Source organism: Lycium ferocissimum, chromosome 7 (assembly GCF_029784015.1).
Source record: "Lycium ferocissimum isolate CSIRO_LF1 chromosome 7, AGI_CSIRO_Lferr_CH_V1, whole genome shotgun sequence".
NCBI lineage: Eukaryota > Viridiplantae > Streptophyta > Magnoliopsida > Solanales > Solanaceae > Lycium > Lycium ferocissimum.
The window spans coordinates 29256643-29312450 of record NC_081348.1 but is presented as its reverse complement, the minus strand read 5'-3'; the positions used below and the strand labels follow the sequence as shown (position 1 = coordinate 29312450).

The 55808-nt window shown below is 34.4% G+C and overlaps 8 protein-coding genes and 1 non-coding gene across 9 annotated transcripts in view; 4 read left to right on the top strand and 5 right to left on the bottom strand.

Moving 5' to 3' along the window:
* Nucleotides 1-5602: 5602 nt before the first annotated feature.
* On the bottom strand, nt 5603-6646 carry LOC132062098 (uncharacterized). The gene has a single exon (XM_059454742.1). The coding sequence runs from the start codon at nt 6644-6646 to the stop codon at nt 5603-5605; it is 1044 nt and encodes a 347-aa protein (XP_059310725.1).
* Nucleotides 6647-8120: 1474 nt separating this feature from the next.
* On the top strand, nt 8121-8193 carry TRNAE-CUC (transfer RNA glutamic acid (anticodon CUC)). The gene has a single exon. It is a non-coding gene; the product is annotated as a tRNA-Glu (tRNA).
* Nucleotides 8194-9583: 1390 nt separating this feature from the next.
* On the top strand, nt 9584-15773 carry LOC132064228 (probable pectinesterase/pectinesterase inhibitor 25). Its single transcript, XM_059457141.1, has 3 exons — nt 9584-10307; nt 13994-14333; nt 14834-15773. The coding sequence occupies exons 1-3, from the start codon at nt 9642-9644 to the stop codon at nt 15520-15522; spliced, it is 1695 nt and encodes a 564-aa protein (XP_059313124.1). The 5' UTR covers nt 9584-9641; the 3' UTR covers nt 15523-15773.
* A 3549-nt stretch (nt 15774-19322) lies between these two features.
* LOC132064227 (cyclin-P3-1-like) lies at nt 19323-20737 on the top strand. Its single transcript, XM_059457140.1, has 2 exons — nt 19323-19983; nt 20348-20737. Exons 1-2 carry the CDS (start codon nt 19577-19579, stop codon nt 20619-20621), a joined length of 681 nt encoding a protein of 226 aa, XP_059313123.1. The 5' UTR covers nt 19323-19576; the 3' UTR covers nt 20622-20737.
* A 331-nt stretch (nt 20738-21068) lies between these two features.
* On the bottom strand, nt 21069-22121 carry LOC132062097 (uncharacterized). The gene is made up of 2 exons (XM_059454741.1): nt 22051-22121; nt 21069-21984 (listed from the first exon to the last, which is right to left on the bottom strand). The coding sequence occupies exons 1-2, from the start codon at nt 22119-22121 to the stop codon at nt 21069-21071; spliced, it is 987 nt and encodes a 328-aa protein (XP_059310724.1).
* Nucleotides 22122-26486: 4365 nt separating this feature from the next.
* LOC132062096 (eukaryotic initiation factor 4A-6-like) lies at nt 26487-27367 on the bottom strand (the record flags this gene model as incomplete). Its single annotated transcript, XM_059454739.1, has 1 exon — nt 26487-27367. A coding segment is annotated over one exon (768 nt), but the record flags the coding sequence as incomplete, so codon positions are not given.
* Nucleotides 27368-28264: 897 nt separating this feature from the next.
* On the bottom strand, nt 28265-29401 carry LOC132064226 (ATP-dependent RNA helicase eIF4A-like). The gene has a single exon (XM_059457139.1). The coding sequence runs from the start codon at nt 29102-29104 to the stop codon at nt 28520-28522; it is 585 nt and encodes a 194-aa protein (XP_059313122.1). The 5' UTR covers nt 29105-29401; the 3' UTR covers nt 28265-28519.
* A 2543-nt stretch (nt 29402-31944) lies between these two features.
* On the bottom strand, nt 31945-43634 carry LOC132064225 (mitochondrial Rho GTPase 1-like). The gene is made up of 15 exons (XM_059457138.1): nt 43352-43634; nt 42377-42615; nt 41778-41910; nt 41427-41576; nt 41025-41201; nt 40651-40902; nt 39824-39892; nt 38886-38941; nt 38318-38399; nt 37316-37527; nt 37123-37189; nt 34665-34777; nt 33940-34090; nt 33080-33266; nt 31945-32479 (listed from the first exon to the last, which is right to left on the bottom strand). Exons 2-15 carry the CDS (start codon nt 42589-42591, stop codon nt 32406-32408), a joined length of 1938 nt encoding a protein of 645 aa, XP_059313121.1. The 5' UTR covers nt 42592-42615; nt 43352-43634; the 3' UTR covers nt 31945-32405.
* A 9603-nt stretch (nt 43635-53237) lies between these two features.
* The window catches only part of LOC132064224 (peroxisomal adenine nucleotide carrier 1-like), a 6168-nt gene continuing 3597 nt past the window's right edge, over nt 53238-55808 (top strand). The window contains exons 1-2 of the mRNA XM_059457137.1: nt 53238-53546; nt 55548-55779. Of these exons, the coding sequence (XP_059313120.1) occupies nt 53404-53546; nt 55548-55779 (375 nt within the window). The 5' untranslated portion in view covers nt 53238-53403. The remainder of the gene's footprint in view (nt 53547-55547; nt 55780-55808) is intronic.

Below are 55808 nucleotides of genomic sequence, written 5' to 3'. Positions count from 1 at the left end.
GCAACAGTCCTGGATATGCAACTTGTTCATCTTTACTTCTTTGACATATATCACACTCTTGGACAAGCAATTTTACAGTTTCAATCATAGCAGGCCAATAGAAAAACGCGCTTTTACTCTTTGATATGTAGCCCAAATTCCTGAGTGACCCCCCAAACCAGAGTTGTGAATTACTGACACCAACTGTTTCCTGAGTGAACCATGGTTGCCAACCCAAGCTTTCCCTTTAAACCTTAACACTCCTTGTTGCCAAGACACATCCCCATTATCATCAGTAGTACTCAAGCTAGTAATAGCCTGTAAAATTTCCTGATCACCTTCATAACTAGCAATAATTTCCTCCACCCATTTTGGTTGTATTTGTGAGATCACCAAACACTGAGGAACAACTTCACTAGCTTGGGGTTCCACTTTCCTTGATAAAGCATCTGCCACTACATTTTCCACACCTTTCTTATATTGGATTTCAAAACTTAAACCCATAAGTTTGGTTAAACCTTTATGTTGCAAAGATGTTGTGATTTTCTATTCTTGTAAAAACTTCAAACTGAAATGATCAGTTTTTATGATGAAATGCTTTGGATGGAGATAGTGTCTCCACTTATCAACTGCCTGTAGAAGAGCTATCAATTCCTTCTCATAAGTAGACAACCCCTGATGTCTTCTACTTAATGATTGACTCATGAATGCAATAGGTCTTTTATCCTGCATTAATACAACCCCTATACCAGTATTGCAAGCATCCACTTCTAAGATAAAAATCTTGTTAAAATCAGGTAAGGCAAGGACTGGCACTTCAGACATAGCCTTCTTAAGCTGGTTGAATGCCTCTGTAGCTTCATATGACCATTTGAATTCACCTTTCTTAAGTAGATTAGTCAGAGGTTTGCTGATTTGAGCATATTCTCTAACAAATTTCCTGTAGTACCCAGTCAGACCAAGAAATCCCCTCAATTCTTTTAAAGTTCTTGGTAGTTGCCAATCCAACATTGCTGACACCTTAGAATGGTCAGTACTCACACCCTGACCAGCTATTATATGCCCCAGATATTCCACCTGTGCTTGCCCAAAATCACATTTACTCAGTTTTGCAAATAGTCTATTTTGTTGTAGCAACTTCAGAACAGTCTCTAAATGCACCAAATGTTCATTCATATCTTTGCTATATACCAAAGATATCATCAAAGAATACTAGTATATATTTCCTCCTTTGATCTTTGAACACATCATTCATAAGAGATTGGAATGTAGCCGGTGCATTGGTCAACCCAAAGGGCATGACCCTGAACTGCCATAGGCCATGATGAGTCCTAAAGGCAGTTTTGAACTCCTCACCAGTTTTCATTCTCACCTGGTGATACCCAGCTCTAAGATCTACTTTAGAAAAAACAGTTGCACCAAACAGCTCATCTAGTAGATCATCAACCATGGGAATTGGGTACTTGTTTTTGACTGTCATACTATTCAATTTTCTGTAATCAACACACAGTCTCCAAGTAGAATCCTTTTTCTTCACTAATAGTGCTGGAGAAGCAAAAGAGGATTGACTTGGAACCACAGTTTCAGCCTTGAGCATATCACTTATAATAGCTTCTATGGCATTCTTTTGATCAAAAGAATACCTATATGGTCTGAGGTTGAAAGGCTGAGCTCCAGGAACTAGATTAATGGCATGATCACAAGCTCTTCGTGGAGGTAGTTCATTTGGTTCTTGAAAAACAGACTCATATTGCTTCAGTAGTTTGATAATTTCAGGGTGTACATTGCTTTCACCTTTGACAAGTCCACTATTATTGTCCTGTTCTCCAGCATTAATTACATTAGTAGTAACCATAGCTAGTTCAAAGAATTATTTCACAGGTTCCACGTTGCAACATTCTTCTCAATGCTTCATGATCAATTGTAGTGACCTCTGGTGTTTCTGTAATTCCATAAAGAGTTATCATTCTTCCCTTAGACATGAAACTCAGGCTATGAGGTCTGGTGTGCATTATAACAGGTGCAACCATATCAATCCAATCCATGCCAAGGACCATATCACACCCTCCCAGTTTCAACAATCTCAGCTTAAAATCAAAGTGTTCCTCCTGCATTTTCCAACTGTATGAGGGACACTCTAACTGACAAGTCATTACTTGACCATTAGCTACTACTACCCTCATAGGCTTTATCATGGGTTGAACTGGTAATTCAATTATTTCACAATATGAGGGTCAACAAAAGAATGGGTAGAACCACTGTCAATAAGCACTGTCATAGGAATTTTCTTAGCATAACCTATGATTTTAATAGTGGAAACACTACTATTAGAGTGACTTAACCCCAACAAAGACATTCATAGAAATCTCAGCCTGCTCATCCCCAATTTCTTTTAAAGTTTCAGGAACATCTACAAACTCTTCTTGTTGTTCCCCAACTGGTTCATCTTCAGCCCCCTCCATAACATGCAGTGTTCTTTGTTTGCATTGGTGTCCATGATGGTATTTCTCCTTGCATTTGTAACACAGTCCTTGCTCCTTCAAAGCTTCAAGGTTAGGTGGTAAGTTGTTTGGTTTGAAAGGGGCTCTAACAGTTGGTCTTTGATGAGGGTAAGTTAGTCTTAATGGTTGTTGGGTATTTGGGACAAAAGAGGGTCTGTTTGCAGGATTTTGTGGATTTCTTGGGTAAGTTATAGCTAGGGACCTTTGGAAGTGTGGAGGTGGTGTAGTTTTGGTAGGAACAAAAGGGATAAGGGCTTGAAAGGATTCTTCATACAGTTTTGCAACTTCAAATGCATCTAAAACTGTTCTTGGGTTGGCTAATTTCACTAATGGCTTAAGTTCAGGCTTGAGACCACTAATAAAACTAGCAACATAATGGCTCTCATTTAACAAGGGATTGATGATGGTCATGTAACTGGTCAGTTCCTCAAACTTCTCTTGAAATTGTTCCACAGTACCCACCTGTATGAGTTTATTAAACTCATCTACAATATCTTGGGGTCTCATATTTCCAAACCTCCTACACACTTCAAAGGCAAAACCTCTGCCAAGTCATTACTCCTCTATGATTCACTATATAACTATCAAACCACACATCCACTTTTTCACCAATGTGTACTGAAGCATAACTTAGTTTCTCCTGATCAGATATATTATACAACTCAAAAAACTTTTCACATTTTCTAAGCCAACTTCGGGGATTATTGCCATCAAACTCAGGAAAATTGATTTTAGGCTTAAGTGTTCTGTGATTAGGTGCAGAGTTTGGGGTATGAACAACAGGGGTTGGTAAAATAGGAGATGATGAAGAGTAAGCATGATTTCGAAAAAGGGGTGGGCTCGAGAACAAGGGTGCTGGTGGAAATGTAAACCCTCTACCAGTATTATAAGTAGATGGAGTAAGGAGAGTTTGTGGATTAGCTGGAGGAGTTTGATTACCTGAATTCTGGCCGTATTCATACGTAGCAGCTACTGTAGGTGTTCCTTCAGGTGTTGGTTGCACAGTTGTATTCACGGTGGTTGCTGCCTGAAAATCGGGTACTGAACTCGCCGGTGGGTTCAGGTTCATGCTCGTCAAAATCAATTTGAGTGTTTTGTTGGTTTCACGAGCTTCATCCAACTGTGATTGAAATTGATTTTGATTAGTTTCAATGGACTCGAATCTCTTGCCTGTGTCTTCAGCAAAAACTGTGAGCTGAGTTTGAATCGCTCGTATGTCATCTTTAAGAGCTTGGAATTCCGGCGATTGAGCCATTGACGTTGGCGGAAGAGCTGGAAGCTCTGATACCATTTGTAACAAGAGGATTGCTCTTGTTACTTGGGGAAGAAATTAAGATAAGAAAGAAGAAAGAAGAAGGAAGAATGGAGATATTTTCTATTTCATAATCCCCATCGATGTAGCGTACAACGGGTATAATATACCCCGTCATTAGTACGATACTCGTACATCCGTCCTATTCCTACCGTAACGAGGGACTTAATTGCAAAACATAAAAGATAACTTCTAGGACCTCATTGAAAATAATTGAAAATACAACTCTAAATGAAAAAGGACAAAAACTGAAAGCTAGAAATTCTTAACTAACTTGTCACAATTACATTTGTGACATGTCAATCAAAGAAATTATGTAAATTTCAAAAAATTATGAGGATATTTGAAAGTGTGACCTAAGACAATTTCTGAATCCTCTTTTCCTCTTCACTAGAATCCTCCCATATATCAACGAGATTCAATAATTTATATATAGGCTAAACATATATGTTTACCTATTTGTGCACAGTTAAACCCCCTTCGCCCTACCTAATAATTCTGCCACTGCCTTTCTTTGTTTACCAAACTTAACAGGTATGAAATAGCAGTGTGACCCCTACTCTTCACTAAGTTCCTTATCAAAATTCCAAGAGTTTATAAAATTCTTGTCCTTTACCGAATCTTTAAAATAAAATTTAACATTTTTACAGCAGCAAGGGGAAGGGAAGTAAAAGTATGGAGTCCGGCGCCGAAATGGCACAAAAATGGACCAAAATTTCCAAAAAGGGTTGTTGAATTTGTGATAGGGGTTAATTGTGCACTGCTGCACGATTTACCCCAAATTTATTAACGCCCCTGTCCGTCCGTTAACTTTATATATATATATATATATATATATATATATATATATATATATATATATATATATATATATATATATATATATATATATATAGAGAGAGAGAGAGAGAGAGAGAGAGAGTATACTATGGACTTCCTCATATAATGATTAGATGCATATTTTGGAATGCTATTTCTTAATGGGTTGGATATGTCTCAAGATCGAGAATAGCTATTAACTACGTACTCTTTTTAATTCGTGATGTCTCAGGGTCATCCTAATTAATAAACAAGTTTTAACTTTCGGTGAAATCTTTCTATTAAAAAAGTAATCTGTATGTGAACTTGAGATAAACTCAAATGAACAGAGTATAATCTCAAGTTTGTCCCCATATGCTAGTATATTATATATAAGGTAAATCGTGTACATGGACACGATTTTCGTTTTGCAAATCGTGTGCTTGTACACGATTTGCAAAATAAATTTTAGGTACACGATTTAACTTATATATATATATATACACACACGTTATGTTAACTTATGTTTGGTTTTTCATTTGGTGCCACATTTGATTCAGAAATATTTTAACTCAAACAAAGTCATACAATAATTAAAAATTTATGAAATAATATGTGAACATCACACATTATCTGAATAAAACGTCACACAATAAAGACAACAACATATTCGTAGAAGATTACATTAGGAAAAAAGCATAATAATGAAAAAACAACAACTACTGATTTCGCAAGGGGCAACGATTCCTGTTATGGCCCGTTTCCTTGCACCTACTACACTTCCTAACCATGCAAGTAGGTGCTATATCCATTTCATTCCTCCTTCAACTTGTACTCCGCGCTCCTGAAGTTCACTTATATTCAGTGTTTGCAATTATTTAACGGAGAAGGTGGCCAATATGCCTCATCACCCAAGGGAGAAAAATTTCCACTATACGTTTGCCTGTAAAACCTGCAACTGTAGTACTTGCTAACATAGGTATTTGTTTGAATGCCATGGATATCACAAAATTTAATGGTGGCAATGGTAGTTTCTCCACATCCCATACGAACACTTTTTCCCTTCAGCAGAGACTTTATGAATATTTACGCCCCTATCTTTGTGTGCAAATGTCTGAATCTCAAAGACCCCAGCTGCTGAATTGTATTGCTGCATGTCAATGTGCTTTCGTGCCCTCTCCCAATATTCATCGAACTTCTTTTTAATGACAGGCGGCCAAGGCTTATTATCCGCAATCAATAAAGCAACAAGGGAGCTTCTTTCAATAAACCGATCAACAAGATTTTTAAATGTCATACGGACCATGACAGTAATAGGCAATCCACGAGCTTTCTTCAATAAACCGTTGTAAGACTCGGAGACATTAGTTGTCATAGCCCCCCACCTATGACCTTCGTCTTTAACCAATGTCCATTTCTCCTCAGAAATATTTTTTAACCATAGATGCGCTGGAGGTGACAACCTTTTTATTTGTTCCATCCTCATTTTGTATTTCTTCTTCTGGTGTTCTGTATTCGACAACCACATCAGGTTCTCAAGGTCACTGTTGAGGAACTTTTTATTAAAGTTGTTTTTCAAATGCCGAACACAAAACCTATGGTGGGTGAATGGTGGTTGTAACCATTCATGTGTTTGGACACATTGCAAGATGCCTTGATGACGGTGAGAAATAATTCCAATTCCTCTTCTCTCACAAACAACATGTCTCCACAACAACATAAGGAACGACGTCCAAGACTCGAAGCTCTCGCGTGCAACAACAGTATATGCAAATGGAAAAATGTTATTGTTCGCATCAATTCCAATAGCAATTAACAGTTTCATCTCACACTTACCATAGAGATGAGTGCCGTCTATTGAGATGACTGGCCTGCAATTTTTGAATCCATCAATGCTTGGTTTAAAAGCCCAGAAAATAAACTTGAAGATGTGATCGCCTTGCATTGTAGTTGATTGGTGCTCCCACTCGACAATGGTCCCCGTATTGAAATATTGTAGGGCAGCCATGTATCGGGACAATGACTTGAAAGAACTTTCAAAATCTCCATATACCATTTCAAAAGCTTTCTTACACCTCTTTTGTGTTTTTCTATAACTAGGAGTAAACGTACACAACCCTTTTATTTTTTCCTGAACAGCCTTAATACTGATGTGTGGCTCGAAAGTATTTTTTTCCTGAACAGATTTCACCGAAAGTTAAAACTTGTTTATTAATTAGGATGACCCTGAGACATTACGAATTAAAAGTACGTTGTTAATAGCTATTCTCGATCTTGAGACATATCCAATCCATTAAGAAATAGAATTCCTAAATATGCATCTAATCATTATATGAGGAAGTCCATAGTATGCTATATATATATATATATATATATATATATATATATATATATATATATATATATATATATATATATAAGTAAATCGTGTACGAGCACACGATTTGCAATAGCAAATCGTGTCCATGCACACGATTTATCTTATGTATATATAAAGTTAACGGACGGACAAAGACGTTAATAAATTTGGGGAAAATCATGCAAAGAATGCACAATTAACCCCTTTTGGTCCATCACAAATTCAACGACCCTTTTTGAAAATTTTGGTCCATTTTTGTGCTATTTCGGCGCCAGACTCTAAAAGTATGGATTAGTCTCTCTCTAGTCTTGTAAGTATATTGGGGGCTAATAAACAATACAACCAAGACAATACGTACTACTTTAATTAGTTTGGTACATTACCTAATTATTGAAATCGTGTAATGATATATTGAGGATAAATGGATTGCATTGACACAACATAAAGTAACTGAAGCTGACGATCTAGTTATAGCCAAAATAGTGCATTGTTGCCTTTGAATGTCTGTCCGCAAGAGAAGGAAAAAATCACACAAAGCCATATGTCTTGGTGCTGAAATTTAGATGGCTTTGTTTGTTCATGTGGCATGTCTGGTCCAGAATCTAGGTTTCCTCGCACGTTCTTCTGCCAAGCCCTCGTTATCATATGCATGCATTTATTCATCCATTCCTCTATTTTATGACGTCCGATCCCCCACATCGTTATCATAAATGCTCACTGTTTTAGGCGTTTCTGCTAGCTATCGTTTTTTCTTCTTCTTTGACTGCTTTCTTATTTACTCCCTCCCGATAAAAAAAATAGTCCACTTAACCTTTTTTTCTTGGATAAAAAAAGAGTCCACTTAGCAAATTAAGAAAGAATTAACCTTGTTTTTTCATATTTGCTCCTATTAAGTGTTATATGATCAAATCCCAATGCCTATTTAATTAGGGGTAGTTTAGTCAAATTACCTATTTTTGTCTAAGAGTTAGTATTTTCTTAAGGGGTGTGCAAATGGCTAATTGGACTCTTTTTTTTGGATCCGGAGGGAGTAGTATCTTTCCTTTCATTTTGAATAGTATAATATAATACTATTATTTACATTTATATTCTCAAACTCATACTTCTCTGTAGTAGTGTAGTATTCGTAATTTCCAGTCATGTTATTCAGAAGAGTTAAACCTACCACCTCTCCGTTGTAGTCTAGTTGGTTAGGATACTCGGCTCTCACCCGAGAGACCCGGGTTCAAGTCCCGGCAACGGAACAATCTTTTATTAAAATTTCTCAACAAAAAAAAAAAAAGTTAAAAATGAAGTCATAATCCCTTTTGTTTAATCTATTAAGTAATACTAGCATGTTAGTTACCATTTTTGTTAAGTATATCAGACATTTTCTACTCTTCACACTTTCACTACTCTCAAATGATTAGTATCCATGTTCATGAAATTGTTTAGTCTTGAAAAATGTATAAATATAAAGAGAGACATTATAATCCATGTTTGATGCACTTTAGCGAGTGAACAATTTTATTTATTTCGTAGTATTCATACCACTTCTGCTAATAGTAGTGCTCTTGAATGTATTTCCTCCATCTCATTTTATATATCTGAGGCACTTTCCATTTCAAAAAGTTATAAAAATAATGGTATTTTTTTCTTTTAAAAAATTATTTAATCTTATCATTTCATTGTACTCTTAATAACATCATTTAGTGAAAACTCACTTGATATAATGGTTCACAAGAGTTGGAAAATAAAAAGAATGTGAAATAGTCACCAAAATTCAATAAAAGGATAATCTTTTGAACTTATATTGTACTCCATCCGGTTCAAAATAATTGAGGTTTTAAGTTTGAGCACATGGATCAAGGAATTCACTAATTCCAAAAAGTTAAGACGATTTTCACTAAAATATCCTTGATTATTATTTTCTTTTCTTTTTAGGTTAAATAATTATTATGGGGATATGAGAATGTAAAGATAAATTTAAAAAAGAGAACTAAAGACTTTCTTAATTTTGAACTAATTTTTAGAGGCTAAAACCTCAATTATTGAACCGAAATAGTATAAATTACATGTTCAAAATTAGTTTTAAATTTCTTAAATCTTGTATGTATTTAGTCAAACACTTTCCCCTAAAAAGTGACAAAGAAAAGGTCTATTTTGTGCAAATGACAATGAATCCAACAAGCGAACAACATTCGGTGGTTACAACAGTAGTTACTACCGGCTGCTCCAGCTGTCTGCTTTGTAATCACCTTCATTGTTAGGCATTCATTTACTATTACCAAATTTTATCTCATTTTATACTACGATTCATTTTCGTCCGTGTTTGTGTTTGACTTGACGTATCTCTTAAGAAAGTACTTTTCTTCTCAATTTATATGATATTCGTAATTTATTCGTATGTTTTTTAAATATTTTAAATTATTAATTATTGTAAATTATAAGTAGTATTTTTTATATAGGTTCTAAATATGCAACATATTTTATAAAGATTTATTAGGAATGAAGTGTCAAATCCTGTCTTAATTTTTCAAAGTGAACAAATAAAATTGAACATTTACTTTTAAAATATAGTAGAAAATTAAAAGTGGACAGAGGGATTAGCTATTAGTCGATGGACCAACCTATTTTGTGCTATAAATTCCATTATCACACTGATCCAGAAACCACATGCCCCCTTTTCCTGTTCCAAGAAGAGCAAACCAAAATGCCAAGACACTTCCTCAGTATTTCCTTCATTCTTTTTTCATTAGCTCTTCCAATTTTCAGCCAAACTCCATCACAATCACAATCACAATCACCTTCCATTGCATGCAAATCCTCACTTTACCCAAAACTCTGCCGCACCCTTCTCTCCACATTTCAACATTCTCCTTCAAACAACCCAAATGACTACAGCAAGTTCTCAGTAAAACAATGCCAGAAAAACGCCAGCAAATTATCCAACTTAATCTCCCATTTCCTCACAACCCAAAAAAAGAGATCACTCTTCACCAACACTAAAGAGATTAACGCTTTAAGCGATTGTCACCAACTCTCAGAACTCACAGTTGATTACTTAAACTCTATCTCCACCGAACTAAAAGCAGCTGATAATAGTGCCACTACTACTTCGGATGATTTAGTGGGGAAAATTCAGACATTGCTTAGTGCTGTAGTGACCAATCAACAGACGTGTTATGAGGGACTTAAAGAAGCTGGGAGCAGTATGGTTGCTCAACTGTTGGCACCGTTGAGTAATGCGGGTGAAATATACAGTGTGTCACTTGGATTGGTGGCACATGCATTGGGACGAAATAGGAAATCCGGAAAGAAGGGTAGACTGTTGGGTGAGGAAGAGTGGGCACGAGATTCAAGATTCATGGCTTCCAAGGTAATCTCATTCGAATTTCACCACTCCCTCCATTCAATTTTTGGTGTCTTGCTTTTTTTTTTTTCTTTCTTTTTTTCTTTTCTTTTTTAAGTCTTTTTAGTGTCCCAATTTATCGGTTTGCTGTCCAAAGTCAATTTGACTATTTTTCGAAGCTATATTGAATTAGATTAACTTATATTTGATAATTTAAATTTAGATATTCAAAATTTAATTAAGTTGCAAAACTATACAAAAATATTATCAACTGTAATTTTTCTCATGTCAATATGAAAAAAAATACTCCTTTCTTTCACTTTTACTTGTCTACAATGAACTTTGCACTCTCTTTAAGAATTAATAAATGACATATTTTATGATAATATGCTTATTAATTGGTGCATAAGTTTAATGCACTCGAGAAATTATTTGGAATGAGTATTAATCTTAAGAGTAAAACAAAACAAAAAAATTATCTTCCTCTCGATATGCTAAAGTGGACAAGTAAAAGTGTAAATTTATCTTTATTACAGTGGACAAGTTAAAGTGAACGGAAGAGTACATTTAAAAATATTAGTCAGTCCACATAGTTTGAATCTCGACAAATAAAAAATCTCACATATATTGAGTTGAGAAGTATCTTTTCTATATTTTTAATTTCAACATCCTATATAAAATGAGATATAGGGAGTACTACACACTTATAAGTACAACATCAATAAGCCTCATAAATATAAATAAAACTGACCTGAAAATAAAGTAAATAATAATGTTGTAACTAATTAAATATATTAATATTTAAAATCATAAAAGTCATTTACCCATTTAGTGCAGATAAATCAAATCCATCTCATACATCTAAATGAAACAGAATCTTTGAGCATTTATTCGCTGCAAGTTGGCTGCCTTTGCGCTGCATTGATGTTCCACCGCCCGCTATTATTGAAGCTAATATCGATGGATCCTTACTGCACCTACGCTGTGTGAATTAAAGTGCAGCGTTAGTAGTAAGACTGGTGCGTGTACTCGGATTTCAAGAACCAGTATTCATAAATTAAAGCGGTATAGAAAAGTTACGTTGGGCATAGAAAAAAGAACATGATGAAATACATTAACTATTAGTCGTTCAATAACAATTTACGTAACACTCTTTTCGTTTTAGTCAATTTTTTTAAAAAAAAGACACTTTTAATTCGAATATTAGCTCAGTTCGGAATAAGTGTCTACTTAACCTTTTTTTTTTTAATTCAAAATTGTCCACTACATAATCAATAAGTAATTAACTTTATTTTTCCATATTTATCTTCTTAAGTGCTAAGTGACCAAATTTCAATATGTCAAGTTAATAGTAGCACACAAACTTTCATCAAGGATAGTTTAGTCAAAATATCTAATAAAAGTTAAGAGTTGGTATTTTTTTTAAGAGGTGTGCTAAAAGCTAAAAGGACACTTATTTTAAACCGGAGGGAGTACTTCTAATTTAACTTTAACTTTAGCATTTTGTGCTTAATGAGATTTATAGTAACACGATAAGACTTATTTTGTACTATAAGTTTCAAAAGCCTTCATTTTAATCTTAGACTCCGTGTCCAGTCAATTACTTTTACATAAATTGAAGCATAAATTGGGACTGAGAGGATAATTAGTTAGAATACCCTTCATTTTAGTTTTAAACTCCATGTCCAGTCAAACACCTTCACACAAAAATTGAGAGATAAATTGAGACATAAGTTGGGATTGAGAGAATAATTAGTCTGAATAGTATCTTTCTCCGTAGAACTTGTTTGGGAGAACATTAAAGCAAAATGCACAACGGACTCTTACTTTGATTTCTAGTCAGAACTAGAAGGGAGGCTTGGTTATTCACTGTGAGAGACATCAGTAAATTTACAGATTAATTAACTAGTAATTTAGATGCTATATCCCTCTTTTCTATAATAAAAAGATAATGTTTGGTAGATCTTGTTCGGTAGAACAATACTGCAAACTGTAAGTGATCACTCTCTCTTGTCTTCTACTAACAACTAGATAGAAGTCAGAGCTGGTAGTTTTGTATCTTTCCCTTTTTCTATTAATTGGCCTGATATAGCCACATGATATATAGGTAAATCCCCAAGTTAAAAATGAAAACTACCATATGAGAACAGTTAGGATTGTAAAACATATGAAAACAAGTTGCTTAAAAATGAAGAAAACTATTTTTGTAAGTACTTGTTTCCTTTTCTTTTGTCAAAATTTTGTTAATCTATATGCTACGGGCATTCGGTAAAAAGAGGAATAGTCTATATTCCTTAATTTCATTAATTTAACCACAAATATTTACGAAAATCAATTATAACAAAAATATAATTAATGACAAATCCTGTAAGATTTAATTTTTATACAATCATGTAATTTTCCGTTTGCCTAGTGTAATCCTAAAACAATTAAAAAAAATTATGACCCAGAAAAGAAACTTATTAATTGTTTAAAAAAGAAATTACACTGCGTAAATTATTATACAAGGGACAAAGAGTACTCAAAAAAAGAAAGAAGAAAAGTAGAAAGGACTGAAAATAACGGGCTATTCAATGGGTCGATTATCAGGTAAAATTCTATAGAATTAAAAAAATATTCACTGTCATGAAGTTTGATCACAATCCACAAGTAAATCTCCTATAAAATTTGAACCAGAAGGACGACTATTTCTTTAAAATAGAGACGAAAACTGATCAGACAAGATATTCAGGGGGCCTCCTGGGACAATATGCTCAGGGGGCCTCCTGGGACAATATGCCCAAGGGCTAAAGGCCGTTCTTCATACACTCGGCATTTTGTCCAGGGAGGTGAGACTGCCTCAAAAAGGAAAATAAAAAGGAAACCAAGTACCATGAACTATAAAAGAAACTCATGAACAAAGATGTTGGCATCCTGAAAATAACGGTCCTTTATAAGGAAAAAAAGAACTGGGAAACTATTGCTACAATTATTCATGTCTCATTTAGTAGCAATATCATTTATTGTTTGCAAAGTCAACCCAACTGATTACCTTTGAAAAAGGCGGTAAATAGGCACATGGCACATGTCCCTTTGAGATCTACGCAAGAAAAGAAGTGAGTGGGTATTAGATGTTGATGTGCCACCTATTGTGAATTTGTGATCATCAAAATGAATACCAAAAATCACACTTTTGAATTGATTAGATGAAGTGTGCTTATTGTGTTTCTTCTTCTTTTTTTTTTTTTTTTTTTTTTTTTCAAAGGTAAAGAAGTTTATTTTCCCACATGGCTTGTTTATTTGGGTGTCAAGGTTCAAAAGAAGAGAGTAGGGGGTCATAAATTCTTCCTCAGCTTATTCTTATGGATCAACACATCTCTTTTATGTGCATTTTTTTGAAAAAAAAAAGAAATTATTTTGCATGTTAAAAATTTATTGCTGTAACAAAAGTTAAACAAAATGATTATAAAAGATGATGGCTAAAAGTAGGGGAGGGGTAGTAAATAGGTTAAATCAGCCCTATTACTATTAGTGCTAGTAATACAATGTCGTGACCCAAGAGATTAAAGTACCTACTCAGAGAGATTATTAAGGTTCTATTATAGTACGTATAGATTATGGCAGATTACAGATGTACATATCTTTTCATCTACCTTTTGACTTTTCATAGTATTAAGCATGAGCCATGAATCCATTTAAAGAAAATCCAAATGAGAACTTACACTTGCAAGCAGGTTAATCAAGCATTGGAGAGGTCTCATCGAAGGGGTGGAAGGATTCTTGACGAGTTAGTAGAAAATGGAGTTCACATTAGGGAAGCAGTAACAGTTAGCCCTTACGGTGGCTGCAACTTTACATCGATAGGAGAAGCCATTGCATTTGCGCCTAATAACTCAATGGTTGAAGATGGCTATTTTCTCATCTACGCGAAGCAAGGATACTACGAGGAGTATGTTGTCGTGGCCAAGAACAAAAAGAACATTATGTTGCTTGGGGAAGGAATTGATCGCACTATGATTGCTGGAAATCGAAGTGTCATAGACGGCTGGACAACCTACAATTCAGCAACTTTTGGTAAGTAAACTATACCGTTCCCTCACTTTTGTCTCGACAGATAAATTGGCTTGAAATAATTGGAACTAATGACTTGGTTCTAGCCAGTAGTTAGTTGCAAGTTTTCAAGGCACAAAAGGTCAATTTAAGAAATCCTTCAATAACTTTATAACCTATTCACAAATAGCTGCTTTGGGGTAAAATTCACAAATAGCCGCTTTCAACCCACCATTATCTTGGAATTTCAAACTCCACAGCTAAAACTCTAATTCCTAACCTAAAAGTGGACAGTGGGTGCTATTTCTACCTCATTTTGGGCCTTTGAATGTAACAACGGATAGTAAAAAGTTCCTACCTTCATCATCCAAGAGCAAGTGGATCAAAGTGCTCGCTATAATAATTCACGCTACTGGAAAAATCCACCCCTTTTCTCATCTCTCTTTCTTGTTTATAGGCCCTTTTTCACAGATTGACATTCTTTTCAAAGTTTAATGTGTATGATATCTTGTTTTCATGTGCAGCCGTTTCAGGGGAGCGGTTTGTAGCCATAAACATAACATTCAAGAATGTAGCTGGTCCATGGAAGCACCAAGCTGTAGCATTAAGGAACAATGCAGACCTTTCCACGTTCTACAGATGTCGCTTTGAGGGTTATCAAGACACGTTATACACACACTCTTTAAGACAGTTCTACAGAGAATGTGATATCTATGGTACAGTAGACTTCATATTTGGCAATGCAGCTGCGATATTCCAAAACTGCAATCTTTTTGCTAGGAAACCTATGCCAGACCAGAAGAATATCTTCACAGCACAAGGTCGAAGCGATCCCAACCAGAACACTGGCATTTCTATCCAGAACTGCACCATTCAAGCTGCCCCTGATTTGGCACAGGACTTGAATCTCGCGTTGAGTTTTCTTGGCCGGCCATGGCACAATTACTCGAGGACTGTTATCATGCAGTCTTATATAGGAGATGTGATCGCGCCTGTTGGATGGTTAGAGTGGAATGGGACGACTGGACTCGACACCCTTTATTATGGGGAGTTTGAGAACTATGGACCAGGGGCTAATACAACTATGAGAGTACGATGGCCTGGTTATAGTTTAATGAATGCTTCACAAGCAATGAACTTTACTGTCTATAATTTTACTATGGGAGATACTTGGTTGCCTTACACAAATGTTCCTTTTTCTCAAGGCCTGTAGGGGGAAAACCTGTATAAATCAGATTGTTTTATGTTTTTTTGTCACATTCTTTTCTTCAATTTTATTCTTAACTTAGTGCTAAGAAGATGCTATACACAGAGTGACAGAGATCACTGACTAGTACTGCTTGTTGATGTGGTAAAGGAGTTGATGCAACTTTTTCAGCTCTTTATAACATGACTTGTTTCTACGTCATGTTATTCTACATTGGTTCTACTAGATAAGAAAAGAAATTCAAATGTATTTGTATATGCTCAAAGAGAATGTCCAAGTATTTACTTATATATAAAATAAAAAAAAATAAAAAAGCGAATGTCCAAGTGTTCAATGATCTCATAGAATTAACAAGATTCAACCAAGGAACTTCGCAGTTAAGAAGGTGAACTGATGGAATTCGTTGACCGGTGTTTGAACATGAATTTGGTTATATATGATTTTTTTTTTTTTTTTTAAAGTAGCATTTGTAGTTGAAGTTGAAAAATAGTATTTGAAAGTTAAAAGTTGGTGTTTCGACATGCGTTTGACTTAAAAAATATTGAAGCTTTGTGAACAGAAAAAGTGTTTTCGAAAACTAACTAAAAATTTAATCCAATGTATAACCTAACAATGTTTTGAAAGAAAAGTTTAAAGAAGAATATCCTATGAACAAATGGGGCCCAAAATATTTGAAAATGTGAGTTTGAATGTCTTATAGAAACAGCTCAAACAAACAGCTTTGCAAAAAGAAACTCAAAATCTTTTTTGCAAAGTCAGTTTTGAAAATTTTCAAACAAACGCCTAATATTGTCGAATGCTGGCATGGATTACATTTTATTTTTTTTCCCTGTAAAGCTGTGGCCTTAAGGGCTTTTTTGGATCAAAGGAGGAAACATACAAGACAAAAAAAAATGAAGAAGCGAATTACTATTATAAAGTTAAAGAAAAGGAAATAATGCAGAAAGTATCTTGTAAAAAGGAATATGGACGGTGCTGGAATATAATCCAAAATTTGAAACTTAAAGAATGAGATGATTTTGTTAGTGGATTTTCCAAGGTTCCCTTCCATTATTTTTATTTTGGATCTTGCATCAGAAATAACAATGAATTGCGAGAAATATTATAGAATGAAGCATTTGGATAATACTCATGTGAAATTTAGTGCTGATTGATTTGTGACTTATTCTCTTGAAATACTCTTGAGATAAGCATAAAGTATCTTGTAAAAAGGAATATGGACGGTGCTGGAATATAATCTAAAATTTGAAACTTAAAGAATGAGATGATTTTGTTAGTGGATTTTCCAAGGTTCCCTTCCATCATTTTTATTTTGGATCTTGCATCAGAAATAACAATGAATTGCGAGAAATATTATAGAATGAAGCATTTGGATAATACTCATGTGAAATTTAGTGCTGATTGATTTGTGACTTATTCTCTTGAAATACTCTTGAGATAAGTTAGAATTTTATCTCCTTGAACAGAAACAAAGAAACTTATCTCTAATTTCTAATATTTTGGTATATTCTTTTGTAATAGTCGTCTAGTCGACTTGCGTTTCGTCATTCATTAACGTAAGCATCATTGTCGTAATTAAATTACGGAAAAGGCTCAAATATGTCATCGAACTATCGGAAATGACTCGTTTATGCCACTCGTCAATAGTTTGGCTCATTATGCCATCGAACTATCAAGAATGGCTCATCCATGCCATTTTTCAATAAAGTCGGTTTTACAATACCAGATATGACACTTGGCCTCCAATTAGAGGTCCATCTCGTTTAGTTAAACCAACACAGATTTGTGGGTCGGGTTTTAGTTTAATTTAGGATTTAATTTGTGCTGATTTAATTAAACGACGTGGACCTCTAATTGGTGACCAAGTGTCATATCCGTATTGTAAAACCCACTTTATTGAAAAATGGCATGGATGAGCCATTCTTGATAGTTCAAGATAAATGAAAGCCAAACTATCGATTTAAAGGCAGATAGATGAGCCATTTTTTCCGAGCATTCCAAGATATTTGAGCCTTTTCCGATTAAATTATTCTGTTCACATCTCTTTCGGCATTATATATTACCAAAAAGAATAAAAATAAAAGCGGAAAAGAATCGTATTAATTCAGGTATTATCCAGGTAAAAATCCATCACTATTGATTAATTAGGTTTAGAGGATAGAGAACCTCAATTAAACAGGATATTTAGAATTATTTAGGTACCAAAAGACAAAATATAAATATAAAGAAGATGCCAATCGATGTTGAAATACTTCTGAAATCATTAATCAAAGAGCCCGAGTTCTTTTTAATGCAATATAGATAAGGGTAGAAGGCCACTTAGCAATTGGTTATATATGCATGAAATTTTTACCCCTTGTCTCTATAAATAAGAATATTTATAATAAAGAATGCTAAAGTGTTGTAGAAACGGATATCCTGTAGAACCATACTACACTACTTGATTTTGACGATATTGCCTTAATGTTATGCTAATATTTAGAACATCCAACCGTCTTTAAACTTTGGGATTTAAGTTATACAAAGTATGTAAAAAAATCTTTACAGTATCACTCTAATTTAACGTGTTTTAAGAAATTAGTTACCATCTATTACAAATTTTCAATCAATACTTACTATATAGACTTTTACTTGTAATTACCGTTTAAGCTTTGATTATTATGTAAATATTTAGCAAAACCGTAAACTTTATACTTCAAAATTAATTTGTGTGGGTAGAGTTGTAAAAAGACAAAAGAAGAGGAAAGAAAGATATAGATGGATTTGTTGGCTGATCAAATAAATTTCCTAAGAGAAGAAGCAGCAAAAAGCAGAATCAGAAAAACATGTTAGTCTATTCTTTACTCTGTTTATGTCTTTCTGCTTAGAAATAGTTTCAAAATAAATGCATCCCCATATCATAGTTTGGTTGTTCTTTCCTTCTATTTTTCTTGTCAAAAAACTAATTAAAAGAACGGAAAAGGCTCAGATATGCCATCAAACTACCGGAAAGGGCTTATTTATGTCACTCATCAATAATTTGACTCATTTATGCCATCGAACTATCCGAAATGGCTCATTTATGCCACTCATTAATAGTTTGGCTCATTTATGCCATCGTCGTTACCAAAATAACTCATACCTGCCATTTTCATTAACGCCGGTTTTATAATATCAGATATGACACGTGGCCTCCAACTAGATGGTTGCGGGTGGGTCGGGTATATGAGTCGGATTTTTTATTAGTTTGGAATTTAAAATTGGGTTGATTTAATTAAACGACGTAGACCTCTAATTGGAGGCCATGTGTCATATAGGGTATTATAAACCGGTGTTAATGAAAATGGCATGGATGAGTCATTTTGGTAACGACGATGACATAAATGAACCAAACTATTAATGAGTGGCAATTGGCATAAATGAGCCATTTCCGATAGTTCGATGGCATAAATGAGCCAAACTATTGATGAGTGACATAAACGAGTCATTTCCGATAGTTCGATGACATATTTGATCCTTTTCCGTTAAAAGGATCAGCTCAGCTTCTCCTTTCTAATATAATAACTCTGATCATTTCTTGGCCTTCCCTTCACTTCGGTTGAATGATGGTTTATAGCCAATATTTTCCTTGGAACAAGAGGGATGGATTCTTCTTGACTTTACTGTTGACTCAATCTTACTTTTTTGCCATGCTTTTGTAAATATGATTTACCTTATTACCACTCATCATTTTATCTTTTGAATTATAACTTTATTGATTAAAGAATTAGGAAAAGCTAGTATAGCACTTACCTTTTATGTAGATAGTGCTTGTGCTGTCAATTAACAGTAGTACTATCATTTTGCCCCCCTTGCTGATATTCGCTAGGAATATTGACCAACGTAGAAGCAACGCCAAGATGCCATAAGGAATAAAATTCTGTGGCAAAAAGGAAAACCAAACAAAAAGGAAAAATTAATTCTCATAGCAATCCTTTATTCCCAGCTAAATCAAGAAGTGATCATATATATATATCCCTTGCTCACTAGTAGTGGTTTCATTGTTTTAAGAACTGTGTATTTTCCTGCAGCTAGCCAAAAAATGATCATGGGAGCGGAGGGGTTTGGTACAAAATCTACAATTTCCAAGACTTATGCAAATATGGGGTTGGATGAATATGATAGGGGAGATAAAGGACATCCCAAGATTCTATCAATTCTAGCTTCTATTCTTGACAGATCGGTTCAAAAGAATGAGAAAGCGCTAAAGGGATCGAAAGAGAGAGGTGTTGTGACAGTTTTTCATGGCACAAGAGCCCCTGTTTTAACAGTTCAGCAGTACATCGAGCGCATTTTTAAGTACTCCAACTGCAGCCCTTCGTGTTTCGTGGTTGCATACGTATACCTGGAGAGATTTCTCAACCTGACTGATTGTTTACTGACGTCTCTTAATGTTCACCGGCTTCTGATCACTAGCATCGTGTTGGCTGTCAAGTTTGTAGATGATGAGTAAGTATTCTAGCCATACTGCTGCAACTTTTCACAAGAGGTCATTGCTATGTATCTAAGTTTTTATGCCTTTCGATAGAATTTCACCTGATGAGCGTTCGATAGAAACTTTGCCAAATCCAGTTACCTAATTGAAATTGTCTAGCTAAAATTGTACTTTCATCTGAATCAATTAGTGGAACATAAATAAACCGAAGTTCTGATCAACGCAAAAAGAGGCTTGACTTAATTGGAAATGTCGGTAGTCTTTAATGTTATGTATCACACATCCCACCGTGACAGAATCTGCTTGATAGAATGCAACAAAATTACTTAACATGGTTTAAACCTCATTTTTATTGTATTTCTTATGACATTTTTTCAGCTGCTACAACAATGCTTATTATGCAAAAGTAGGAGGAATAACCACAGCAGAGCTGAACAAGATGGAGATGAAATTCTTGGCAGCCCTTGATTTCAGACTGCACGTAAGTGTTGAGAGCTTCGATAAGTACTGCTTGCAGCTTGAGAAAGACGCCAATGTGAAATTACAGATTGATCGACCTATCCGAATATTTGCATGGGGCAAGGGTTTGATAAATAAAGACATATCAAATTGCTCACCTACAGTTGGAGGATACACTTGTAGAGCTTTCTAGGTGTAGGGATCCAATGGACAGGCCTGAAGAGGCAGAGAAAAATCTTCTAAATTATGTACCTGTCTTTGCAGGACTGTGAAGGGATTGAATATTAACTGCTGGTTTACGCCTTTTAACTGTAACTTTTCTTTATGTTTCATGTCTATATTTAAACTAGACAATTCAGTAATGCCTTGTATTGTCATATGATGCAGTAACATTAGGACAAACACCTGAAGCCATTAAGAATTGGTAATCATCCTCGAAATTGCAGCACTCAAACAGCAGCTATTGTTTAAGTGTCTAAGGAATGACATCGTATAAGCCATATCTTGTCTGCAAACATTAAATTATTTCAGCTGCTTACAGGGGATTCAAATATATTGGTCCAGTCCCATTTCCTCGCTTAATTGTTACTAAGCTCTCCTTGTAATAATAAACTCTAGTACCCTAAATATGACCCTGATGTTAAAACCCAAGATGCGTCGTCTCCTGGGTATTAACATCATACGAGATCAGCCCAGAACTCTCAGTTAAGAAAAGGACAGTGCTAGAATCCCAGAAGCCACAAAACACAGGCTTAATAAGTGAAAGGCATTGAAAGTTAAGAAGTTTGGTCCAAACACCAGGTTCGATCATAACCCATAAACCAAAGTCATCGTTGAAACCTAGGGTCAAGAGGTTAATGGAGCCATCACGCAATATCACGCTGCTACAATTAATAGGTGGAATATGTGGCCCTCTAATCTCAGCGAACACCTCATTGGCAAAGTCAAATGAAAGGAGGCCGCAGTAATCGTGCCCCCTGAGCATCCAGTAATAAGTTCCATTAAGGTAAGCAGTGCTATCGGCATCTCTATAGCTGTAAGCGCAGGTGCTTTTGTGATGTTTATGTTTAAGGATTCTCCAAGAGTCAGTAGAACAGGAATAGACCGCTGCATATGCTCGATGGAACATATCATCCCTGTTTTCATCCCAGAACTGGCGAACCCAAACCACCTTGTAGTTACTTGTAACTGGGTCTAATCCAAACCCAGAAAAGCCACCTATTTCGTCAAAAAATGGTTGAAGCTGGAAGTGGGCTGCAGGGAGGGTGGTTAACACCCTGGTTGCAGGATTCCACAGACCACAGCACCAACCCCTAATGTCATATTCAGTATTTCCTTTCTGAAACAAAAACAAGCCATCCACAGGAACTACCAGTAAACCACCACCAAACTCCGGGACATGATCAGGTTTTTCAATTAAAGGGGTTCCTTCATTTTTATCTGAATCGGAAATGAAGGTGATGGGAATTGAATAATCGGGTGCATCAAGGTCATGAATAAGGAGTTTGGGGCGTTTGTTCTTTCCATAATTAAAGTGTTTATCTATAAAGCTGCGGCTATTGATAAGAGTGTACTAGTTCTTGCTGATGCATTTGAATCGCAACGACAACTCCACAGGCAACCTTTGTAGAATCTCCATAGCTAAATCTTCTGCGAAAGGGTGAGCATCATCATCCTCAACACTGGTGCCCATGTTAAAACTTAGATAGGATGGGAGGGCCAACAACATGGAAATGTAGGTGAGTTAGTAAGGATGCAGAAAAGGGGAAGAAAAATAGCCGTAATTTTAGCCTTTTAGGGTATAGTGTGAAAGCATTTAATTCAGGTCTTTTAAGGATACAATTCGGTATGAATACGCTCAATCTAGTTTTGGACCAATTCTCAATAGGAAGTCAGTTACAGCTGGTTAAATAAGACATTCACATTTTTTGTTTTACCCTAAGGCAGCCAGAAGTTTCATCAACAGGATTTAACTTTCATAGAAATAGGCTAGATCAAGCTTCATTTCTTTTGAGCCGAGGGTCTATAGGAAATAGCCTCTCTATCCCATAAAGGTGGAGGTATGGTCTGCGTATATCTTACTCTCCCCAGACTCCACTTGTGGGATTGCACCGGGTATGTTGTTGTTATTGTAGGCTAGATCAAGCTTTTATTTCAAGTCAAGTGGGTTCGACCCTTTTTATTTATCATGCATTTTATTATTTTTGACTAGTAAAATACATGTATAATAAGTAAATTTTTTGATGAAGGGGTATCAGTTGAACCCACTTGCTTCAAGTTAGCTATGCCCCTACTCAAAAGAATGGACTCCATTTTTATTACATGAGAAGAGGAGTCCGGAACCAAAATAACCCCCAAAAAAAGGGTATGAACCAAAATACCCCAGGAAAAAAAAGAGGTACAAAAGTACCTTTAACGCATGAAAATCATGCGTTAAAGGACTTAACGGAGATGGACCCGTTAAGTCCTTCAACACATGATTTTCATGCGCTATTGGATGCTCTCTTTTTTTCTTTCTTTCTTTCTTTCTTTCTTTTCTTTCTTTCTTCCTGTCTTTCACACTTTTTTACATACTTTAGTCATAGATTAATCATGCTTCGAGACTCCAAAACTTGAATATTTTATATAGAACCCTATTTATTTTTGTGCGATTAATAAGGTAGGCTCAACACATCAAGGATACACAAAACTTCGGATTGTCGTTTTAGTGGTTGAAAAGTGCTCAAAGTCCATTTTTGTTTGAAGGCTTGTTGTCATTAGCTTTAAGTTATTTATGTTTTAGGGTTTCGTGTTATTTTTATATTAATGCGTAACTTTATTTTGACAATTTCACAAATAAATAAATTAACAATAAATAAAGGGGAAAAGATCGTACAGTTCCCTACCGAGACAAACTCTCAACGGATCCTCAGGGACTGGCCTCTTCCCTGAGGCAATCCCTGGGATTCAAAAGAGAGAGAAGGAACTTTCTGTGTCCTATGCCGTCATCACTAACCATTCCCCTTCTCTTTGCATTTCTTGATCGGTCACTCAAGAGACTGACTCTCTCTTTCTCTGTATTTAAACGCAATCTCTTGAATTTCAGTAGCAGAGTGAGTTAACAAATTAATAATCCATAATCAATTAACAAAATATTAATTCATAATCAATTATTTCGTGTAATTTTTTTTTTTTTTTTTTTTTTTTTTGCGTTATATACCTTCAACACCCAACTAATTGGAGTCCGCAACTTAAATAACTCCAAAAGTGGGTTTGGGTACCAAAATAATCCATTAACGAATAACGAACAATAAGCTAAATCCCGAATAACGAATAATAAACTAAATCCCGAATAACGAACGATAAACTAAATCCTAAATAACAAACGATAAGCTAAATCCTTAGTTTTGGATTGAACATCATTAACATAATTTCCGAAAAGGATTAGTTAGTTAACATAATTTTTTGACGAAGGATTAGTTAGTTAATATAAAATTTTGTTCGTTATTACTTTAACTATATGAGTTAAGTAAATTATAATCAACAATACAATATCATGGATTATTCAAAATAACTAACTAAATCCTCCATAACTTATCCTAGTTAAGTAAGTTCTAATTAGATATAAAATTTTAGTTAATTTCAAGAATAATAAATAATTTAGTATTTACAAATACGACACCTCCATGGATCTCCGTTAATTATTTGTTAATTATGGCATTGTTAATATTTGTTAATTATGTCATTGTTAATATATTTATTTAAAATTGTTTTTCCCATGTTAATTACTTTTTTATCCCATGTTAATCGTTAAATAAATTAGTTCATCTTTTTACTAATAATATCTTCTCAACGCTCCCGCCGAGGTTTGATTCCTGGTGGATGAGATAAAAAAAAAAGTCAAAAGCCAAAGGCTTTACCACCAAGCCAAGTTGGTTAAAGTAACAACGTAGACACGTTTTATTATTTTGTATGTTCACCAATGCTATCTAACTTGTTTTCTTAAATTGAATGTGGAACCTTGAAATTGACATTGAAAACATCATTATCATGGGATTATGGAATTGAAATATATTTTTCGCCATTAGATTTAAAAAAGAAATAAATGAAAATTGCACACGAATTTGGGAAAAAATTGAAATTGAATGGGATAATGGTCGTTTTTGGAAAATTCGGCAAATAAAAAATTTCTTAAGGCTCGTGACGCATAGATCTCTAAAAAATACCGAAAATCAAAAAAAAAATCGCATCAAATGGACATCCGAGCGCAAAGTTATGACCATTTAAAATTTCACCAACTTACAAATAAATTAGTGCGCAAAAGGTTTTTTAATGGGTTATTTTGGTACCCAAATTCACTTTTTGGGTTATTTAAGTTGCGGACTCCTATTAGTTGGGGGTTGAAGGGTATAACGCAAAAAAATAAAAAATTACACATAAATAATTGATGATCAATTGATATTTTGTTAATTGATTATAAAAATAAAGTTATAATCACTAAAAATAAAGTTACGCATTAATATAAAAATAACACGAAACCCTAAAACATAAATAACTTAAAGCTAATGACAACAAGTCTTCAAACAAAAATGGACTTTGAGCACTTTTTAACCACTAAAACGACAATCCAAAGTTTTGTGTATCCTTAATGTGTTGAGCCTACCTTATTAATCGCACAAAAATAAATAGGGTTCTATATAAAATATTCAAGTTTTGGAGTCTCGAAGTATGATTAATCTATGGCTAAAGTATGTAAAAAAGTGTGAAAGAAAGGAAGAAAGAAAGAAAGAAAAGAAAGAAAAGAAAGAAAGAAAAGAAAAAAAAAAAAAAAAGAGCATCCAATAACGCATGAAAATCATGCGTTGAAGGACCAAAGTCTTTTAACGCATGATTTTCATGCGTCAAAACATTTTGTCACATTCTTTTTTTCTTTTGATATTTTGGGTCATATCCTTTTTTTTTGGGTTATTTTGGTTCCGGACTCATGAGAAGAGTGCAGAGAGAGGACCAAAGTTTGAAATGACTAAAAAAAATGAATTATACGCATATCGCGATAAAAATTGTACACCGCCGAATAATGGAAACTAGGAAGCTGGACAATATTAGTTTGTCCTTGAAGCCTTTGAGATAATGTAATAATGGGAGGGCGCTGAGAATATGGCACCAAAAAGAAACATAAGAATTGTAGAGAATAGCTAAAGAAAAATGAAATTGGAGATATCTTTTTGAATTGGCTTGGTGACAAATGCACAAGATCACCCTATTTATACTTATCTAGTAATGATTCTAGATACTAATAATCTAGACAATTCTATCCTCTTCTACAAATATCTCCCTTGTGTATCTAATAACTTGTTTGTCTAATCTTCTAAAATCAGTTTATTTTGAAAAGTGTTTTTCGAAAAAGCATTTGCGGTGAGTAGTATGTGTTTGGTCAATTAAATTAAAAGGCACTTGCCCGGCACAGCAGCACCATCTATACTTGGGATATGATATGTCATTCTCGGTCCTTGTGGCATGTTTCTATTTTTCATGGTTGAAACCTCATTACTATTGGATTTCTTACAAGATTTTCACACTTTTTCAGCCGCTACAACAATGCTTATTATGCAAAAATAGGGGAACCACTGCAGAGCAGGAGACGAAATTCTTGGCAGCCCTTGATTTGGACCACATGTAAGTGTTGAGAGATTTGATAAGTACTGTTTGCAGCTAGAGAAAGAAGCAAATGTGAAATTACAGATTGATCGACCTATTCGAATTTTCTCATGGAGAAAGGGTTTGTTAAATAAGGACATATCAATTTGTTCACCTACAATAGAGCTTTCTAGGTGTAGGGATTCAATGCACAGCCTGAGGAGCAGGAGCCTTGGAAAAACAAAATTGTGAAGGGACTGAATATTAACTGCTGGTTTATGCTTCGACTGTACTCATCTCTATGTTTGTTGTCTATATTTAAACTAGCCAATTCAATAATGCCATGTATTGGCAATGGCATACTAATGCAATCCCATTTGATATAAAAAAACTGAAGTCATGATGAAATCACTCTCAAAATAAATAAAAAAGGTACTGTTTAATGAACCACCAGTATATTAGTGTTTAAACTAAATATATGCAGAATCTGAAGAAATAACCATTAAAATAGGAAACAACATTAAAAATAAAATAAAAAGTTAAGCAAATATCGCATCAAAGGAGATCATCAACATTGGCTGGCAGCTCCTCAATTCGGACATTGTAAAACTTGTTTATGTCAAAAAGCATCCTTTCGTCATCATTGGTAGCAAAGTTGATAGCAACACCCTTCCTTCCAAATCGTCCACTACGACAAATACGATGCAAGTAGTTTTCTGGTTGAGTTGGCAGGTCGTAGTTGATAACAAGGGAGACTTTCTGGACATCACGAGCGAGGAGATCAGTTGTGATAAGCATACAAGATGAGCCAGATCGGAACTCCCTCATAATGATATCTCTTGTGTTCTGATCCATGTCTCCATGAGTAGCAGATACTGTATGATCACGCCCGCGCATTTTATCAGTGAGCCAATCAACCTTTCGGCTGGTATTAACAAAGATGATAGTCTGGGTGATGCCTAAGGTCTCGTAAAGATCGCAAAGTGTTTCAAGCTTGCCCTCTTCCTCTATAACATTGACATAAAATTGCTTAATACCTTCAAGAGTGAGCTCATCACGCTTCACAAGAATTCTCACGGGCTTGTTCATGAACTTTCGAGTAATCTCAAGAGCCTCTGGCGGCAATGTGGCAGAGAAAACACCGACTTGGATTTTTAGTGGCAAAAGCTGGAAGATGTCATAAATCTGATCCTTGAAACCTCTTGATAGAATATATGAGTCCACCAAACAGTATAGAGAATAAGGATCTCTATCTGTTCCCTTAAGTAAAACAGAAAGTAAATAACACAATATATTTACGTGAAAAACTCCTTGCTTAAGGGATTAAAAATTACGACCTACCGGAGTAGGATTTCCCAAACTTCACTATAAATGAGCAACTTCATATTACAACCTATTGCAACCTAGGAATTAAACTCTTAATCCCTTCCCCCTTACAACAACTCTATTGTAAGACCTTTACAATAACTCTATCGCAAAAAACAAATCTTGATTAAATCTAGCCAAGTACACAACTGAGAAAAGGTTGACAATCCGTCCTAATATGACACTTCTTGAAAGTAGTGTAGGAATACAAATAAAGACCAAAATACAAAGACTCAACAAACCTAAAGACTTAAGAAATCTTCAGTGATTGAGATCTGGTCCTTGAGTTTGTCGAAGCTTTGTTCTTGAAAACACCTAGAGAGCAGTGGCGGCTAGCACTTGGAATATGTGATTTTCAGATTTGCAAAGTGTTAAGGTTACACTTGTAACATATTATTTATATAGTGGAGCATGTGAGATGATATGAGAGAGACATTTCATGTAGTTTTGGCCTCTAGCAAACTGCAGTTGTGCTGCTGCACTGCTGTCAGTCGGTACAGTGCAGCAGCTTAGTTGACCCTGTAACGGCTAGGGGACCTGACCGTATTTGGTCCCTAGCTGGTTCCTCGAGTATGTTTGGTAAATCATCAGAACACGAAATAGCATAACTTATCAATTTCTCCTTTTTGTTGATGACAAACCCATAATTGATATTCCCCATGAGAACTAGATTCCTACTTGTTCCCCCTGAGAATCAGACCTTTCTTTCACCACAACATGTTAACAGTAACAACAATATCAGCAAGTATCAAGACCCTATCAATTAAACCCCTGAATAATTTCCCCCTTTTGGCATCATTGAAAAGAGTTATAATAGCAGCACAAGCAAAAAAGAAGTTCAGGAACATTAAGTCATGGCCACTGGGCAACACATCATAAGTAATAATAGAGACAAACAAGTTATATAACATTGCAAACCACAGAGAAGATGCCCAACGTTGATCACATCAAAATAACTTAGTAGTTTAAACAGTACATAATGTAATAATCAAACAACCAAAAGTACCAACGTCATTAAGAGACAAGAGTCAAAAGGGCAGAAATTCAAAGGGATTGAGAAGGCTTAAGGACATGGGGATTAAGGAGATGAAGGGCTTAATAGGGAAGAGCTTAAGGAGCCAGAGCTTTAAGGAGCTTGTCCATCCTCTCATTTGCAGTCCTCTGATCATGGATCAGTTGTTCCTTTAGTTCCTCCACCTTTTGCTTCAGCTGGTCATTTTCAGCCTGTAGCTGAGAATTGGCCTCCTCCAAAGGACCACTGGGACCTGTTTCCCTTGCTTTCCCTGCAAGCTGCTTCAGTTCAATTTTCAATATGGCATTTTCAGCCTGCAACCTGTGAATCTCTGCTGCTGCCTTTTCTTGGGCCTCAATCAAGCTTGAAATTGTTGAGTTGCTGCCAATTCCCCCCTTCTTTCCAGAGCAGAAAGTTGCCATCTTTCCAGTTCCTGATTGTGCCTGCTGGATAACGTCAAGGCCCTTGGTAAAGGGAACACTGCCCCTTTGCTGAATAGCATATGGCTTCCCAAAACCATAAGCATAGATGCCCCTCAAAAGGTCTTTTGGCGAACCCATGGCATCAAAACTCTCGTCAACCTCATCATAGGACGTGACGAATTCCTCTTTTTCAGTACCAATCAGCTCTGTCATCTTCGCATCGAATTGACGAGCATCAAACTTAGAACCCGAGCCTGCCATGACTATGAAGTGCGTTCAAAGGAAAATTTGAAGATTTGAGAAAACGGGAATTCTTGTTGATGATTATGGTTTTTAAAGACTGCAGCTTTTGCCCCCAAAAACTCGTCGGATGGAGTTCAGGAACACAATATTAGCACTCTCAATATTATTAAGGGTAATTAAGAACAAAGAAAGAATCTTTATTCATAGAGTGGGAGTGCGTCCAAGAAAAGCCTACAATTCCTACTCAAAATTGGTTATGGAAATAACTATCTCGACTATTAGGTCAATAAAGCAATCCCTTAGGATTTTAATTTTTTTGGGCCCATTTTTTCTTTAACGATGTACCTTTTATATATATAACTTTTGTCTTAGCCGAAAGAAGTTTCCAAAATTAAAAATAATAAAATCTTATCTAAGATCAACAATGTCTCGAGATAAATTGAATGGATTAGCTAAATAGCCAAACCTCTCTATAACAAAGATAGTTGGATCCAACGTTTTTTTTGTTGCTATACACATATAACTAGGGTGTCAATGATTTTCAAAAAATCAACTTAACCTACCGAACCAAACCGAACCGAACCGAACCGAACCGTACAAAGACCGATTTAGTTTTCAATAAAACCGACAGTTTTTATATAATTTATAACTGTACCGAATAATTAGGTAGGTTTTAATTTTAGAAAAATAAATCGAAAAAATACCGAATATATAAAATATATTTTACATATTAAATTTAAAGATAATAAAATATTAAAATTTTCGCCTTGGGTTTGAGATGATGAAAATTACTACAAGCCGCAACATAATTAACACCTAAAGTTCCAATTTTGGAACATATTATATTACTCCTATTGAAATTAAATTAGTTATAGCGCTCGAATAGTAACTAGTAAGCTACAAGGTATTCCAATGATCTTGGATAGAAAACTACAAAGTATTAGATATCTTTCCTCTCGATCTTATGATTTTAAATCCTCTTATTGGATACTCAATCTTAGTAGTCTCAGTTCTTGAGTCTCATCTTGATTGATTTTTCCGCTTCGTGCGATCTAATTTTTTTTTTTCTAACGTTATTTTACACTATTGTAAAATACTAGGATCAATTTTTATTTTTGTCGTCTTTCATATTTTCTTGGTTCATCACCTTTTAATCAAGAAAATATCTAGAGAGTTTTTATCAAAGTCTTATAAAAATATGTATAATATTGTGTCGTAACTTTTACCAGTGACTATAACATGATATTCTTTTTTAAACCAAAACAAATGAAACTTAACCGAACCATTCCGATACCGAAGAGAAACCGATATGATGGGGCAGTTTCGAAAGTCTAATTTTGGTTCTACAAAATGAAATAACCAAAAAATTGATACGGTATAAATTTTATAAAATAACCGCCTGAACCGTACCATTGACACCCCTACATATAATAGCATTGACATTAAATAATATTTCACTGTTATAAAAAAAAATGCATAAAATCTAATTTTTCATTTTTTATTGTCAAATTCTAAGATTAATCACACTTGATATAATGAAGGAAAATCTTTTAATGATATATATATATATATATATATATATATATATATAATATTCTTTGTCATAAATAGTGTAATAAAAGATCAAATATTTGGTCAAAATCTATACACTTATTGTTGGTTATCATAGATATTCTATTTTTATAAATATGGTTAATTATTATGTTTCCAAAAAAAAGATAGTTGTTATATGAGGGGTAATTTTACAAAGAATGTACTGTTATAAAGTTGGCTGTTACTGTTATAGATAAAATGATGTTATAGAGAAGTAAAATAATACATAAAAATTCGGTTTCGAAAAAATTTGCCTGCTATAGAGAGGTGTTGTTATATGCGGATGCTGTTATAGAGAGGTTTGACTGTATTATCAATTGAAAAGCAATTGTTAGGAAAAAAATCGATTATAAAATGGTAATTAATAACTTTGGATCTAAAAAAGCTAGAAAAGTAGACTTTAAATAAAAATTATGATGATATTTTCTTTAAAAAAGAATAGTGTCTTTCTCTCAAATTTGGCTTTAGACCCTCAATATTGTTGAGACGCCCTTGCTAAAAAAAAAAAAAAAAAAAAAAAAAAAAAAGTTGACTAGAAATTAAAAAAAAAAATTGAAAAAGACTAGAAATAAAATTCTAACATACTTGGAGAGCAAGAAAATGCTTTGACTTGGAAATAAAGTCCAAAACAGAATAGGAAAAAAGAAAAACCATGATTTTAGGTTTTGGCGTGAATGCATTCAATTTTCAGTTCCTTCCTTTTCCTTTTTCGAATACATTCAATTTTCGGTTAAGCGTGACCAGCTCCTAATATTTTGGTTTTTTCCGTTTTTCCCTCTTTCCTTTTATATTTGTGGCCTTTAAACTTAAAAATTCTGATGTAAGTAGACATATGATTACGTTAGAGGCTTTAAAATTAACCTACTTTGCTTTTCAAATATAACAGATTTTAGGATCGTAGCAAATTTAGAATTTAATCTAGGCGCGTTAGATAATCTACAAAATCAGTCTCTGCTTCAGCGTCAAAATAAGTACCAACACTTACTATATTTCTGAAAAAATAAAAACGACCGAACCTTGAAGAATCCACTAAATATAAAGTTGCTTCCTTTCCCATTCATTTTTTAGCCCAGAACAAGTTTTAGCACGGCCTGACACTAAAAAACTCTTGGAATCTACTCCAAGGCCGATTATAGCAGTTTTAATTGAAGCTCGAATTAGATATTGCTGAAAAGGTTGTAAATTGTGACTAGGAAAAACGGATACAAGGAACTTTAACTAAAAATGAATTACAACGTTTCCCACAAATATTGTCCATCAAGGAATAATGCAAACTAGGAAACTGGATAATATTAGTTAGTTCTTCAACAATATATAGGAGACACCTGACAACTTGGCAAAAATTCAAAATCCTACAACATTTCAATTGAAATTTTCTTTAAATATGCTATAAACTAAAAGGTTGCTTCACGTTTACTTCCAATTATTTTAAACAAATTTTATTTCGCAGCAAATCAACCCTGCCAGTATTCAGGACAGCAATGGGGTTGCTCCACTTCGAAAAGGCACGTCCATGACTTTCCAACTGAGATGCTACAAAGAAAAGCGGCTAACTATGCAACAGATCTAAAGCAGCAACACAAAAAAATTCTGCATTTTCCTTCAAGTTGGAATTCGGAGAGATGCAGACTAGCAGAAAACCAAACAATAAACCATGGCACAAGTGATCAGAGAAGAGAAACTTGACATTTGACACAATGACTGGCATATTTTGCTTCGAACAATCTCAGCTCGATGCATTCTTCCGCGCAGCATAAACACGGTAAGCTGCCAGTCCCACAACAGCTACAGCAGCCCCAACTGTGACAGCAATAGAGTTAGAACAATGAAAGATGACAAAGCATCTGGAGATATGATAAAATTTAGAGAATGCCCGAATATAAAGAGTATGTACCCTCCACATCTGAACCCCCCCAATCCCATCTTCAAGCATAAATTATGGCGAATTCAAGCCAACAATTCGAGCCGGGTAACAAACTAAAAAGATGTGATTCTACAAGCACAAGGGTTCTAATAGTCAAAGGGAACCTAAGTGTTGGACACTAATCTAGGTCAGAATTATAGCCCTATCAAGAACTACGTTGCAGTCATCAGAGTCGAATAATAGCAGGGTAAAAGCCATTAGCTCCCAAGTATGGCTTCCAATGGAAATGTTTGACATGATGGAAATAAAGTATCAGTAAGGCTCGAGATATCCAAGACAATTGAAACCTTTTGAACATAAACTTCACCACTATTAAAACTAGAAGATACCACTGACTCATCAACTGTTAACTTCTACGGATAAGGAAATATACATGTGAAACCCACAATTACTGTTTGTTCTAATTGTAGTTTCTTAAATTTAATTGCTGCAGAAAGTTCTTTAAGCTCCAGAAGGAATTCAAGTCAAATTATTACCTGATACAAACATGAGAGATCGATTGACGAGCCGATGATATTGTTTACGGCTTTTTCCTGCTTCTGTTTCAGGAATGCTCAAATGTGGATGTTCCGCTGCAGTAATTATCCTTTGAAACAAATTACTGAAATCTCCAAGCTTCGTGCTGATGGGTATAGGAGCTTCTATCCCTAAATCCTGGCTAACCTATTAAACAAATTCATCAAGGCTTTAGAAAATATCAAATTATTCTAAACATACAAAGTGCCTAACAATTTAGATGCTACATCATGTAGGTTTTGCCTCTTTTAATTAAAAAGAAGGTACAGCAGATAAATTACACCAGGAACAAATATACTTAGGGGTGCCAAATGGGTTTTTTTTTTTTTTTTTGTGTGTGTGTGTGTTTTTGTGTGTGTGTGTGTGTGTGTGTGTGTGTGTGTGGGTGTGTGTGGGGGGGGGGGGGGGCTAAATTAGGCGGGTCAAAATGGGCTTTGTTCATAAATGGGCAGGTTACTTGGGTTGAAATAGGTTGCGCTGAAATGGGCTATAAAACAGGTCATGACCCAACTCGCCCCCGACTTTAGAGTTTAGATGGGCCGGTCAAAATGGGTTGAGCTAACAAATGGGCGAGTTATTGAACGGGTTGGTTATGTTTTCATGGGCTAATGTTGCCACCCCTAGACACACTCAATCACATGCACCAGTTACAGCTGAGCATCACTCTGCAGCAATCACATATGTAAACTTCATGGAGGTAAAAAGCATTTCACTGGAAATGCTGGAGCTCCAGTATGGAAATAAATTGAACCACCTGAAAAATTACTATTTGACCAAAAAAAAAAAATACTCAATTCTTGATGGTATTTAGGATAGCTACCCTAGTAGAATCTTGAATTTCCGTCGAATAAGGATCCAGATCATCCTTAGCTGCTACAATGAGACAAGGCACCTCATAACCAGTTGCCTCTCCATGGCTAGCAACATCAACCAGTAGATCTGATGCTCTCTTCCAGGAAGTTTCACGAGACCTGAAGAATAAAGGTATCAAGATGAGCTACTTAGCAAATGCAAGAACCAAAAGTGAAAAACCAGAAAGCAGGAAAAAGAATGTGACGGAACAAAAGATACACTCTTCCTCCTCTTTCTATTTTCCATTTTCTTCCAAGTAATAAGGGAGTAGAAGTCCAGTGGTTGTAGAAGACAACATGTGCATAGCGTTATTTATCAGGCCTTAGCCCGTAAGTTTTCACGGGGTTAGCCACGTAGCCCCTTGAACTTATTTGTTTTCTCGCGGTCATTTATTTTCACTTACTTCCTTTAAATAACCATTCAATAAAATTTATATCTACCCCAAAAGACTTGCTCAATGGACTTAAAACATGATTTTGCAAAAGTTCAAGATAACATTACTACTCAACTATCTCTCACAACTTTCCTTTTGTTCCCCCTTCTGACTTGTGTTTCTAAACATTAGCATAACAAACTATATATATATACATATATATATATGAGCTATTCCAGTTGCAACTTTTATGTGATCAATTTTCACTCTCTTTCTTAAACGCAACTTGAATCAATTCAGCAAAGATGTGTTTAAGTCACCTGTCATGGACAAAAATTGCTATATCACAATCTGCTAACGCATCCTTGCTAGATAGAAGCTTATTCACTCCATCTTCTGGTATCTCTCGTAGCACAAGAGATTTTTTAGCCCCCTGCCAATGTACAGAACAGCTATTCTTACGCTAATGACAAATTTAGGCAGTATATTAGATGCAAAAGAGAGAAATCAATATACTACCAGACACTGCAAATAAGTAACCAGAAGAAAGACTACACATGGAAGTAACATTCGGATCATACAAAATTATTTAAGGTATAGTTCGTATACGGGAGATTTTCTCTTTGTTAATAAAATTATTTACGTTAACAAAAAAACAAAAATAGGATCAGAAAGTGCACAAAAAGTATTTTCAGTAGCCAGGATGCACTTGACTAAAACTTCCTCGACATTACACACACAGAGAGAGAGAGAGAGAGAGAGAGAGAGAGAGAGAGAGATTGCAAACTATCAGACAAAATTTGGTGTTTAGAAGAAGAAAAAGAACTAGCATAACACAATATTTAGGGGGCTCATAAGTGGGAAAAGACAAATAAATAAATGCAACTTGAGGTGTCGTTAAGGACGCTACTAGTTTCTGACAATCAGCACTCTACCAACGATCTGAAAAAAAATAGAACAAAACCTCCAACACAATAGCATATGCATTCTATACAGTGTAAAAACTGATAATCTCGTGCTCATAAGTATATCCCAAAACCATCCCTTGTAGATTGAGAAACCTAAGGAACTTGTTATTGGTAAGAATTAAAACTATAAAAAAATATGCACTACGTATATATTTACAACTATTATCTTAATTTAGTTCAATTTTTTCTCCTTACAAAGGGTTGCAACCATGAAAAGGAGGAGAAAGGACTATAATTACATCAAATATGAGGGGAAGTCAATGGGTTTTATCTGCAAGATATATTGAATTTTATCATTATGCAACACGAATCTATTTGATTATTTCCTAGTTACTGACATGCTATCTCTTATATGACAAATTGCAGTCAAAATTCCTCCATTTACTCCTCAGAATCAGTGGGCTTTACCAAGATCAGTTTCAGCACTCATGACATCCCAACAATTAAAAGAAAAGACAAGTTCAAACTCCTGGCGAACTCCTTTCAATAAAAATATGGTGCCTCTGTACATCTCCCAAGCAAGCTCCTCTGGTCTCTAACAAATTTAATTTTTGACTTCATTGTCATTTTCCTATACAACCATTTTCTGTCTATTTACCTGTGTTATCTCAATTATCAGAAAGCATATATTTTGTACCAACAATTACAACTTATTTTGGCTCCTTAACAACAAACTCAAAGTGGACCTCATCACAGAGAAAGGTGTCGGCCCACACACCATATGTAACTAATAAAAATTTATACTAACATCTTAGACCAACTCCTTTTCAGCAACCTTTCACCATTCAAGGTTGCTTTATCACTCTCAGAGCTCCAACACTTAGGGGTCGTTTCGTAGCTGGTTAGGATTATGCAGGTATTAGTTATGCGGTATTAATTATGCGGGTATTAGTAATGTAGGTATTAGTTATGGAGGTATTAGTAATGCATGTATTAGTTATGCAGGTATTAGTAATTAGTTATGCATGGTTTAGTTATGCAAGGTTTACTTATGCACAAATTATTTCTTTGGATGTTGGTTTGTAGTTTGTTATATTAAAAGTTAATAAATATTATATACTTCTTAAAATTAATTTGTTTACAATTAAATTAAAATATTATTTATTTGAAAAATATTAAAATATTATATTAAAAAACTATATAAAAATATGGTTTAGACAAGGAAAGTATTTAAGTGGGGAATGATAAGGGTAATATTGTTATTTCAACTTTTTATTCATGTATTAGTTATCCATGTTAGTTATTCCATCTTCTACCCCGCATAAAATAATACATAAATTCCCTCATAACTTATACATGTATTAGTTATGCGGGTTTCTAAATTGCAAACCAAACGTCGTACTAATTTTATACATGAATAACTTATTCCTAACTAGCTACCAAACGCGGTATAAGTATGCAAAAATTAATACATGAATAAGATGTCTCTTTACTAGCTACCAAACATGGTATAAGTTAATGCAGAAATTAATACATGAATAACTTGTCTCTTATCCAGCTACCAAACGACCCCTTAATGACTTAATGCCATAAGAAGATCAGTAAAGCTGAGAATTTCACATGCCAAATCTATTTGCATAACCATCTCTCGTACCATTTCATCAGTTAAGCATACAGCAGGACTGTCATTCTCATAATTCGTTTTGTAATTTCAACATTAGCCAAGAAGCAAAGGACCGTGCAGGTATGTATCAGATATCAAGAATATACTTAAATGTGTGTCTGTCTTCTCTTTTTCCCATACTTCCAACTAGTGGTGCTATCTATAGGCAACTGTCTTTCGACCAACCAAAATGATAAGATCTCTTACCTCTACATCAACGACATTTACTGCATATTGATCAGCAGTAGTTGATTCATACTCTTCTGGGAACGGTCTGCATTACAAATTACAGTAAATACAAATCAGATAAGCACAACAGAAAATGGGCCATCGAATAAAAATCTTTCTCAATTAAATTTCGGGACAGAAGGTTGATGAGCAACAGCTTCAGAAGAGAAACCTTCCAATAAACGAATTCAGAATGGCTGATTTTCCAGCCTCTTTTGGCCCAAAGACAAAACACTGATAGACATTTCTATCAGACTGCTGCTTCTTGCGATCTAAACGTCTTCTTCGAGTTACACGAATAGCAGACGAGGGCTCACCAGCATATCCAATGTATATAAGATTCTCCACACTATAAATGGGATCAAGAAGTGTCATCAGTGCCCACTGCATCCAAAGGACAGAAAGAAACATCAGAATCATAGCAGTTGGAAACATCAAACCAAAGACAACACGCATCATATAGAGGCAGCTTATAAAATTAAAATTCTGATCCCAAGTGCAAGATGTAGTAAACGACCCGTGGCAGATTTTTTTTTCAGGAGATGGAATAACCGTGGCAGATTTAGAAACTGGCAAGTTCATCAATTCCTGTGAGGCCAATATTGGCATTTATGGAGTTACACCATTATCCCTACCTTTCAAGGTGGGGGTTAGGTCTGCGTACACTCTACCCTCCCCAGACCCCGCATGGTGGGATTCTACTGGGCTTGTTGTTGTTTGTTTGTTTGCATGGAATTACACCATTATGAGGCTAAAATCAATCAACCAAATACATTCAATACCAAGCTAATTAAGCTCAGCTATATAAACTAACCATTCCACTTTATCTGGGTTCAATATTTAGAGGGTCCATCAAAAATATTTTAGCACTGGTCATGAACCTACTGCAACCCTTCACATTTTTTCAGGCTTGGGGCCGACATAGCTCACATTTGTAATGCACATAAAATATTGAGCCAACTTAAATGGGCTCTAAGGAAGAATATGGCATGTTGTAACTCCAAGAAGCAAGCGAACAAAAATGAGAAGCATATCAATCCGTAGAAGTAACACCCATCTCCCATGTTTCCACTTTCGACAAGAATTTACATTTAGCATGCCACAGTGTCATCTTTTTAACATAGATAGAATATGCAGCTGTGCAAGTCAACAAAAATACTCCAGTAATATGTACCTCCGAAAGAAAACCATCAACAGAGAGTCCTCCCAAGGCATCCTTCTCTGCAGCATCCTTATACGGAGCTTCACTCCAGGGGCTGAAATACAAAGATAAACACCATCAGTTAGGATGAAATACAGCTTCAAAACCACGTTTTCCCCATTTTTGGTCCTAACTCATGCATTTATGAGAATGTTTGACCAACAGAACACCATGCTCATAGTTTATCTGATTGGTGAAAACAACATCCTCATAGTCTATTGAAACTTTATTTCCTTCACCGTATTGCCTTATTTTTATACGTGGGAATACACTGGATATGTTGTTGTATTGTCTTATTTTTATAAGGTTATTCACAATAATTTCTTAACAGCTCATTATCCAGAATGTTGTTCAACACCAATTATTGGCATGCCTGAATAGTTGTTTCCCTCTTTGAAACAGAGGCCACAAATACCTCGCCAGCTCAATATGAAACCGGCATAAAAGCCTATCGTAATATCAAAAATGTCATCCTCATTTAAAAGTAGCAAAAATCAAAAAGAAAATAACTGAGCATAAGATACTAGGAAAGCCATATTACTTCTCCGGAGCAGTGGAAAACAAGTCATCAAGCTCATTGGATCGAAGGGCACCATCCTGATTAAGACCACAAACAAAGTTTTTTAAGTTGTGAGACGACAGTACACATCATCAGAGCATGTTTACATAAAATCAAATTTAAGCTCTGAGCAACCAAAATAAACAAAACGAATAAATAACCAAACAAATAGCTGAGTAAGTACCGAGAAGTACCTTTACCATAAATTAAAAATCAAAACAATTGACATAGATTAAACTATATTAACAATTTATTGCAATATCCTACACATCCTGCTTCAGTATCAAGTAGCTAGGTCCAAAACTACATCACACACCAACAACTTTCTTTAGCAAGACGGTCTTAAGGGCAACATTGTGGAGATGGCCAACCTAGAAGAGCTGATGATGGAAACAAAAGAACCTGTAAAATTCATTAGCCATAGCACCTTCAATCAAATCTACACCCACCCCACCCCCCACCCCACCACACACACACACAAAATCCAAGCAACCAAACCCTTCCAACAAAAAGAGTGTATTTGGTATGCCATGTGAACCGTTTTCCCTGATGAAATGTGTGATTGCACTATATAATTTTCCGCTCAAGAATCTATTTTCCTGTACTATCTCAACGCTTGCTCAATGTTATTTGTTTTTAATTACCACATAAATATTTTTTGAAACTGTCAAAATTATCATTAAAACACATATTACATGCCCCGTTCCTCAACTTCTGCTGTTTAAGCTAATAGATCTCATGTCCAACCAAGGTCATGAATGATTTTGAAATTAGTATCCAATATTTTCCATAGGAACATCTCAATCATACTAAACAGACCTTAGAAACTTCAAACCTACATAGGACAAGTAATCTCAACAATGCTCTGAAATGAACTTGTATACCAGAACTTCAAGATTTTAGAGAGAAAATGTGCATACACCGTCAATGTCAAACGTGAAGAAGATTCTTCTGAGGAAGTCCAATGCATCATTGGTCAGCTCCACACTCTACAAGAGGGCAAGAAAACTTCAGTATTTCAATGTGAAAGTGAAGGCTCGTGTTTAATTAAGTAGCAAGATGAATCATCAAAGTCTGAAGCTGTCGTAACATCAAAGCAATTTGAAATAAACAGCACACATTAATGGATGGTACTACATAAAAAAGAAGAGAGAAGCAATGAAGAGTGGGCAGAAAGTTAATAAGCAACTTCATAAATTTATTCTGAGTTCTTTCCCCCACAAGCCATGGAATTAACCAATCTGCTCTTCATGGGAAAGAGACAACGAGAACAATACACTAAAAGGAGAAACATGCAGGCCAGACTTATAGAATTTTCCGCTCTTCAAGCATACTTTTTAGAAAGTGCACTATATGCAACCACTACTTGAACTAGTAGATGCAATACTTGCATATTTTGCATTATAAGCTTGAACACCAAATAGATATAGAATCAGGAAAAATAACATGATTGTCTTACAAATGAGTAAAGCACAAAAAAAGGTGAAGGCAAAATCGGACCCTGGACATTTACTCATAAAAAAAAATAAAAAAAAATAAAAAAAAAGAGAGAGAGAGAAGGTAAATATCAGGCCAAGAGCTAAATGGGAGCAATAACTGGAAAGAATAGTGGAAAAAAGTTTTGACTTCTGTTGCTCAGTAAGAATGACAAAACGAAGACGAAGGAAATGGAGAGAAAGAAAATGCGCCTAGTGTAAGAAAAGCATAGGAAGTGTCAACTTCAGTTCCAGTTCAGGGATAAACTTGCCTGGTCAGGATGTCTCTTGATGGGAGGAGGAAGCTGATCCTCACTAAGCCTGATCTCATTGTTGTAGCCAAATTTCCGCAGGACAGTCCAGGTTGTCTCCAGACGCCCTTTTTCAATAAACAATGCATGAAGAAACAGGAAACCTGTCAATGTAAGACCGCGTTCATTGACACCTTCCTGTAATTTATCTTGCACAACTCTCTTAACACCAACTATCTCAGAAGGCTGTAGTGGAGCATTGAAGCATTTGACCTACACAATTATTGAATGATTGCAGAAATGCCCGACCTCAAACATTAGTTCTCCATGACACAAGTCAGTGGCTAAATCCAGTGACTAGAAAAAATTTAGGCTAAATCTATGAAGTATATGACCTGAAAATCATTTAATTCTGCATCACTTAGGGCACCATCTCTATCAAGATCACAAAGAATAAATATCCGCTTCAAAGCCCTGACACATCGAGGTTTTAAAGTTTGGGCCTCCTGATCGAATAGTGGAGCTGTCGGATGAAGCACAGCTTTTTGTGCATAGTAGAAAACTTCAGGAATCTGCGAGCATACCATTTATGAGCAAAAGGAGAGAAATAATACATCTGAGCAACTTACAAAGAACACTTCCTTCTTTACTCAAAAGGAAGAAGAAGATCAAAATTTAGATTAGGAGAAATACCAAATTGTTTGACAATGAGAAGTTTCTGTAGTCATCTTAGCTTAACAGTATCAAGTATCAACTACAAAGAGATGGTGCCAAGACTTAGAAGTAAATTGACTTACCTGGATATGTTTGTATGCTGAACACTCAATACATGTTTCAATCTCTCGAAATTGTTGCATAATTGGTGACATCACCTGCTCCAAACTGACTTGGTTCTGTTCATCCCTCTTATCAAGCATACAACCCACGACAACGACAGGAACCCTAACCTGCTCAATTATGTAGTCCACAATATCATCAGTAAAATACAAGGCAAATTTGTCGGACATATAAGTAATGAGTTGTTACTCCCACAGTTCTAGAGAAATTCGAACCCCCCCCCCACACACACACACACACAAAAAAAAAAAAGAATATGTTATGCAACTTACTAGATTAGTTTACTCAATACACATATTCTTGGTACAAACCTCCAATCTGCGGAGTTCGGGGAGCCAGAAAGTACTCAGCCGATCAAGAGTGGCAGGCTTATCACAAGCATAAGTCAGTACAACTGCATCAGCTCTCTTCAACTCTTCCACAAGTTTAGCTCTATTTTCAGTACTGTATAACAAAGTATGAAATCAGAACTGAACCAACAGATTTCATATATTATAAACAGCTACTGTTGGAGGAACCAAAAATATCCCAGACAAGCAACAAGATGTATCCAAACTTGGATATATGTTAATCTCGCGCATACAAAGGGCATTTCATCTCTATGCACGAACCTTCTATACGGAAAGATTTGTAGGCAGGTCTGCTATAAGACAACTGGAAACAAAGGGCAGGCCATATGGAACTATGAAAAGGAAAAAAAAAAAAAACATCTTTGACCTTTCCAGAAGAGAGACCTCTAGAACACGGGGAGATACTTGCCGACAAAATAATAAATACTAGAGTAATTAAAACAAACCTCTTGTCACAGAACTACAGACACAGTGTAAATGCAAGTTACCAAGTAGAAAAGGCACAATTACTAGCCAAGGAACCAACAATAAAAAAATGGAGCAAGGAATTTGATGAGCACCTAGAAGAAGTATCAATAATAGTTACAGGTACTTTATCAGGATAGATATCATCAGGGAGCCTCGTAGGCGGCAACACGGGGGGTACATTGGGCGGAAAAGAATCAGTGGCGGCCGTCAAGATCAAGCTAGACTTTCCAGTTTTGGCATCACCGGCAACCACTATCCGAACACCTGGGGCATCACCCCTTCCAGCAGCTGGACCACCTCCTGCCATTCACTCACTACTCTTTCTCTCCCTCTGTACACACACACAACAAAAAAAAATACTAATTAGATCATGTCACATTGTCACAACACGATAATATACAAATTACCTAATTTCTCTGTTCAGTTTTTTCCTTCCTTTTCGGTGATAAAACCACAATGTAAGTAGCTCAAAAATAAAATAACACACTTGAAACACCTCAAAATCATCATGAACACTATCAAAATTTAAAATTGCCACGAAAGATTCAAAGAAATCACACAATTATCCGAAACACATTCAGCATAACATCATTTCCATTCCTTTAAGTTTAAGCTCCTTAGGAACTTTCCCAATATGCTCCAAATTCCTCAAAGCATTAGCAGCAGAAGCAAACAAGGGTTCAGTAACCAAACAAGAGTCTTCACTAAAAAGACAATATTTTCGCACAAAAGAATAAAGAGTGACAATATATTGCTTCATTTAAAAGATTAAAACCCTAAACCAAACAAAAGAAAATAAGCCACGTGTACATACATACAAGTAACTGGGTATTCACCAAGAACACAATATATGGAAAACAAAAACAAATAGAGATATCAAGATTGTGTGTATGTACCTACAAGTATTTAGGAATCAAAATCCCAACAGTCTTTCCAAGAAGACAATACATACAACAACCAATAAGTAAACAAATATACCAACAAACTGTTATTAGATTCAAATGGCTAAATCTCTAACCCCCCCCCCCCCAACAAAGAATAAGTAATTGGGTTATTGAGAAAAGTACCTTTGAATGTGAGATTTGGGGAATTTGTGAAGCCTCAAGGGATGTTAAAATAGACTGCTGGAGGAAGGAAGCTTGGAGAAAAAGATTTTTGACAAGAGTTTGAAGGCAAAGAGACGTGTTTAGAGTTTTAGGGGTTTTTTTGTTTTTGTGTATAAAAGGGTTTTTGGGTGTGAATGAAACTCAAGGGTTTCAGAAAAAATATTTTGTACATACGTGAATTTTGTAGAAACGTTCTAAAGGTAAAGGGGCGGCGACACTAGACTAGATTCTATTCCAATACCTGTTGGTTGTCCCTTTGGACATATTTATCGTACGATAACACTGCGTAATGACCTAAATTGTGCTGCTTTTTATTTACTTTTATGTTACTGTTTAGCAAGTTAATTTTCCAACTGAAGTCTATAACTCGTGTATATAATTACTCTCTCCTTTCTTATTTTCAGATTTCGAAATTTAAACGGCATTTTTTTTTTTTTACTGTCATTTTTGCATATGCGTCTTTCAATAATTTTAAATTGTCAATTATTGTGATTTATAGTACTTTTTACGAGTCTCCAAACATATAAATTTTATTTCAAAAAACTTTAAAATTCATGTCGAGATACATAGTAAAACAAAAAACTTTGACCCTTGAAATTCAAACTGTACCATATAAATTAAAACAGAGGAAATACTTCCTCGGTTTCTATTTTACGTAGCAATGTTCAAACTAAGAAAAGCAAAATACTTAGTTGTTAATGTAAGTTTATTTATTACATTGATGCAAAAGACTAATTTTTATATGAGGATATAGTTAGACAATTTTTATATGACTAAGTGTGAGTGAAAATTATTAATATATTTTAAATAAATTATATTATTGTATGCATCATATAAAAATGTTTAATATTTTTGGAGACTTAAATTTTTGAGGCCTAAAGCAAGTGTTTTACTTGCTTTCGGCTTAAGCCACCTCTGTTAACGAATAAATGAACGCACTACGTGTTCATAAATAGTAATACAACACTGCAATCAAAAGAATCAATCAAGTGTCTATCATCATGTCAAAAATTATACCTGATATAAATGACGTAATGTTTTTTCTTAATCAAGTCCATCAAACAAGTGCTAAGTTTAATCATGATTCTGGCCCAAGCCACACCAAATCCATGCGTCATATGGGGCTCAGCTAAGGTAGGATGTTGGTGTGCATTATCCAACAATTGTCGCCAACACATCTACCACGTGCGATATTTAGTTTAAGAATTGATGTTTTGGTTTTGATACCACTTGTTAGAATCAAGCTTTGTCGTCATGCTAAAAATTCATTTGAGCATCAAAGTGCATATGCTTGATGGCCAAGCACGAGCAACCACAAGAAAAAATGGCACCACCCTAGATAATCCCAGAATAGCTCTGGTCGCATTGTAAAACCTTTAATTATTCGTTTAACTTGATTGGTCATCTTCAGTAAAACAACTAAATCTAAAAGTCATTACGCCAACTCTTTTTCATATTCCAAAGCTGCAACTACATTAAACTAATTAAGAAATGATCAAAGAAGAGTTTACCATCAACTTTCTTAACTTTCTTTTGCAATTGATTCTCAGTATTTTATGTATTTATTGAGGCTTTGATAATATAATTTACATTGTTATATAAGAACGTGCAACACGTGATCCCATTCACTAGATGATGCATAGAGTAGCAATAAAAATGTGTCATACATATGAAAAGGTCATATATACATGTGCACAACGCTCACACACATATCTATGTGTATGCAGACGCGGAGCCAAAATTTGAAGCTTGTGAGTTCGGGATTCTAATTAGTTTAAGTTGTTGGGTTCTAAAGTAACAATTTATTCATATTCAATGAATTTTTCAAGACAAATATAGAGTTTGAACCAAGGTTACTGGGTTCGGCCGAACCCGCAAGTTCTATGCTAACTCCGCCCTTGTGTGTATGTGTCCGCCCGCGATGGAAATGACAGTAAATATAACATCACCTATCACACATTGAATAATGCTAGATCCTCTCCCTCTATGACGAGCCTCCAAAAAAAAAAATGAAATACTTCATCTACATTATTCACTTTACTATATAAAAAAGAGTCAATCCCACTTTATCCCCCTAACATTTAAGGGTTGAGAAATGATACCCTCTGTAAATATTGAATGGGAACGATAATTCCCTTATACAATAGTTTCCGGTAATTTTTTTTTTAATAAAAATCTTTTTTCTTTATCTTTCTAGAATTAAAACATGACAATATATAACTCTTATTATTGTCACATTCACCTTTTAAAAAAAATCATTATTGAATGGAGGAAGGAGAATTGTCACATTCACCTATTCCATTGGATATAATGTACTTCTTTTAGGATATAACAACTACTTGGAATAATCTGTATTTATTTTTTTTCTCCTTTTTTTTGGTATTTTTCTATTCATTTCTCCCCATAACCTACTAACTAATAAACAAAAGCCTGATCAATTAATCCCTTTATAATAGTGATACGATACGATACGGAATGGCTTAAGTGCTCAATCTTATCCAAGGACTTGTACTAGAAGCAGAGACAAGGACTTTCAAGCTTTAGAAGCCATGTTCATGGAGAGTGAAGCTATGTAAGAACTTAAAGAGAGTCATTGGAGGGCCTTCAATCTATGGAAGATAGCATGGAAGAAGTCATTGGAGGGCCTTCAATCTATGGAAGATAGCATGGAAGAAGAAGTCAAGAGCCCAAGGCCCAAAGCTTGCCCCTTAAAGTGGCTACAATTGCAAGCTTGGGTGGTCAAAGGCCGGAAAGTGGCAATTTATGCAAAAGGACTAATTTTAAAAAACAAGCCATCATCTAAGAAGACCAAACAAGGCGCTTACTTCATTAAGGATATTTTGTAATAAGCTAGTTTAGTCTTCTTTAGCCTAGTAGTATAAATACTATACTTAGCCATTTTCATTTACTTAGATTATGTTGAATTGAGATGAGTACTCTAAATGAGTGATAGTTTGTTTGGTAGAATTAGTGCTAATCTAGTGAGTAGTGATAGTTGATTATGGTGGATTCCCTTGTTGGATATGAAACGTTTTTCCATTGATTTTCAATAGAGTTGTTCATTTGTGAATTCATTTGGATTACTCTTGGTTGATTATCAAATAGTATAGGTTCGGTAGTAGGAATCGATTAGGAGGGTTTAGGTTTCATATACCTAAGTTTGCCTATATTTCCTTTACTAATTGGGTCTTACTCTATCTATCTATTTCTCATCCCAATTTATTCACTTCTCATCTTTGATTTATTCGCAATTTTAGTTTCCACGTTTTTGTTGTTTGAATATGTGTCTTCCACAAGCCGGATCATATCATTTGGTATCAAAACTTAGGCTAGAATGTTGTTTTAGTTTGAAAAGAAAAAAAGAAAAAGAAAAAAAAAATATATATATATGTCAAAAATTACAAAAAAAAAATGGTGTTAGACATTGATTTGTGTTGATTTGAGTGAAGAAATGAATTCCCGAGGGTCAAATCTAGTTAGATACGAAGTTTGGAAGTGTTTGGAAGAGATTGGGATAATCCACCATTGTAGGATCTTCAAGCTTTGAAGAACACAAATTGGGTTTTGTTGATTGGGAGCTTAATTGGGTTTAATTCGTGTTGGACCTTGTTCTACAAGTGAAGAGGAGTCTAGATCTGAAAATTGGTGGAAAACAAATTGAATTGAAGGTTTGAATTTTGGTGTTCTTGTGTAATCTTCAAACCTTCGTAAGGAAGAAGACACTCAAAGGGACCATTTAATCCAAAGTCTTCAAGTCAAATTGGGAAAAAGGTGTTTTTCTACCCCAAATGAGTAAATACAAGGTTGAGTAGGGCCCAAGAATTCAGCAAATTCAGAGAATCTAGCAAAATTTCCAAACCAAACGAGGTACAAGAAGAATTCCCTGAAGCGAAGTACGCCCCAAAAATACTGACTGTATTTCTTGATACGGACCGTATATCCTTGGTTGTATATATCATCAAGAAAGTCCAGCATTCTGTTTTGTGACAGAGAAAAATTCTTCCACAAAATACTGGTCGTATTTCCATTGTATTAAAAAAATACTAGAGGTATTTTTCCCAAGTCTTCAACCGTATTTTCAAAATATTGGAGGTATTTTTTCAACCATATAAAAGAATACTGGAGGTATTTTCCAAGGTTCTACCGTAATTTTCAAGGTGTTACACCCTGGAAAATTTCGCGTTACCAAAACTATGAGACGACTTAGTATGGGCTCAGGGGAGAGTAAAGATATACAAGGATTAGGGATGAAGATTCTGTTATATATGTATAAGAATAACATATAGATGACATTGGAGGCCATATGGAGTAATTTGGTTAATACGTTACTTGATAGGGTTAGGACTGAGGAGGCATTATAAAGTATTAAGGATAAGGAGTTTCACCTGGGAAGGGAAAAGAGCAGGAGTCGTGGCAATGAGCTACAATTTCCAGATAGTGTCCATTACTTCATGGAGAACTTGCAAAGGTTGTCTGCCTCTATTTACTTACATGGAATGAGTATTTTTCATATTTAATGGTGTAAAACTTTTCTTTTTTTGGCAGTTGTACTTTGCAACAGAAATTCCCAGATTGTCATTTACTTTTCTTGAGTTTTCCCAGTTGACTATTTCTTGATTTTGCATTTTTCTCCACAAGGTGTTGGTTGATTTGATCATTTAACTCAACTGGAAATGGTTAATCTGTGTAGCCAGTTGAATCTCTTTGATTTAGTATTTTTCTGTGGCAAGACGGATGAATAAATGTTGGCCATTTATCTACATTTTCCTTTTTTTTGTTTTGTTTTTTTTTGTTTGGTTTTTTCGTTTTAGCATAATATGTTAAAATTGTTTTTCCTGCTGATTGTCATTACCAATTCTACATTTTCCTTTTTCTTTCTTAGCGCACGTAAGAGTGAAGAAGAAAATGAAGAAAAGATTAATCATCTCATCACATGGTTGCTTTTTCGATTTTTATATTTTAATGTGCATCTTGATACTCTATTTTTGCCTTATTTATGGATTGGAAGTGATTTTTTTTTTCATGCTATAGCTTCCTTATTTTAACTTGCTTCTTACTGAATTTTAAGAATGTACGTACTCTTTGTTTTCAGAGTTGGGTATTGATCGGGATAATTCGATGATCAGAATTAAGATTTGTAGGATGTGGGATGCCATTAATCCTTTGAAATATGAAGAGTTGATATGTTTAGATATGATCTCCATTGACGAAAAGATATATTAATACACAATTTTTATGCTTTTTATAGATTCTTTACTTTTAATTTCATAATAGTTACTATGATGTGGAATCGGGAATCGGCAATTAACAAAAAAATCAATTTTTCCTCAATATTTAATTCTTGTTCCTGAATTGTTGCTTACGTGCCCTTCCCGAGATGGCATATATAATATGTTTAAAATGTGAAAGATCATGATGTTTACAATTACTGATCATTATGTGAAACAATTACATGGCCATAAATTTATGAAAGATCTGCTTCGGATCATGTCAATAATTTGTGAAGAACAACCCGTGAAAGATATACATTTGGATGATGTGAAAACGACTTTTTTTTATTAAAATATAACTCATGAAAGACATCATCTTGCCGCGTCTATATTACAGAAACTTTTATGAGCCAAGCTTGTAGCATACTTATGCATACTTAAGCAACAAGTAAAAAAAAATTCAAAGTAAATTACTAAGACATTTTTCTCTTGGACAATGCTTTTTACAAGGATTAAAATTAAAATTTATAATAAAAAGTGATAATCTACCTTTATAAATGGTAACAACGTCTTTTAAATTTTCAGGGGGAATATACGTGCATTGCACATAAAATAGAGACAGGATTATCATAAATTGTAATCCCCTTGTTCATTTGATTGCTATTTTACAATAATTTGTTCATTGTATAAACAATTTAAATGATTAACGTGTCATATTCGTGCAACACACTTATATTTTTTTCCACGACCAACGACCTAAAAAAGGACTTATTTTTTCAAAGTTATCAACCTCTATAGAGAGGAAATTAAATTTCATTTTCTCGCGTCGAGCTAATGTGCTTTTTAAGCTTGATTTTTACATATTAATGTCTTAAAAGTTTCATATTCTTGCATCTGAGCTTTCCAGCTAAGTGGCTCTTTCCATTGCTCATAGAAATGTTTCAACCATTGGCATTAAAATTTATACATTTCATGGTGAGCAGATTGAATTTCTTGGTAGATATGATCTTTTTCGTTCTTGATAGATGATTTTATCTTAATTGCTATTCACTTAGTTCACTTGGTATCCTAAAATTGATAAAAACAATAGTGAGTTAGAAAACTATGAGTTCTAACCTGTGATGAGCGAAACTTGACCCTATAATTTCAACGAATTATTTATGGACGACATGCCAGCATGTATATTTTTATCAAAATATATTTAACTTCTTCCGCAAAATATTGCTTAATAAAGATTTTCAGTATATAATGAAAATAAATAAAATATGTGATCACTATCTCAATTCCTAATGTTGGATTATATTAGTTCTAAAATATTTTTCACATAGGTCAAAACATAAAGGATATACACCAAAAACAACATTTTAATGGGAAGTATTAAATGGATACAATCAAATTATATTTTGATTCCTCATAAAATATAAAACTTCTAATTTCAAATAAGGTTACCTAGCATGTTATGATTGACAAGGGATAACGTGTGAGCACGTTCGTACAGGGGCGGATCCACCCTATAGGGTGGGGGTGGCATGGCACCCTCTAGATTGGTAAATTTTTTACATACCTATGTTGCAATTAGACAAAGGTGCCATGGCTGGTAGACACAAGTTTGAATCTATCTTGAACATTTCTGACTCCCGTTTTTTCTTGTGTTTTTTAGTTCCTTAGTACTAGTAATTCCCTTTTTGGCTCTCCCAATTTTCTATTTATCTTTTTATTATTTATATTGTCTTTCCTCTATTCTATTATTTTATCTGTGATCTCTAGCGAGAACACACAAATAGAAACTTCAAAATCCCTTAAATTAAGCATTTTTCTTAATCTCAAATCTGTGAGTATTTAAATCGAAAAACTTGGGTCTCAATGGGAATTTTGGATTGAGATCAAAATTCAATTTATTTTTATTTTTTATAATTTCTTTTGTTTATTACTCCCTCGTCCATGTTTACTTGTCTATAGTTGACTTGGGACACTCTTAATAAGCAATAAATAAAATGAGAAATGAATTGGAGTACTTAATAATAAGGGTAAAATAGGTATAAAATGGTAAATTATGTCTTGGTTTTTCAAACTATACAACTTACAAGTAAAAGTGGACATATATTTTTAGTATATTGGATAAACAAAAATGGACTGAGGGAGTGTATTATAAAAAATTGTGTTATTCTATAATTGTTAAATTCAATTTAAATCACTTTACTACTTAAATTGTGATGGAAATTTCACAAGCATTGCTTAGAAAAAACATGAAATTTATGATTTATTTTTTGAGAACTTGTAGTTTATCTAATTGTACATTTACTTATGGGGTGTAATTACCTATTGAAGAGTCTTTCTATTATTTTTCTTGTTTTGATTGGTGTAATTCCCTTATTGAAAATGTTATTTTACTTGTGCAAGTTTATTTTTTAATATACATAAAAGATGCAAGTCCCTTGGTGAAAATGTTAATTTTACCTTGTTGTCAATGGGTGTGATTCCTTGTTTAAGATGTTAATTATGTTCGTTTCTTGATTTTTGAGATGTAATTTTCATATTTGAAAATAAAAAAAGGCCTATTAAGTTGACCCGAATAAACTAAAAAGAGACGGACCCGACCCAACACGTTCCTAACAAGATGTACATTCAAGAAAATTATGACACCCAACACCTTCAAATCCTAGATCCGTCTCTGCGTTCATAGAGACTAGAATATATATTAAGTAAATCGTAATCAAATATATTCATTTAGAACATTGAATTTGATGAGAAAACAGAAAAATAATAATGAGAAAATTGCTCATATTAGTAGTAGTTTTAAATGCCAATCAAAGGTCAAAAGTTTATACGGAGTATTCAAAATCGAAAAAAAAGGACTCAAATATTCATGATCTTAGGACTAAAGTATTAACGAAAAATTGGATAGATACGAAAAAAAAAGGAGTCAAATATTCATGATCTTAGGACTAAAGTATTAACGAAATTGGATAGATTTTGTAGCAAATTTCTATAAAAGAGCTTCCTTATTTATACCAGGAATGAATTTTAAAATAACAATCGCCTTCAAATTATAAGTAAAACATTCAAGTTGAAAAAAAAAAAAAAAAAAGAGAGAAAGAAAAAACATATATGAATGTCTTGAAAAAGGGGAAAAAGGAATCATGGGTGTTGATAGTTCATGATGCAAAAATAAAATAAAGGTTCCTCTAAAAACACATATTAACATTGAAATTTTATATTAGAAGGAAGATGATGTGAATAGTTTAAAATTGAATAGGCTTTGACTTTTTATAATAAAATTGAAGGAGAAACTAAAATTCACCCTCTAAACATCTACTCAAAAAAAAAAATATGTCTCTTTTAGCATAATTTTAGACTGAACAAAAGTTATTATTTATAATTTTTTTTTTTTTTCAATCAATACATATACGTTAGATTTTTGTTTTTAATAAGTAGTACTAGTTTGTTTTCCTTTTCTCTAGAATAATGTTTGTTTGCTCCTACTCTCCTTGCCCTAAAAAACAAAAAGAATCCTTCAAAATTATTTAACTGATTTCCCCTAATATTGTTAAAATCAAAATACATAAAAAATTGAAAGAAGTTTCCAAAACGGGCACGAAGAGGAAACTGGGCAGGTCCCTTTTGGCAGGTCGATGGTCAAAGGAGTCGTGTAAGCAAACAGGGATCCCATCAGTCCACCTTATGATGATATGGCACGTGGAAAATGTAAACAATGCAAAAAACCAAAATCAACTTTGCAATCAAGTTTGACTTCCCGACTATATATTGTCTGTGTATAAAAAGTTTTCACTAACAAATCATTTATTTAACACACGATTAGAAATAATTATAGTTTGAAAAATAAATTGATTTGATAACAAAAGCATTTTATATTGTTGTTTGGTTAGTGCAATAAGAAATCATAATATTGAAAAAAAATGTTAGATTATCTTATTCTCTAGTTGGTAAACTTTTGATTTCTAGAGATTATCTTATTCTCTATTGGGTAAACTTTTGATTTCTAGATAAGGAATACAATATCATCATTTAAAATAAAAATTTATCCAAATTAATTCACTTTAAATAACATAACATACATATTTGGTAAGTGATTCACCTTAGTTCTGGTAAAGTCATAATATTGCTTTATTAATATCTTTCTTTCGGAAGACAAGGGCCATAGACCTTTTCCCTTGTTCGTTACTCCTTCTGGATCAAAAAGAATATCCATTTAATTTTTATTTTTTAATTTAAAAATGTTCACTTATCAAATTAAGAAAGAATTAATCTTATTTTTACAAATTTGTCCTTATTAAGTGTTAACTGACCAAATCCAAATTTAATGATGGGTATTTTAGTCAAATTATTTATTTTTATCTAGAAATTTATATTCTCTTAAGGGGTGTGTAAATGACTCATTGAACAAAATAATCTCGAGGGAGTATTACACATCACATTATCATTTTATTTTTATATTATTATAATTAATGACCAAATGATCCTAAAATGAATATAAGATAAAAGAAATTCCTTTTCAATATGTACATATCACGTATTACACTTCCCAAGAAGACCCATCATCGACCCCACATCACCGTGTATATCACCCTTTGTATTCTCAGTCATAACGTAGGAATTATAATAATCGCTTTCAAAGCCGCCTACTTTTTCTTCTTAAATGTTGGAAAATTTCCGTGTTTGTTAAAACTTAAAAGATCAATTGTATAAAGTTGGAGTCTTGGATTTTGATATTTGTGCTGTGGTAAATACAATTCTTGATTATAATTTTTTTATAGTTAAAGAGAGAGAGAGAGAGAGAGAGAGATGTCAGCTGATCTGGAATCTATATCAGAAGCAACTTCTGGAGCAATTGGAGCTCTAGTAAGCACTAGTATTTTGTACCCTCTTGATACCTGTAAAGCTAAGTATCAAGCTGAGGTTCAAGCTCATGGTCTCCGTAAATACAGGTTTCTTGTTTTCTCCACCCTTTAACAAACTCTGATGATGGGATCTTTTTTTAATTTTTTTTTTTTTTTTTTGTGGTTTTGTATAAATGGGAATATTGTTTGTTTTCTTGAATCTTGATGTTGTTTTGTGGAGAAAAGAAATTGAAGGATCATGTGTGAAGGGGCGGGACTGGATCAACAGGAACCGTTGATTGGTAATCAGAGTTTGGATGGTAATCAAAGTTTGGATCTTTAAAAGGGACTTTTTGCATCAGATTCGTGTTTTAATTTTAGTTAGCGGATCAACTGAAAACCATGTGGCCGAATCTAGTTTTTCCAGAATGAAAGTGAATTTTTGTCTTTGGAAAAGCTTCTATTGCTTAATTTAGATATTCAGCTTTAGTAAAGAGTTAGTTTCTCACATCATCATATTATTTCCTTGCCTTTTGGCTAAAAAGGTTTTTTTTCTCTCTTTTCTTTCTGAAGAATATGTTTTTTCACGGGGAGAACACTTATTTTATAGTGAAACTTTTGGAAGTGATTTTGTCGGTAGACGTTTCAAAACAAATGCTTACGTAAGAGAGTTTCCAGTGTTCGAGTTCTACAGAGAAAGAAAGGGATTCCCCAAAATTTCATAAGTTATCAGGGTTAACGATAACAATGATTTCTTCCTTAAAGTTTGTAACAAATTTACAAACTTTGTTTCTGTAAGAACTGAAGAAACTTTCTGCATATAAGACTTCAACAACTAAGATATGAACCATTTGTGTGACCTTATAATAAAGATATGAACCTTTGTCTGCTTATAACAGTCAGTCTTCATTTTTTTTTGATGATTAAGAGTCAGTGTGCATAATGCGTGATATTAGCTGTGCTATTGCCATTATTTATATTAACCTCATAAGTCATAATTATGTATCTTGCATATTCTTTGTTGATCCCAGGATCCTGGAAAGATTTCACTATTTTTCCGACTTTATATTCTCTAGTGAAACTTGATTGTCATGGTGGGGAATTGAGGTATTGCCTTCATATAAATTTCCGGCCTTTAAAATTTCCAAGCAAGAAAGTTTTGTCATTATTGTAGTCTGACTACGATGCTTGATCATCAATTTCGCAGATGACCAATCCGAAGAAATCTTGCATTAGTCGATTAAGAAAATTCTGTAATGCCGGATAGACTAAACAGATGGTCTGCTTATATTAGCACTTAGAAGGTTTAACAAGTTGCTCTACCTCCTCTAGTTAAGGGTCACTAGAGAGGCTTTTATTGGTTTGCAGACCTTTACTTTAAGCAGTTTCATTTTAACAAGGGACACTTGGGAATCACATGATTACTTGATTGCTCTTTTTATAACTTCTGGTATGATGATTGAAATTTCCTGTGTATTCTCATGCGAATGAAGTGCATGATTCATGGACTTGGAGCTTTTTGACCGGTCCTTTTGCTTCATGTGATAACACCGTTCGTCAGTGTGTCTCATCATTATTACTTTGTAAATGATAAGTTTTTTGGGCTAATAATTATATGTTTTGCCATTTATCAAGATGGTTGAGAAAATCACCATTGAACCTCTATCCTAGTTTACTGTAATGAGTCCTACCTAAATGCCAAATTTAAATGTCTGATTACTTGCTACTCAGTTATCATGAAGATTTTATCAACAACTGATGTTTCATTCTCGTGGTAGCGAGGAAGAGATCTTTTCCTGATTTGAATATATTTTGAATATGACACACCAATCCTTTAAAGGTTAGGAATTTATAATGAAGTCTGGGACTGAGATGCTTTTAGTTTCTTTTACGTGTCCCTTTTTGCAATTATTTATCCCATTGAAGTGACATAGCACATCTAGAATTTGTACATTGCTGATTGCACTTCCTTTGCGACAATGTGCTAATAATTAATATTTGATACACATGTTATTTTGTACCTCTTCCAGTGCGTCTGTTAGAAGATGGAGTACTATCCTTTTTCTACATTGTTAATTTTGTCACTGATTCACTTTTGGCCTTCTGCAGGAATCTCTCTGATGTTCTACTGGAGGCAATATCAGGTGGTAAGATACTGTCACTGTACCAAGGTCTGGGAACCAAGAACTTGCAATCTTTCATTGCCCAGTTTGTGTATTTCTATGGATATAGCTACTTTAAGAGACTCTATTTGGAGAAAAGTGGTGCCAAATCCATTGGAACAAGAGCCAATTTGTTAATTGCAGCTGCAGCTGGCGCTTGTACAGCCATAACAACTCAGGTATGAAGTTTGTATACTGCCCTGCATTT

Excerpts from the sequence above, each read along its gene's own strand:
- LOC132062097 (XM_059454741.1), bottom strand. The coding sequence starts at position 22,121 with ATGGGCACCAGTGTTGAGGATGATGATGCTCACCCTTTCGCAGAAGAT. Across the intron at positions 21,985-22,050 it reads GCTATGGAGATTCTACAAAG|CCGCAGCTTTATAGATAAAC; the intron begins GTTGCCTGTGGA and ends TCTTATCAATAG.
- LOC132064228 (XM_059457141.1), top strand. The coding sequence starts at position 9,642 with ATGCCAAGACACTTCCTCAGTATTTCCTTCATTCTTTTTTCATTAGCT. Across the intron at positions 10,308-13,993 it reads CAAGATTCATGGCTTCCAAG|GTTAATCAAGCATTGGAGAG; the intron begins GTAATCTCATTC and ends ACTTGCAAGCAG. Across the intron at positions 14,334-14,833 it reads CTACAATTCAGCAACTTTTG|CCGTTTCAGGGGAGCGGTTT; the intron begins GTAAGTAAACTA and ends TTTCATGTGCAG.
- LOC132062098 (XM_059454742.1), bottom strand. The coding sequence starts at position 6,646 with ATGGTATATGGAGATTTTGAAAGTTCTTTCAAGTCATTGTCCCGATAC.
- LOC132064227 (XM_059457140.1), top strand. The coding sequence starts at position 19,577 with ATGATCATGGGAGCGGAGGGGTTTGGTACAAAATCTACAATTTCCAAG. Across the intron at positions 19,984-20,347 it reads GTCAAGTTTGTAGATGATGA|CTGCTACAACAATGCTTATT; the intron begins GTAAGTATTCTA and ends ACATTTTTTCAG.
- LOC132064226 (XM_059457139.1), bottom strand. The coding sequence starts at position 29,104 with ATGGCAGGCTCGGGTTCTAAGTTTGATGCTCGTCAATTCGATGCGAAG.
- LOC132064225 (XM_059457138.1), bottom strand. The coding sequence starts at position 42,591 with ATGGCAGGAGGTGGTCCAGCTGCTGGAAGGGGTGATGCCCCAGGTGTT. Across the intron at positions 37,528-38,317 it reads TTGATGGTTTTCTTTCGGAG|TGGGCACTGATGACACTTCT; the intron begins GTACATATTACT and ends CTTTGGATGCAG. Across the intron at positions 32,480-33,079 it reads ATCTCTCATGTTTGTATCAG|TTGGGGCTGCTGTAGCTGTT; the intron begins GTAATAATTTGA and ends TTGCTGTCACAG.